The 71,788-nt window shown below is 39.2% G+C and overlaps 4 protein-coding genes and 1 long non-coding RNA gene across 9 annotated transcripts; 3 read left to right on the top strand and 2 right to left on the bottom strand.

Moving 5' to 3' along the window:
- Nucleotides 1-7,540: 7,540 nt before the first annotated feature.
- LOC112170733 (zinc finger MYM-type protein 1) lies at nt 7,541-9,600 on the top strand. Of its 2 annotated transcripts, none has more exons than XM_024308042.2 (2): nt 7,541-8,438; nt 8,478-9,598. In XM_024308042.2, the coding sequence occupies exon 1, from the start codon at nt 7,555-7,557 to the stop codon at nt 8,350-8,352; it is 798 nt and encodes a 265-aa protein (XP_024163810.2). In that variant the 5' UTR covers nt 7,541-7,554; the 3' UTR covers nt 8,353-8,438; nt 8,478-9,598. The 2 variants fall into 2 exon arrangements, with proteins under 2 accessions (XP_024163810.2, XP_040363778.1); XM_040507844.1 differs by having other exon boundaries at nt 7,566-8,438; nt 8,478-9,600.
- Nucleotides 9,601-21,365: 11,765 nt separating this feature from the next.
- Nucleotides 21,366-24,153, top strand: LOC112172676 (magnesium transporter MRS2-3). Its single transcript, XM_024310115.2, has 6 exons — nt 21,366-21,851; nt 21,969-22,175; nt 22,282-22,410; nt 22,619-22,773; nt 22,861-23,083; nt 23,298-24,153. Exons 1-6 carry the CDS (start codon nt 21,411-21,413, stop codon nt 23,583-23,585), a joined length of 1,443 nt encoding a protein of 480 aa, XP_024165883.1. The 5' UTR covers nt 21,366-21,410; the 3' UTR covers nt 23,586-24,153.
- A 231-nt stretch (nt 24,154-24,384) lies between these two features.
- On the top strand, nt 24,385-25,295 carry LOC112172677. Its single transcript, XM_024310116.2, has 3 exons — nt 24,385-24,715; nt 24,862-24,908; nt 25,042-25,295. Exons 1-3 carry the CDS (start codon nt 24,499-24,501, stop codon nt 25,171-25,173), a joined length of 396 nt encoding a protein of 131 aa, XP_024165884.1. The 5' UTR covers nt 24,385-24,498; the 3' UTR covers nt 25,174-25,295.
- A 9,715-nt stretch (nt 25,296-35,010) lies between these two features.
- Nucleotides 35,011-36,410, bottom strand: LOC112173528 (protein SOB FIVE-LIKE 5). Of its 2 annotated transcripts, none has more exons than XM_040509289.1 (4): nt 35,828-36,410; nt 35,635-35,718; nt 35,445-35,516; nt 35,011-35,347 (listed from the first exon to the last, which is right to left on the bottom strand). In XM_040509289.1, the coding sequence occupies exons 1-4, from the start codon at nt 36,251-36,253 to the stop codon at nt 35,339-35,341; spliced, it is 591 nt and encodes a 196-aa protein (XP_040365223.1). In that variant the 5' UTR covers nt 36,254-36,410; the 3' UTR covers nt 35,011-35,338. The 2 variants fall into 2 exon arrangements, with proteins under 2 accessions (XP_040365223.1, XP_024166930.1); XM_024311162.2 differs by having other exon boundaries at nt 35,445-35,521; nt 35,828-36,408.
- Nucleotides 36,411-52,709: 16,299 nt separating this feature from the next.
- LOC112173835 lies at nt 52,710-55,751 on the bottom strand. 3 transcript variants are annotated; one of them, XR_005802218.1, is made up of 6 exons: nt 55,628-55,751; nt 54,501-54,556; nt 54,341-54,397; nt 53,781-54,020; nt 53,429-53,494; nt 52,710-52,999 (listed from the first exon to the last, which is right to left on the bottom strand). It is a non-coding gene; the product is annotated as an uncharacterized LOC112173835 (long non-coding RNA). The 3 variants fall into 3 exon arrangements; XR_002925735.2 differs by lacking the exon at nt 53,429-53,494; XR_002925736.2 differs by lacking the exon at nt 52,710-52,999 and having other exon boundaries at nt 53,034-53,494.
- Nucleotides 55,752-71,788: the final 16,037 nt, after the last annotated feature.

Below are 71,788 nucleotides of genomic sequence, written 5' to 3' on the forward strand. Positions count from 1 at the left end.
CAAAATGAGTTAGAATTATCTCACTTATCCCAGCAATAGTTTTTTATTCCCACTAACCCAATTAAAATAAAATGACAACTTTGCCATTAGCCTAATTAATAAACTACAACATTGCCACTCTCTCACCGACTTCTTCTTCTGCTCCCCCCCCCCCCCCCCCCCCCCCATTTGTACTATTTCTGCAAGGGACGCGGAGCCGCCGTTGTGTCAGAGATGGAGGCGGCGTTAGACAAGGAGCAGCAGAGCATGGTGACTCTGTTCATGGAGATCATCGTCGGCCAGACCGACGAGATTGCCCGACAATTTTTGCAGGTTGATTAGGCTCCGACGAGAGGGGTTTGGTAATCTCACTCCCACTCCGGACGCGCAACTCGCCGATGATGCAGAGGTCGATATAGATCGGCGTCGAGTTCTGATAAAAGGATATGATGATACATGTACTGGGCTTTTTGTTTAAAGAGAGAAGAATACATGCTGGGCTTGAAAATTGAAGAGGATATGGAGTGAGAGAGTGCCTGCGTTGATTTAGTCGTACAAGGGAAAACATGGTATGTACTGTGTCTTTGTCCAAATGGGAATGCAGCAGAATGAATGATGATGATGGCCTTGGGTTCTTCTGGATGGTAAGTGAGTAAATGGATGCATGTGCGAGGTATATTATTAGTTTATTACTTTGGTATGGTACCGGTTGTTTTTGAAGTGACAATTCAATAAAAAAAACTTTTGCAGCAGAGAAAGATTAAATGTCCTCAATGCCTCAATTTTTTTTTTTTGAATCAATCCAGACAACTTTCATTCAATTCAAGCCAGAACGGCACGGATACATACATTCTCTTGCCATTTATGGGCAAGTCTAGGACGTGGCATGCTAGCACCACTCATTAGACAATCAGTGCTCACAAATGAAAGCAAGCCTATAACTATGAAAAAACTAAAACACAGTACATAGGCATAGTTCAACAAAAAACTAAAATCTCTCCTTTTCATCCAAGTTGGGGCTAGGAGGTATGGTTGGGTCCAGCCTCCTGGATCCCAAATTCGAAACCCCATAGAACCAGATCCCAAAATTTTGAGCTTCAAATCCGGATTTAGATGTTGCACCCAAAAGAAATTGGAAACCCTGGGCCTCCAAAGTGATTTGGGCACCCAAAAGGATTTGGACACCCACAAGCTGCGCCAAACAATAGATTTGGGCCCCCAATTCGAGTTGGGCCTTGTGAGGGCAAGTTTTTGTTTTGGACTTCCAGCAGCAATAGCCCTCTTGATAGAGCGAAGACCAGGCCCAAAATCGATCGAAAGCGTGACCCAGGAACAATTTTGTTGTGACTAGCTGGATGGTAACAGCAACAATTAGAGGTAAATTCACATAACAGAGCTTATAGGAGGATATGGCGTGGGAGCTAGATGCCTGGGAGTTTAGCAGAGAGAGAGAGTTCCAGCAATAACATGGTTCTGGGTTTTGGGTTAAGGTTGTTCAGATATTGATGGCTAGATTATCAGAGATGAAGCTTGATCTCTTACTTGATGTTTTTTGGGTGGTTGTGGCTTGGTTTCCAACGGCAACGAACTCGCTTTTTATAGTGGAGATAGACAGGGAAGATTTGTGCCAAGAACCAGAGGCTTTGAAAGGGTATTCTCAGTTTTGGTGGGATCATTCTAAAGCTTTCAGTTTTTGTTTTCCCCACGAAACCAAAAGAGTGAAAGTTTGCTCTGGCTATGAGGGTGAAGATTGGTGGTACAGGTATAGGACGATGATGGGGATCCTAGATTTTGTGCTGCTGTGATCTTTGAGGGATTCTAATCCCTTATTTTCTGCTATTGTAAATTGTAATCACAAAGTTTGAGGGCTATTGGAAATTGAAACAAGATTGTTGGGCATATGAATCAAAAAGCTTCTCCATGGAGTCTGGGTTCTTGCCAAAAATGGTGAAGTACCAATCCCAGCAGCAATCTTGATAGAAACGACATTCTGGTTTGGGAAGAAGAAGGCTTCAACGGCCTTTGGGCTAGAAGCTGTTGTAATGGACTTTGGGTAATGGACTTCAGGTAAAAAAAAAAGTCTAGTGGGCTTTAGGTTTTGCTAGGCCTGCTTTCATCTCTCTACTAGCCTTTGTTAAGATTCTAGACCCTCAAGCATGAATTGTGGTCCGCAAGCCCAAAATTGTCGATAGGCCTTAACTTAACAATAGGCCTCACAGAATCTGTTACCTTCCACACCACACCCTTCCGTATAAGCCCCAAACGTAGCTTGGGTCTACGCATATCGCATGATAAATAAGCGTGTTGGCTCATTTGAAAATGCATGTCAATCGTTTGAGAATTTGAGCTTCTCGTATCGCTTGCTAAATAGAGAGCTTCCTTTTGACGTGAAATGGGCATGCTTGAAGGCCCAATTAGGTTACTAGATTGATGACTTGCCCTCTTCGCTTATCACTCATAAAATTTGAACTCGTGGAAATTTGGGTGTCAACAGGCCTCAACAATGATCTTGGCACCCAACCCAGATTGGGCTCCTCTGCTCTTGCACCAGTTTTCGTCGCGGCCACCATCGCCGCCGCACATACTAGATGCAGGCGATCTCGTCTCCGCCCCAGATCCTGAGACCATCCTCTCCACGTTAGCATAGGCCTTATCCAACTCCGAGGATCACCCAGAATTCTAACTTTGAGACGTCCCCAACGCAGACGAGTCCGACCAAACTCATCCAACTCATCTTTCCGTATAGGCTGGCTTCGGCAATGAATCACCGATTGCACCATCTTCCTCAGGTCCCAAGGTTTGATCAATGCAGGATGAGGCCAAGAGAAGCTTCTTGATCGTCCACATGAAGAAGATTGGAGATCCCACGCAAGAGATCCACTTGCTCCAAAGAGCAAGCCACCACTGCCTCTTGGAGGATAGTGCCCAAGGCTCGCCCCTGGAGGTCGGCCGCGATCTAGATCGAACCCAAACCGGCACGGGTCAGAAACCTTGAATGTTGCATAACCTTCTTTTTGTTGGTTGGTCGCCAACCAGGATTGGAGGGCTGAGATTGGATTATGGGATGTGGAGTGGGTTTCTCCACTTAGAATGGAGACCGGCAGTAGTCGCCATGTTTGGATCATCGAGCACAGGCGGCTAGGTTTTGGGAGCAGCATTCCTTATTTTTTCCTCAATGCCTCAATGGACGTGGCTAATAGTTGACAAACAAATTGATTTTTTTTTTTTGAGAAATAAAAGGGATTTATATATATATATATATATAGAAAATTGAGAGAGTGAGATTAATTGCGTTTTCTAGTGCTATTTTTTTTTTATGGTAAAATGGAGGTAGAAAGCCAAAAGAAAAGAAAATTGATGTCTATTGGGGAGCGATAGACGTCTATTTGGGGGGCAATATATGTTTTCAATTGATGTCATCTTTTTTTTTTTTTTAATCAAAGTTTTATTTATCTAAATTTAAGGAGATTAGTTTCCATTCCGGTGATCGAAAGTTCTATTGGGGGTAATAGACGTCTATTGAGGGGCAATACATGGCTGATAGAATTCTATTAGGGGGCAATAGACGTCTATTGCCCCTCTATTGAGGGGTAATAGATGTCTATTGGGGGCAATAAACCTTTTCGGTGAGGTTTTCAGAAAAGTCTGATGGGCGGCGGCCGGTGACCGGATTCCCGCGGCTAGTGACGGGGCTCCGACGAAGTCTCTTATGGTTTCTCTCTCTTCCATTCTCTCTCTCTCTCTCTCTCTAAGTAACAAAGGGTGAGGGTAAAATGGTATTAAAAAATAAAAATAAAAAAAATAAAATTCTTAATGGGGTATTAGGGAAGACCTCCTTAGAGTGTTTTGGGTAAGAGAAAATTAAAAAAACTTAATGGGATAAGTGGGAAAAAAAAATCTCTAGAAATAGGGTAAATGGACAAAAACCCTAAATTTTATTGATGGGGCAAGTGGAAATACATTTACTCAATTTTGTGCTTTAGGTCAAGGACCATTTTCTTTTTGCTTTAGAATAATGTTATAAATCCTTTAGGATAATGTTAGTATGGTTTCTTGGTGGCTCTAAACTTTCTTTCTTTGTTTTTAGATTTCTTTTTGTACTTCAAAATATGATTTAGGAACTCTTACTGATGTATAATCATTTGCAAGGATTGCGTTTTTTATCGTTCGGTTTTTGCCATTATGTTTGAACTTTTAGGGTTTTGGCATTCATATATGTAGGGCTGTCAATTCCGACACGACCCGATAACACGACTCGAAACCCACACGAAATAAAGCGGGTTGAACCCGCACGATTAAAAAGCGGGTCAGCCATGGGTCAACCCGCCATGACCCATTTAATAAATGGGTCGGCCACGGGTCAACCCGCCAACACGAAGTGAACCCGTATAACCCGATTATGCTATACTTCATCCTGAAATTTTAGACGTTGGGAGTATTTGATCATAGGATTAGACAATTTGAAATATTTTGCTTTATAATTATTGGATTTAATTATTTATGAATAATATATAATTATTTACATTCTTCGTCTTATGGAGTTTTTAGTGAATTTAATCAATTTATGCATTTTTTTAGTTAAATGGGTCGCATTGTTGACCATTAAATGAGTCATTTTATCAAAAACGACACAACTTATTTATTAAATGGGTTAAGCGGGTTGGAAACGGGTAACCCGTTTAATAAACAGGTTGGGTTTGGGTTTAAATTTTTGACACGATTATTAAATGGGTTGGGTTTGGGTTTGTATCTTGCGACACGACAAATACCTTGACCCGACACGAACCCAACCCGACACGACCCATTGACAGCCCTACATATATGTGATCATATCTCTCCTCTAGGAGGGTAATGATGATAGTCATTCAAGGTTGCATGGTTTGGGAGAGTCGCGTCAGAATCAATTATATGGATCCATGGTTCTTCCCTTTGAGTTTGTGGCATTAGAGACTTGTCTGGAGGCTGCTTGCACGTACTTCCTTAGAAAATGAAGTATATATATAAAAATCCCCTCCTTTTATGTATATGACTTGTAGCTTCATCGTTCTCCCCTTAGCAAAGCTACATCACTGTTTTCATGTTTCATTTGTTTGGGTTGGAAAACAGGCAAAGGGATTGGAGAAAGAAGCTCATCCAGCTTTGGATAAGCTCAGTTCAAAGATTAGTACTAGATTCAAAGTACTTTGAATCTAGAACGTGTTCGCCAAATCAAAAGTCGTTTGGTTGCTATATCAGGACGTGTCCAGAAGGTAATCCACTAAATTGGGATTTCATTGCGTTTCTTCGGGGTTCTACTGAACATGCAACGGATCAAAGGTTTACACAAAATGTTAATGAAACATTATGAAAGTACTGTTTTTGTGAGTTTGGAATAATTTGGGAGCCATTTGTGGTGAGATCCCTTTTATTGTTTTTCTTATATGTTAATTTTCATGTGAATGTGTGTATACACATGTTGATTGGCAGGTGAGGGATGAAATAGAACATTTGGTAGATGATGATGAAGATATGGTTGAGATGTATCTGACAGACAATTAAGCTCTTTGTTGAGTCAGACCTAGAGAACTCTTCTGTATTATCCATGAATGAGCAGATGAGAGATGAAATGGATGATGAAATCAATCATGCAGCAGAACTGGACGACAGGCACGTAGCTAGCTAGCTAGTAATCTCTCTCAACGATTTCAAATATGAAAAATTTGAAAATCATCTAACAACATCTCTAATTTCTAAATCTGCAGGAACAGCCATACCGGTACAGGTACAAGCAGGGACGGAGCCACTTGAAGGGCTGTCTGGGCTGTAGCCCAAGGGAAAATTGGGCCAAAAACTGCCAAGTATGGGTATAGCCCAAAAAAAAAAAATACTAATACTTTGCAATTGGGTTGCAGCTGTCGGTCCGACTCCATACTCTCCAGTCTCACTCTCCCCGAGTTCAGAACTTCAGATCGGTGGAATCCTTCAGAGTTTCAACTTTCAAGCTCCAGCCATCAAGTCTCTCCCCGAGTTCCAAGCTCCAGCCACCGAGCCACCTCCATATTCAGAGTTTCAGTCCCCCTGAGCAGGCTGAGCTACCTCCTCGGCTCCTCCGCCACCGTCCACTGAGCCACATCCACGGCTGATGGAGTGACGGCTCCACTGCGGACCTGCGGACTGCGGTCTGCATCTCTGGATTCCCTGCGTCATGCCACTCGGCCGACTCCTGCAGTCCGCCAGTCCTGCTCCTTGAACTCTTGATTCTTGAAGGCATCAAATCTTCAAACTTCAATCCCTGAATCTTAGATTCTCAGGTAGTCAGGTAAACATCATATACCCAAATACCCAATACCCATGCTGATTGCTGAATTGCTGAATTGCTGTCTTGCTGAATGCTGATGATGTTTGATTGTTTGAAACTTTGAATCGTGAATTCATGATGTAGTGATGTACTGATGTTGGGTGTTTAGGGTGAGGTCGTAATTCAGTAATTGGGAATTGGGAATTGGCGAATGGGTTGATGAATGATGAATGATGACTTGAATCACTTGATGTTGATAATTGGGAATGGGTTGAATACTGTTTAGGGTGAGGTCGTAATTCAGTATTTGCGAATTGGGAATGGCTGAATGGGTTGATGAATGATGAATGATGACTTGAATCACTTGATGTTGATAATTGGGAATGGGTTGAATACTGTTTAGGGTGAGGTCGTAATTCAGTATTTGCGAATTGGGAATGGCTGAATGGGTTGATGAATGATGAATGATGACTTGAATCACTTGATGTTGATAATTGGGAATGGGTTGAATCGGTTGATGAATTGTGATGTGGTGTTTGATGTTTGGTGTCCAGATTCCACATAATTGGGATTTTAGTGATGTTTTTTTTTTTTAGATAAATGATAATTGTTTATATAAGCTTAGGCTATTTAATTTTGCATAATTGCATATTTACATAACTGATTTCCATCTTGCTTGTCATTTGTCAATTGGTAATTGTTATAATGAAATATATGTATATATATTATAGGTATTGAATAAAATGACGGATCGCCGAAAACCCAAACGGTATAAAAATATTCTTTCATGGTTTACAAGTGATATTCCATCAAGTGGTAGTGGGAATGAAATCGGGAGTGGGAGTGGGAGTAGAAATGTGACTGAGAATTCTGTGAATGATGTTCCTATTAATGATTCTCCACCTATTCCACTAGAAGAGTGTCGTGATGAAAGAATTGAGATGGCTTCAAATTTTGATGTTACTTCTCTTGAGCGTGATCCTGGAATACGACTTCCAATATGTAAGTATCCTTTGAATGAGCGTGACAATATTCGAAGAGCTTATGTGGTCTTAGGACCGTATCAACCTCAGTTAAGCAAGTATCAATCTTCTTTTGATGGAGGTCAAGGTCGAAAGTTTAATGCCAAATGGTTCAGAGATTGGCCTTGGCTTGAGTATTCCGAAGAGTTAGACAAAGCATATTGCTACCCGTGTTTCCTCTTTGATAGTTATCCATCCCACCATCCAGCATTCACTGAGTTTGGGTTTCAAGGTTGGAAGAATGTTATGTCCAAACAGTCTGGCATTCTTGCTCACATGGGAGGCATAAATTCCCCACATAGTGCTGCCATACACAAGTGGGAGACACTAAGAAACCCATCTAAGTATATTGAGAGAGTGATTAGCACACAGTCATCACAAGAAGTAGCAAATAACCGACTCCGGCTTATTACTACTATAGAGAGTGTAAGGTTGTTAGCCCACCAAGGATGTGCTTTTAGAGGGCGTGATGAATCCATTGATTCATCCAATGGTGGAAATTTCAATGCAGTTGTGAATTCTTTTGGAAGAATGAATATAGAAGTTCAAAAAGTCTTAGAAAATGCTCCTGGAAATGCCAAGTATACTTCTCCAGAAATTCAAAAACAAATTGCCAATATTTTTGCCAACAAGGTTAGAACCAAAATTCGTGAGGAAGTGGGAGATGCCAAGTTTTGTATCCTAGTTGATGAAGCAGTTGATGCATCTAATAAGGAGCAAATGGCTATCATTCTTCGATTTGTTGATTGTTATGGGTTTATTAGAGAACGGTTTTTCAAAGTTATTAGTGTTGTAGACACTTGTTCTCAAACTTTGAAAAATGAGATATCCAAAGTTCTTGCTCAATATGATCTTCAGGTAGAAAACATGCGTGGCCAAGGATATGATGGTGCTAGCAACATGCGGGGTGAATTTAATGGTTTACAAGCTTTGTTTCGTGAAGAGTGTCCATCTGCATATTATGTGCATTGCTTTGCTCATCGCTTACAATTGACTTTAAATGCTGCAGCTAAAGGGGTGCATGATATTTGGGAATTTTTCTCTACTCTGAACTTCATTGTAAATTTTTCTTGATTCTTCTGCAAAACGGCATTCAGCGTTAAAAGTTATTAGAGAAGAAGAAATTGCAGAATTAGTGGCTGCCGGTACACTTGGTACAGGTAGAGGGGCTAATCAGGCTTGCACTTTGCAACGTGCAGGAGCTACTCGTTGGGGTTCACATCTTCGATCTATATCAAGTTTGATTAAATTATATGGAGCCACCAGAACAACTCTTGCAGAATTGGTTGCAAACGGACCAAATAAAGTACAAGGAGAAGCAAAGAGTGTAGGTAAGGCTATGATGCGTTTTGATTTTGTATTTTGCTTGCTTTTGATGCATGATGTTATGAGGATTACTGACTTTCTTTGTCAGTCATTGCAAAAAAAAGCCATAGACATTTTGAATGCTCTAAACTTTCTTTCAATAACAAAATCAAAACTTCAAGATATGAGAGAAGATGGTTGGGATAATTTGATTATGAAGGTTGCATCATTTTGTTGTGAGTATGATATTATTATGCCGGATATGTCTGCTCCTTACAAGAAAGGTATAAGGGCTTGTGAACAAAATATTACAAATGAGCATTATTATCGGGTCAATATACTTAATGCTGTCATAGATTTTCAATTGGCAGAGCTGGATAGTAGATTTCAAGATAATTCATTGGAGCTCCTTGTTCTTAGTGCTACATTTGACCCTCGTGATAATTTTGTTTCATTCAAATCTGAAGATGTTAGCAATCTTGCTTTGAAGTTCTATTCTCAAGATTTTACATCATCTGATATGTTTGCTGTAGACATGGAGTGTGGGTATTTTCTAACAGATATTCAAAAGGATGCAAGATTTTCCAAGACAAATTCTGTGTTTGATTTGTGTCGGCGGTTAGTTGAAACAAGAAAGTCAGCATTCTTTCCTATGATTTACAGGTTGATTTGCCTTATTTTGACTCTGCCAGTTTCTACAGCAACAACAGAGAGAGCATTTTCATCTATGAACATTATAAAAAGTAGACTTCGAAATAAGATGGAAGATGACTTTCTTGATGATTTGATGGTTCTCTACATTGAAAAAGAGTTTGCTGATAGGATTGATAATGATTCAGTGATTTCTGAATTTGAAGTTAGTGGGCCTCGGAGGGTACGGTTTAGTTAGATATATGCTTGTAATTTGTAATTTACGGGGTTTTGGTTTTATGTCCCCCCCCCATTGTATGTTTTGAATAATAAAGGCGTGAGGATGAGCCTCCCATTGGGTTCCAAACCTCAAAAAAAAAAGAGTTATGCGCAAAATATTTGTTAGGCTAAAATTAGCCCAACCCTTCATACAATCCTGGCTACGTCCCTGGGTACAAGCAAGCAGTTTAACGTTGAAGAGCTTGAAATACTTTTGGGGGCATACTTTGGGCAAATTGATGGCACCCTAAACAATCTATCCACGGTATATCTTGAAAATCATTCTATCACAAGTTAATTCCAAAATGACTAAATTGCAGGATGAAATCAGCTGTCCCCAATTACATTATCTTCATTCTGTCCTCATGTATTCATTGGTCCACAAAGAATAAAAAATGAAACAAAAGATTAAGTGTAAAAGTAAAATGACAATTGGAATTAGTCTACTCATTTCATTTCATAGCCCCTTTATATAGAGATAGAATTACAATGGAAATATCGATTAATATCAATTACAATAATGATAGTAAATACTGATTGTGATGTGATTGCAATTCCTTGATTCCTTTTTCGTCTGTTTCTTTGACGAAGGCACATAATGTGTTTTTCCTTTAACACCCCCCTTGTGCCAAGTCAAAGATAAAATGGTGCATGAGTTGTTGCCTCACTAAAAACATTGCCAAATAACAATAAAAACTCTGTGGGACAAAAAATACACCTTGGTCGAAGGAAAAGAGCACAACGCACCTTTTACATTTGAGGATGACATGTGTGTATTAGACTCCCCCTGACGTCTACACCTCCCCCTGATTCTTACATTAATCAAGGGAGCTTGGAAAGTCTTCGCATTCCTATGCTTTTCACATGTTTCTCAAATATGGCCTTAGACAATGATTTGGTGAACAAATCTGCCTCATTCTCCTCAGACCTTACTTGATTCACTTGAATCTTGAGGAGGGCCTGTTGTTGCTTATTGTAGAAAAACTTTGGCGATATGTGTTTTGTATTATCACCCTTGATATATCATAGCTTCATTTGTTCGATGCAAGCTACATTATCTTCATAAATGCAAGTAGGATTTTCAGTGGTAGAACTCAAACCACTTGTCCCTCGAATATGTGTAATGATAGCTCTTAACCATACACACTCACGAACTGCCTCATGTAGAGCAATGATCTCTGAGTGGTTCGAGGAGGTAGCCACAAGGGTTTGCTTGGTTGATCTCCATGATATCGCTGTGTTCCCAATGGTAAATACATAACCTGTTTGGGAATGACTTTTATGTGGGTTAGAGAGGTACCCAGTATCAGCAAAACCAACCAAAACGTCATTTGGGTTTCGGTGTAGTGAGTGGCGCTTTCGCCATTAACATTTCCTTTAAGGATTGCAGTTCCATCTGCGGTCCCTCTTGTCTCTCTGTAGGGAAAGAATAGTCCCAAGTCAATGGTTCCTTTTAGGTATCGGAAAATGTTCTTGATACCATTCCAGTGACGTTGCGTTGGCGCTGAGCTTAAATCTAGCTAACAAGTTCACTGAGAATACAATGTCTGGTCGAGTACATTGGGCTAAGTACAATAATGCTCCTATTGAACTTAGATAGGGAATTTCAGCTCCCAACACCTCTTCGTCATATTCCTTTGGACGAAATGGATCTTTCCTTGCATCCAAACTTCGGCCGATCATGGGAGTGCTAGCAGGATGCACTTTGTCCATGTTAAATCGCCTGAGCATCTTTTGGACATACGCAGACTGGTGGATTAGTATTCCACAAACTTCGTGTTCTAGTTCAAGGCCGAGACAGAATCGAGCTTTCCCAAGATCCTTCATCTCAAATTCAGATTTCAAGTAGCTCGCGGTTTCTCTTATTTCATCAAGAGTACCTATTATGTGCATATCATCGACATATACTGCTACAATTGCAAATCCGGAACTTATTTTCTTTATGAATACGCAGGGGCATAATTCATCGTTCTTATATCCCTTCCCAATCAAGTAGTCATTTAGACGGGTATACCACATCCGCCCGGATTGTTTCAATCCGTAAAGTGAGTGTTTCAACCTAATTGCAAACGCACTCCATGGTTTAGAGTCACTTGACTTGGGTAATGTAAGGTCATCAGGCACTTTCATATATATCTCTGAATTTAGATCCCCATAGAGATACGCAGTAACCACATCCATGAGCTGCATTTCCAGTCCTTCGGAAACTACTAAGCTAACTAAGTAGCGGAACGTTGTAACGTCCATTACAGGAGAGTATGCCTCCTCGTAGTCAATTCCAGGGCGTTGCGAGAAACCTTGCGCCACAAGGCGAGCCTTGTACCTCAAGACTTTATTCTTCTCATTACGCTTTCTGACAAAGACTCATTTATGTCCTACAGCCTTTACACTTGGTGGGGTTAGCACTACTGGACCAAATACCTGTCTCTTTGCCAGAGAATCTAGTTCTGCCTGGATTGATTCTTTCTATTTAGGCCAATCTACTCTTTGTTGACATTCTGCAACAGAGCGTTACTCTTTGCTAATAACGTGTAAAAGTAAAATGACAATTGGAATTGGTTTACTCATTTCATTTCATAGCCCCTTTATATAGGGATGAAATTACAATGGAAATATCGATCAACATCAATTACAATAATGATAGTAAATACTGATTGTGATGTGATTATAATTCCTTGATTCCCTCTTCATCTGTTTCTTTGACGAAGGCACATAATGTGTTTTTCCTTTAATATTAAGAAAATATTTTCTTAATCTTTGTGGACCAATGAATACATGGGGACAGAATAGGAATAGTGTATTAGGGACAGCTGATATCTTAAATTGTAGACCACATTTTGACAAATCACATCTGGTTGGTTTTTAGGTCCCTATGAGTATATCACTTTTGCAAATTTTCAGTAAAATTAATGATCGTTTTGGTACCGAACTAGATCGACCTCACTAGGAGGCCACCCTCCCGGCCTGATCAAGTAGCTTCATAATTAGACTTGTTGTATACTAGAATAGCTTTTGTACATTAGAATAGTACTTTTTTTTTATCCCACATAGAAGATGAGGGAAAGAAGGGAGTCTCCCTTACCTCTAAAATTCAATACTCCATACTGTGAACTTTTAAGTGGATGTAGCCATCCCAAAATGGGTGGTGAACTACTATACATCTTATCTCTCTCTCTCTCTCTCTCTCTCTCTCTCTCTCTCTCTCTCTCTCTCTCTCTCTCTCTCTCTCTCTCTCTCTCTCTCTCTCTCTCATTCGAAATCACACCTAATATTTGGCACCGTTTGTGGAAATCCGAGCAAATAAGCTTCATTCGGTCAACTTTGGTGGACGTATGGTCACTCTTCAACAGACGCAAGAGAACATTCAGTGAAATGATCACTAAAAAAAAAAATCTTCAGCGGATACCAAAAAAAAAAAATCTTTGGGCAAGCAAATTGGTCAGGACACCCAGACATCTTATTTGGTCACCTGAGTATCCTCTTCCGCCAAACGGACACACCTTTCCCCATGGGAAAGAGACCTCGTGGGTCTAGACTCCACGAGTCCGCGAAACAAGACCAGTTCATGTCCGCCGCTAGGGACAAGTTAACAGGCCCACGGCCTCCATTGATCCGGTAAGTAACCCCTAACGCATGGGCCTTTAATATTAAGGTCGCAACCTAATGCCCACATACCCCATACCCCCCCTCCCCCAAAAAAAAAAAAATAATAAAAAAAAAAAAACAATTTTCCCGACATTAAAGTTTTTATCTGCCGAGGAGTGGGGAACTTCTCGGAAAGCCTAACAAGCTAGTTCCAACAAAATTCTAGGTGGACGACGCACTTGCTCTAGTTATGCTTGATATACGCTAAGCATAATTAGCAACGGATACGTTCATGCATCATGGCATAATCTCCAAGCTATCCACTCATGCATCATGGTATGCTCGATCTTTATGCTCAACCCTACGACATCGTTTCCGAGCTTTGCAGTCATGCCTCATGGCACCACCCCCTAGTTATCCGCTTATGCCTCCTCGGCATAGCGCACATTAATAGAAACATCGAATTCTTCTACCATCGTTGTTCCAACAATTGACTTCTTTTTGTTTTCCATTAATGCGACCTAACATCAAAACTAACATAAATTTTGATCACCTTCTTTGCTAACTAAAGACTTTGGGGACTTGCCTCCTCGACCCTACAATACATATCATCATCATATGCATCACACATTTATGCATTTTATGTATCACATACACTATCGTGCATCACTCATTCATACATCATATGCACCATTGTGCATCACGCATAAACACATCATACGCACTTCATATGCTCGGATAACCACGTACATTTTTTTACCCATGAGTTATTGTCATACACACTTGACATCACTTACATATATGCACACACCACATACACATACTCATACATATCACATGAGTCACCCTACACATTAAGCATTCTACATGCACATGTTTTTCACTTTTTGTAGGTGATCTATGCCATTTGAAGACATTTTTTCCCTATGACACCACCTTTAGAAAGAGGCACTTCTTGATTACAGAGTTGGGGGACTAGTAGGGGCGTCGCCCGATTGTCACTCATGCTTGTTGACATTAGGATTACAACTGCCCAATCAAGAAGTTCCTTTTGCTTGGGGAATTCATGGATTTGTTGAGTATGCTTCTAGCATAGCTATGTCACCAAGCATAATTGACACTCTTTTCGTGGGCCCACGAGCCATGGTTGTGCCTGATCGCTACTTGGATTCTGAAGACCAACATACGAGCTACTTAGTTATGGTGGAAGCTGGCCAAGACCTCCTTGGGAAGCTACCCTCTCGAGCTCACCAAGTAGCTTCATAATTAGACTTGTTGTATACTAGAATAGCCTTTGTATATTAGAATAGCACTTTTGTATGCCACATAGAAGACGAGAAAAAGAAGGGAGTCTCCTTTACCTATAAAAGGGGACTCGACACACCTAGATAGCATTCACTACTGTATAGTATAAATTTTCAAGTGGATGTAGCCATTCCAAATTGGTGGTGAACCACTATACATCTTGTATCCGCCCCCCCTCCTCCCCCTCCAAAATCACGCTTGAACAATATTCACATCGTACTACCCCTCGACTTCTTTTACGTTCACTCTTCAATTTGTTCTCAAACTTTCCTTGTTTATAACACATGTTGTCTTTTCTAGAGATGTCATATGAACCTCTATGTTTTTTTTTTTTTTTCTTCTTCTGAGAATGACACTGAATACCAAAACCTGCCATTTTAGCATAATTGTTATAGAAGTCATATACTTCTTGAAGTGAATCAAATATCTGGTCAACTTTTGCTACATATTCCTCTACTACTTCAGGGGTGTAAACACAGTTAGAACCATTTTCATTTGTATGTTCCATGAATCCATCAAAAGGATTTCCAATTTTAATGTCCTCGTCCATTTCAACAACAAATAATTGGGATATTGCTCTGAATAACAAATTAACAAAAAATAGCAAATTCCAGATGCACCAACCTATATATTCAATACTAGTCAATTAAATCTCTCTCTGCGAAACCTAGTGTTTCATTTGTGGAGGAAGCGACCTTATTTCACGCAGACTAAATAGCGACGTATTTCCGACTGTGAGGAAGCAGGTCTATCCTCCAATCGAGGAGGCGGGACAAGCAACATCAATAGTTTAGGTTTGTAGAGACAATGGCATAGGCTGTGGTGTTTTTGGACTGAGGGTTTGGCGGCGAGGTTGTTTGGCTCCGATTGCGCGGTGGTTTAAAGGTTGTGATTGTTCAAAGTGTTGGGTTGTGGTGGTGATCGGACAGAGGTTCTAGGTGGCAGGTTCAATCTTCACTGTGGCGGCATCAGGATACTACAGATTGGGTGCTCAAACGAGGATTGTTGTTGTGCGAGATTAGGTTCTCGAGGGTCGCAACGGTGATAGGAGCGGTGACTTTAATGAGGCCTTTCTGATTGTTACTTTTTGGTTTCTAGGTCGGGGTCCAAGGAGGCTTTCTCCTTAAACCACGATGATGGTGGAGGATCGAGGTTGGTCGCTGGATTGGTGACATGATTTTGGGCCTCAACTCGCCCGGGCTGCAGCAATGTAGCCTGGCTAGGCTATCCCACTCTATGTGCCCTTTTTTTTTTTTTTGGATTAGGCTCCTCTAAAGTGAGAAGGTTGTGAATTTACGTAAATTTCATTAAACCTGCCTCTCCATCTAATCTAAAGGTCATTGCAACTGACACGTCACTCTTCCATCAATTTATGATTTTTCATCTAAACCCCCATTGACTCTGCCGTTAACTTTTAAAAGAAAAGGAATTGGGGATTTTGATAACTCACTTAAACAGACTTTTGGTCATATGCAATAGTCTCTTGCATTCATGAATTAAATAAGAATTCAATTATAGTTTCAAATAAGCAGTTTTATTGGAAGAACTTACATCCATAGCTAGGGCATTCATAATCTTATCAGGGGGATTCACAGTCCAGCTACGTTTCATATTACAACTTACTGTATCAGTAGCAATCAAATAAGCTACTTCATTATTCCTACGTGGGATGCAAGAAAACAACACCATTTAAAAGTTAGATGCTAAGACTTTGATATCAATCAGGACAGCCTCAATAGAGGCATCAGGTTCCAGCTACCTTGCAAATATTCAATCACCATTTTAGCATTAGTTTCCATCACAACCTTCTTCCATCCTCCTAGAAGACATCCTCCCAACCTATCACGTGATACTAGCTTTTCCAATATAAGTACAAAATCACTCAGAAAGCCTGCTGCATCCACCTCAAAGAAACTGGTCTTCATGATTCCTCACCATCCAACTTGCACGACTCCACCTAATTTTACTTCTCCAGGTACCGTCTGAATTGCACTCAAATCAGTCAAAGTTAACAAGAAACAAAATATCACAAAAAGGAAAACTGAAAGCTTGCCAACCCTAATTATTAAATGTATGTGATCCATTAGGGTTCATGTTTCTAAGTAGGGCTGGAAATCTATGATCGAGAAACCGATGGTGAAACCAACCGGACTGGTAGCAATACCGATCAGCTCGGTTTCATTTCTGTATTTTTTGGAGTACCAAACTGAAACCATATCGATTATATTGGGCTCGGATCGGGATCGGATTGCGCTTTTTTCATACCTTTAAGTTACAGACCCGGCCCTTTAATCTGCTCCAAATCGATGCAGGCTACAGCTCGAGTCATTTGACTGGGTTATTTGACATTTCAACCTAAAAAAGGTAGCCTCCTCCGCTCTCAAACAATCAAACAAGTCAAATCTCCTTCGCAATATCACGATTCCATTGATTCCATTCAAATCGAAGAAGTTTTCACTGAAGAAGTAACTCAAGTAAGAAGGCTCTGATTTGATTCCATTCCTTTGCTCCAATACATCTACAGTTTCACCGAAGGCTTTGATTTGATTATCAAAGGGAAAGTTAGGAGTAAGTCTGATTCTCTATCAATGGGTTTTGATCTTTTTGAATTTCGAATGATTATCAGTTTATTAGATTATGAATTTTACATTTTGATTGAATATGATTATCATTTCATTTCATTTTTGACTTCAGTACTTTGGCTTATTGATGGTTGAGAACTTGATATTATGATTAATTGATTACTGAACTAGAAGTGGAATTATGATTATCAGATTAGTCAGATTACATGAAGTCATGAACTGTCATTAGAATTTTTTTTTTTTTTTTTAAATTCCAGTTAAGAAAAAGTAAGAATATGGGTGAAGTAGGCAAAGAAGGAACAGACCAAGCAGTGGTACCTCTCCCTCAGTCCAGCTTGGTTGTTTCGAGCAGTGGGACTTCTCCCTCAGTCCAGCAAGCTGAACAAGACGTCTTCCTCAAAAGCAAAGGGAACGAATGCAACTCATGCAAGTGATGAAGTTGTGGAATTTGAAGATGAATCTAAAAATTCTGGTTCTGATGACTCAAAAACAAGTTGAACTGGTGTACCTTGTTGGCTGTTGCTGATTTTTAATTTTTATCATTTCATGAACTGTGCTCAATCTCATTTTCAGTTTATGACTTTATGCTTTGTAATGGTTTCAGCCTTTGTGCAATACTTATATCTATGAGTTTATTTTTGGGTTGTAATAGACTAATAGTAAGCCTTTTGCTGCAATACCAGTTTATTTATTAGTTTATGTTTGTGAGTTTAGTAGCCTTTGTTTTCAGGTTGTGACTTTATGCCTTTGTGTGCTTTGTGATGAGTTTTTAGCAGCCTTTGGTAGCAGTTTATGTTTGTGAGTTTAGCAGCCATCAGTTTACCAGTTTATATATCAGACTATCAGTATATGAGTTTATCAATTTATGTTTGTGAGTTTATAGCCTTTGTTTTTAGTTTATGACTTTATGCCTTTGTGTGCTTTGTGATGAGTTTAGCAGCCTCTGTCTTCAGTTTATGACTTTATGCTAAGGGTCAGTTGTGCTTGTACTACTTATGCAGGAAAAATCAGCATTAATGCTTGCATTTATTTGAAACTTCACAGATTTTTGAAACCAGAACTGGTGTACCGAATGGTACCAAACTAGTACCGAACCGATCGGTTTCGGGATGGTTCGGTTTGAAATGCAGTTTCATGAAAACTGAGCCGGACCGAACCGACTCAAACAATCGGTCTCAGCTTCGGTGTGCCTTATTTACCGAGTTGATCCCAGCACTAGTTCTAGGTAATCTGAAGTCTGGAGTCTTCAAGGTTCACAAAATCCTCAAATTTCATAATCGCTCTAGTGAAATGGAAAAATAGTTGAAAATAATATTGTCGAAATTTTCGTGGAGTTGGGAAGATTCCAAGTTCGTCATGGTGGTGGGTTTTAGTTTGCACTCCTCTTGTCGTCAATCTTGAACGCAGAGGAGAAAAGTTTGACGAGAAATCCCAATTTTTTTTTTCTAAATAAAGATCAAGAAAAACAATAAATGATTGGGCACAATCTATGTCCATCTTAATAACTAATTATAATAATACATGGATAAAAGAAAAATTCTTAGATTATCTTGCAGCAACATTGCAAGGAGACACTTTTCTCTGTCTGTTTTTTTTTTCTTTCTAGGCGCGTGTTAAAAAAAGAGAGTTATTTTGACTTTTCTTTCCATTAAAAACCTAGTTTTATCATAGCAGGGTAAAAGAAATAATTTCCTTACTCAATTACCACTAAATCTTTTTTTTCTTTTTTTTTGAATAGAAGTTGATTGTTATTCAATAAATCAACAGCCAATTGGTCATAGCTTACAAAGCAATCCGGCAAGAAAATCCGGTAAAACCTATCCAAGCTAAAACAAACTTTTAAAATCACTGGGAAGCTCACATTTAAGCGAGTCTGCCCAAGCATAAGAAAGTTTCACCTCCTATGGAAAGAAATCATGCATTCAACTAGCCCCCACTTGCTAGTCACGCAATTGTGGTACAAGCAAGAAATTAGAAACATCATAGAAGACTCATAGAAACTTAATCACACTCAAACAGGCTTAAGACCCCAAGCAAAGCAACTAAACAATAGCTAGCTCCTTCCCTTGCCAGTTGGAGCTGATATTTGCACCAACAATGTTACCTTCAACTTTCTCATTACTCAAAGTACGCTTATTCCTTCATCCAACAAGATGGCCTTTCTTCTTTAGAGCTATCCCCAGTGAAATCGGAACCTCCACCAACTGACCAAGCTGAAATTTCGGAGGAATGAAAGCCAACCTAGGCTTAAAACTGTTCTTTTTCACACCCAAGGGCTTTTCTGCATTTAGCCCAGTAGCAACAAGGCCCTCTATATTGGCCCCACCATCAGAAAACGGCCCAAGACCATGCAGCCCCAGCCCCGTCCCATGCAGACTAGGCCCAAACCCATGCAGACCCGGTCCAAGGCCATGTTGACCCGTCCCAGTCAACTTAGCGGTCAACCCTAATTCAAAATTAGGGTTTCCCGCTGAATTTTCCGGAGTCCACTTGCAGCCATAGCCGCAGTTCCTACTACCGGCTCCACAAGCGAATGCTTCCCTTCCAGCTCCGACATCCCTGCCGACACCGAACGAGTCAACCTGGCCCACCAGCTACCGCCACAGAAGCTAGGGATTTCGGCACAACCCTATGGTCCATCTCCAGATTTTCACTACCCGACGCCGCCAGCGGCCACGCCTTCCCCTCTAGTCTCCGATCACAGATCCCCCCTCCATACCCGAAGAATTCACATGACGTACAAAGGCCATGGTATTTCTCGTATTGGAGCTCCACCCAGACCGAAATAGTCAGCGAAAATTCAAACTTCCACCGAGCCCATATCCGCTAGCCAACGTCTTAGATCACACGAGTCCTCTGGACCGTGTCTTTCCTCTGCACTGCCCCCTGGTCGACTCAAACGAAAGACTCCAGAGCACAGCCAATCAGCGTCAGCGCCTTCTCATTGCACATAGCTATTCGCAGACCCTTCACGGCCACCCAAACCTCAAGATTGTGCAGCGCTGCTGGATCGAGAGCCGAAACACCGTCATACTCAGCCAGCAGCAACATGGAATTGTTGTAGAACCATGGACCTTGTTAAAGAACCCGATTCTGCACCTCCCTATCATTGAATTGGAAGACGAAGATGTCCTCCTCCTCTTGCCGAATTAGGACTCTCTCTCTTAATCCCCAAACATTGGAGATTGCCGCCGAGAACGACGGAATCACCACCGTCTTCTTGGACAAGAGCCAGCCATATAAGTAGAAAAACGAGTTGTGGATCGCATCCCCTCCTCAAGCAGGGCTCACAACGGCCTCCTCAGAAAGTACAGGAGGAGCCATCGTCTCCTCCGTCGTCATCACACGGGAAACCCTAGCAGAGCTTACCACTGAAGAATAATGTGATAAATAAACTGATTCCAACTTCCTGATTATGGTCTATCCCTGAATCATCTTAATACCAGTTAAACACTATACTCAAGACAAATTGTTTCTTGGGCTCCAGCTATTAACCTCCTAAATATGGGCCGCAAGCTTTGAGCTAGTAACTTGTGTCGCAGTTCTCTATACAAGACCCAATGCCCTGACGTCATGTGTCTCTCAGTGTCTTAGTTTGTGAAGTTTTGTTTATTATGGATGAATGCCAACTCACTTAAAGCTGCAAGTCTTTCGAACCAAGACTTACTGCTCACATTTCAGAGATATGGTTATCTGCTCGAGACTTCTTCCTCTTGAGGTTATATCTTCTCGAGCCCAGAATTAACTAGGCTTTTTATATTTGAGTCATTCACGCATGGCTTAGTTATCAGGGCCCGTTTACTATGTGTGTAGAGAGAAGTTAAAGATAGTGAAGAAGCTTCTCATACAACTATTACATTTTCTACTATTTCTTTTATTTTTATTCTTTTGTTTTCTATTTTGTAATTTACTATATTATTCCTATTGATTAATTATATTTCATAATTTTTTAGTTTTGGAGAGCAAACTCTCTTCTCTTAATAATAGTGTATAGATAAGCCTACTCATCCAGCCATAAGCCCCAATCAAAAACCAACACCTCCGTCGAAGGTACACTTCCAAACCAATAGCCTTTTCGCTTTAAGTTATGAATGCTTATTTGGGATAGTATAAAAAAAACTATAAAAACAGAGAAAAAAAAAAGAAAAAAAAACCTAATTGTGTATGTAAATGGCCCTAAATGCTTTAAAGAATGTTTGAACGAATAAAAAGATTTTAACACGAAAATTCTTCCATGCAGCGTTGTTTTATAATCGATAAACAAAATAGAACTCGTATGGTAATATTATAATAACTAACTCCATAGGATATTGGGATCAGAAATTTTATTACCGGAACAAACTGGCCGGTAAAAAAAAAAAAACAGACATTCCACCGTAAATCTTTCCCAACTTTTAAGAGGGGGAGAGGGGGAGAGAAAAAGCTAAATTCCCAAGCACCGAAACCATGAGAGTTCACCATCCCACTCACCTCCGATCCAAGTCCGGCATTGACGACGACCCGGAGCCGACCCGGACCATAATGTCCGGGCCGGGCATGACCGTCGGCGGCCCGCTACGGAAGAAAGGCATGGGAGTACGGCCATGGCTGCTCCTCGACTCGAACGGACAAGCTCAGGTGGTGGAGGTCGGAAAGCACGCCATCATGCGCCGGACGGGTCTACCCGCCCGCGACCTCCGGATCCTCGACCCGCTGCTCTCGTACCCGTCGACTGTTCTTGGTCGGGAGAGAGCGATCGTCATTAACCTGGAGCACATCAAGGCCATCATTACTGCGCAGGAGGTTCTCTTGTTGAATTCAAGAGACCCGTCTGTGATTCCCTTTATCGATGAGCTTCAGCGCCGCCTCTCTCGCCATAGCCAAGCCACCAAGGCCATGAAAGCCCAGGTTAATTTTTTTTTTTTTTACCATTGGCTCAACTGTGTAGATAGCATCTTGATGATTGTGATTGTGAATGCAATAAATGTGATTGCGAATGTAATAATTTGTGGTGTTTTGGTTTAGGAGGGGAATGGCGAAGAATCGAAATGGTGTGACTTGGAAGAGGCAGAGGCACATTTGAGAGGTGTTGGTGCTGGGGGAACTCAGGGAGGTGAAGGGACTGGGAAACAAGGTCAGGAGGAGAATCGCGAAGGATTGAAGGTTCTTCCTTTCGAGTTTGTGGCATTGGAGACATGCCTCGAAGCTGCTTGCAGTTGCTTAGAGAATGAAGTAAGTGATTACATTCTCCGCGTTGCCTCGTTGTTTTGTTATAGGTTTGTTCTTTTGTTTTTTTTTTCCTTGGTTGTTTAGTTTGAGTTTGTGAATTTGATCACAGGCAAGGACATTGGAGCTAGAAGCTCACCCGGCTTTGGATAAGCTCACGTCGAAGATCAGTACACTCAATTTGGAACGCGTCCGTCAGATCAAGAGTCGCTTGGTGGCTATTACCGGTCGTGTTCAGAAGGTTAGCTTCACATTTAGTAGAACAATCTATGTTTTTTTTTTTTTTTTTTTCTGTATGGATGCGTTATGGTGGTTGAGTTACATCTTGTATGATAAAACAATGGAGCCTTGCACTCTCTATGACTGTTTGGCAGTTTTTTTGTTCTTTTCTTTTTGGTTCGCGTTTGGCAGTTGATATTAGTGACACTGGTTTTTTATTTGACTTCTAGGTGAGGGATGAACTAGAACACTTGCTAGATGATGATGACGATATGGCTGAAATGTATTTAACTGAAAAGTTACAACTTGAATATTCTACTACCTCATCTTTGACTGAGAGAGATGATATGAATGATGAAGCTCCACAAACAGATATAGATGACAGGCATGTCATCTAATTATATGTCTCTTCATTGTAATTCATAGGGGTTCAATTCTTCAGTCCTAAGTTTTCATGTCCTGTTGTGTTTAGGAATCTTGCTGAAATATCACTGGATGCTACTGGGGAATCCTTGAATTTTGAAGGCGATCATCGAAACACTGATAACCCCCCGCATGAATCCCTTGACACCCATGGCACTCATACTAGCAGCACTCATAGTGTTACAGGCAAGACCCTTGATGTGGAAGAGCTTGAAATGCTATTGGAGGCATATTTTGTGCAAATTGATGGTACACTAAACAAGTTATCTACGGTATGGAAGTTCCTTCTACATCAATTTTTTCAATGCCAATTCCTTTATGTGAACATAATTCACTAGAATAGAGTATGAGACTGTGAGCTGGGTAATAGCTTTTTTAAACAATCTTACATTTGAGAGTTTTAACCAAATTTATTCATACATGTTGTTTATTTACATAATGTTACTGTTTTTATTTATTTGACTTATATTGCTTCTTCTTTGGCAGCTGAGGGAGTATGTTGATGACACAGAGGATTACATCAACATAATGTTGGATGACAAACAGAACCATCTCCTGCAAATGGGGGTTATGTTGACAACAGCAACCCTGGTAGTGAGTGCCTTTGTTGTTGTGGCTGGTATTTTCGGCATGAATATCCAAATTGAGCTGTTTGATAAGAATAAAGCGGGGATGCAAGATTGGCTCTGGACTATTGGTGGCAGCACTATAGGCTCTGTAGTCTTGTATATCATTGCCATTGGTTGGTGCAAGCATAAACGCTTGCTGGAGTAATGAAGGTCGGGTTGGGGGCGCTTTATAATTAGGAAAGGTGCTCAACATATGTTGTTGTGGTAGACATCCTCTATGTAGACAGACATGCTTCTATTACTTCCTTGTTTACAGTACATAATGCAAACATGCATGGAATAAAGATCAGCACTGGCACTGTTCTTCAGTTTTTAACAGAGCAACTTTGCTGTGGTGATAAAGAAATCCCTGGTCGTGAGTTGGAATACTAGTCAAGGAATCCGTACTGTGCATGCGAACTGAGGACACGTTTGAGGGAAGCTTTGATAACCTGAATCAGCTGAACTGAACTTGCAACCTATGATAGACAAATTAGATGCAGCATACTTTACACATTTGATGAAATGTGATGAAATCAAATGTGTCGAGTTTGCATGTCTTTTAAAATGCGTTATACAAGTATATGAGCGTGTACTTTTACTGCTCCGAGTATATGTGCATGTATTTTTCAGATCACATTGCATTATGTGTATATGCTTTGTATATCACAGTACATAATATGTGTATGTACTTGAACTTAAGATATGGTAAATGTGGTTGAAGTTCTTTCTTCCTTTCTAGTCCCTAGACAATTGTACATGTTGTAAAGACAAAAATTCTATAGGTTCCGGAATATTGAAATTATAAAGATGTGACCCGATTGCACCACGTAGAGAAGAGGTCAGCGAGATAAAGCACTTTGACAGGCAAAAGTGTTGGAAGTGTTGGTCTTTTGGTTTACATGGACAAGAAACTATGATTTTGGAATATTAGATATAAATAGCTGACGTGGAATTCTAATAAGGAGCTGAACTCATTGGGGATAAACTGGAAGGCTTGAATAATTACAAGGAGAATAGGAACCTCATCTTCTTCATCATCTACATGTTCAGAAAACAGGTGGTGGTAGTGAAAAGCCATGAGCTCGATAGGACAGAGCATATTGATGGCACTCACTGTTACTGTGAACAAGTTTGCTTCCTCTAATGTGCAGGCAGTTCAAAGAAAACAAAGAAAAGGACGAAAGAAAACCACTTCCACCGGCACCACCACCGATTTTGGAAGAAGAGGGCTGCTCTTATCTGCTGCAGTTGCTACTCCCCAACTTAGTGACTCTGGCACCGAGCTTCTCAAAAGTATTACATTTTGTCTCTTTGTTTTTCTCTTCAGGCTTAACTTCGTTGTGCTTAGTTTGCTTGTTTATGGATTGCCCCCTCTTATCTTTCCTGCTTTTGTTTTCTGGAATTCTGTGGCTTACAGTAGTAATTGAATTGTGTATCAGAGTATCTGAAGAAGTCAGAAGACAACAAGGCCAAGAATGACAAGGAGGTAAAAAAAAGATTCTTGAACCTTATCCTTTCACTCTTTGTTCTGCATTTGGATAACATATGCTAGAGGAACAGGAAAAGCAATGCAATTTCCATTTTTCTGATATCATGTTCTTTTGTGATTATGTTTGCAGAGAATGGACGATTATTACAAGCGGAATTACAAGGACTATTTTCAGTTTGAGGAAGGACCTTTGAGGGCGAAGAAAACACCGCTTACAGAAGCGGAGAAGGGTATTCTTGATTGGCTTGACAGCAACAGATGAAAACCAAATTGTACAACTGCTTGAATTTGAAGAGTAATGAAGTTGCACCAAGATTTTGTTTTGAATGAATATTCTTTATGTTTTATCAGCAAATTACAAATAGATTATGTCTTTCCAAGCAATGATCTCACATTTTCTTCACTAAATGATCCAAATACAATGACTAGTCATCTGTCCTTATCCGGGTCCACATCACCATAATGTGGATTGATATACGTTACTTCTTCCTTAAGTTGTGCTGCAAATTTCTGATCAACCTTTTCCTTCACTCTGGCAATGAGCTCAAGCATGTCTTGAGAGGTTGAGCCACCACAATTGATGAAAAAATTTGCATGGATTTTGGATACCATTGCCCCTCCCACTCCAAAACCTTTCAACCCAGCTTTGTCTATCAACTCAGCTGCTGCGACTCCCATATCAGATGGATTCCGAAAGACCGAGCCAGCACTTTGTTCCTCAACTGGTTGGGAGTTGGGACACTCTTCTCCTGTTAATTTAGCCACAATACCACCACAAGCGTCTTCAAGTTTTAAAGTCTTAAAGTTTTTTAGACAAGAGGTTATAACCTTCCTTTCTCTACATGATAGAGATTCTAGACTCTACCTTTCCATGTACTCATATAGTGTTCGCTTTGCTAATTCCGATTGCTGCAGTTTAAATGTAACAGCATTTATAGCTGCCAATTCTTGCATATCTTGAAATGGAGATGACCGATACCCGAAATTGAGATGACTCCTGCTAAGCCTATGACACTTTCCATCCTTTGTTATAATATCAACACAATGTACAGAATCAGCGGTCTCCTGCCCATTTGCTCCAGCATTAAATAGCTCCTCCTACAGAACCAGGAATCCCTCCTGCAAACTCAAGTCCTGTAAATCCTTCATTGGAGCACTTAACCCCCAACTTGTTAAAACGAAAACCGCTTCCAACGGTGTACAGGCCGGGTTCTTTCTTCCCCAAGAACTCGATTTGGTTGAGTATAACACAACCATCAAAACCCAAATCATCAAACAAACAATTTGAGCCTTTGCCAATGACAATGAACAGGATTGAATGCTCATCACAGTATCTGCATTGTTTTAAAAAAGCAAGAGCATTTTACTTCATTAGTTCATTACTCAATGCCAAGTTTATGTCTTTGTCAACAGCTAATGTCTTGCTATGTCTCTAGCACTTTTCCAAAACCCATAAATCAGCTTTTAAACTTAACATTAACTAGAAAAGAAATGCAGAAGAGAACCTGACAACAGAAACATGTTGGGTCTGATTGAATACTTAGGTCAAATGATTACGGCTCCGTTTGGGATTGCTTCGCTTTAAAAAAAATCAGCTTTTGTACAAAATTTTAGATTTTATTGTGTTTGATAAATAAATAAAATGATTAATTTCAGTTTACCCCTTGAGGTTTGGGGGTGTCATCATGTCACTCACTCTACTTTCAATTTTAAATTTTACCCCCCCCCCCCAAGTTTTCCAATTTCAGTCAGCCGTATCCAATTTATCAGATTCCCTCCAAATTGGACGTTAACTTTGACGATTTGACCTACTTTGAGGCTAAAATGGTCATTTCAAGGCAAAAAAAAAAAAAAAAAAAAAAAAAAACCCCTTTCTCTTTCACTTTCGGGGGTTTCTCTCTTATCTCCAAATACTACCAAGAAGCCCTCGATTCCGACCTAGCTTGCCAAAAGAAGCACCAATCCATGCTCGACCGCCTCACCCACTGCCACCAATCCCGCCTCAACTCACGCTCCTCGGCGCCGCCGACTCCTCCCCTTCCTTCGAGTCCACCTCCGCCTTCCTCTCCTGCTTCTCCATCTCCAAGTCCTCCGTCAACTCCCAACTCGCCCAATGTCGACTCATCGATCCCACTCACCTCAAACCATTCCTCGACCAACTCTCCGCCTCCATCTCCGACCTCGAGAAGCTCGTCGCCGAGAACTCTTACTTCTTCCCCATGTACGAAGTCCGATCATTGCTGAAAACGATCTCCGGATTAAGGTGAGGCTCATGGGGTCTGTGAGGGCTTTATTTGTTCATAGGTTGAAGAATTGTAGGGTTTATACAATTCAGCCCCCTCTGCCACCGCGCCCAAGACATCAAGATCCTCATCACCTCCACTGAGCCCGGAGAAGACTACGGTGACAATAACGACACGTCGTGCGACTAATTCAGCCCCCTCTGCCACCTCATACCCCACAGGTTCGGCCCCGAAAACCTCCTAGGGGAGGACGTGCTCTTAGTCCTCAAGAATCACAACAATGGCCTATATTTCACAACAATGTTAGTGTTTCGATTCGATTGTGGTTATTGAATACATCAATGTGTGACGAATAGAATGAGAGATGATTTGTAGTTGTATGCTAGTGCTGCCATGGCGGTGCCCTTTGCTTCGTTTGGGTTTCGATTTCCATTTTTGAGTTGCAGATCTAAGAGAGAGAGAGAGAGAGAGAGAGAGAGAGAGATTTGGAGAAGAGAGAGAAAACCCCGAAAGTGAAAGAGAAAGGGTTTTTATTTTATTTTATTTTTTTTACCTTGAAATGACCATTTTAGCCTCAAAGTGGGTCAAATTGTTAGAGTTAACGTCCAATTTAGACGAAATCTGAGAAATTGGACACGGCTGACTGAAATTGGAAAGCTTGGGAGGTAAAAATTGAAAATTGAAAGTAGAGGGGGTGACATCCCATACCTCAGGGGGGTAAACTGAAATTAATCCTAAATAAAAAGCAGCTTTAATTGAAAGTTATAGGTCACTAGCAGCAGATTTTAGAAGCAGCCTAGAGGTTGCTTTTAGAAGCTGCTGTGGATCAAAACACACTAGTCTCTGCAGTTGTTTTATGTACTGACAGCACTTTTAAAAATATTATTTACCAAACACGAAACTATTTTAATTCATAGCTGATTATTCTCACAACATAGCAGCAACAGTTTTTTTTAGAAGTCACAGCAATCCCAAACTAGCCCTACAAGGGCCACCAATGGCCCAAGTGCTGAGGTGTTTCAACAGCTTCTTGCCACTAACAAATTTCAACTCGTTCCGGTTCTAGGCCTGCTCTTGTTTGCTGCTGCTATGATTGGAGTGAAAAGGGCCTCTGGTTTTTGGTGAATGTAGCAACAATAGTCCAGGAGAGTTGTAACAGAGAGAGATTGACATTGTGTAAGGAGGACTCAGTGTATGAGTGCTCCGTGCACAAGGCCATCAGTAGAAAAAGTCGACTACACTTTGGGCTTTTCTAAAGCAAAGCCCATAACGAATCTCTCCAAGTTTATTGGTGTTGAGGGCCCAAATTCCTAAACCTATTTAGGAGAACTTGTTTTGAAGCTGACTAGCATGGGAGGGGTCGTCCTCCCACATCTTTCAACTGTCTAGAGAGGAGGACCTGACCCTAGTTACTGACCTATGTGGTACGCTACCTGCTTCAATCCTTGCTCTCGAAGGAAAGGGTAAACATGTTCCTTTGGATTCAAAAGATTAGCAAAATCAAGATTCTCTAGAGGGATGTTTCCATGTGTACTCGGGAAAACTCGCCTGCGTCTGCCCGCATATGCTCTTACCATTATAGGTCTTTAACATATTGAGTTTACCCAATTTCGTTTGTCTCGAGTTTCAAAATCTTAATTTTAGGGGCATGGTAAGGCCCTCTCGGATTGAAAACAAGCCTAAAGAGAAAAAGAAAAAAGGGATAGTTTGTCTAAGGATCGAAAGAAGAAGAATGCTACTAGACACAATGCCCAATAGTGTCTTTGGAGTAAACGAATAATAGTTGGACTGGGGACCTGAGTTCAAGTTTGTTTAATGTCGGTTCTAAAGCCTTGTATTACTTGATGAGTGCAATTAGGGAGTAGGTGAAAGTGCTTACGATCTATGACTCTTTCTATTGCACCCGAGTGAATAGGTCATGACGTGTAATTTCGCTATAATTAATGAAAATTACCATTTTCATGAAAATATAAATCATAAAATAGTCAAATGAATAATTATCTTTATTTTATGAAACTACCTGAGAATGTTTATGTTTTGAGTAAAAGAAAAAAAAACCCTAGGAGAGTATTTCTCTCAACCTAGTCTTCTACGGCACCCTAGCCTCTAGCCTCTTGCTATCGCTTCCTCCTCTACATCGCCTCCATAGATGTCGTCACAGTAAGCTTTGCTGCTCCTCTTGCTCTCGCAGCGGGTGGTAGCGCCCCGGATCTGGGAAAGATTGGATGTGGTCCTATGTGCAGGTCCTCTCAATCTTTTCTACTTGGCAAACCTTTGATTGAGGACGACAATGATGTGCCTTTTGTCACTCTGAAGAAGAAGACGGGTAGACTGCCGGAAGTAAGAACAAGAGCCAACGTCCCAGTAACTGCAATTGGAGGTTAGGTTTCTAGCCCTAGAGATAAGGGCAAATTAAAGAAAGCCTTAGCTTTCTTGGTCTCTTGCCTACCACTTGAAATTGGGTCTTCTATTACTTTTTTCTTAGTTGATTCTAGTTGTATACCAATTGAGGTCTTTAGACGACTGGGTTTACTTTTCAAAGAGGGGTTACCTAGTAGTGAGGACTTGATTTATTGTTGTTTAGGCTCAATAAGTGAGCGCATGTGTTAAAAGTGAATGTCACATGTCTTTTGCTTGGCAGCTTGTGCCATTTTTTTTTTGTATGAGACAACATTTGATGTACGTGACTTCTGGCCATGATAATGAAGTTATCTATTTTCTTAAAAATAAATAAATAAAAAATCTTTATTTTATGAAACTACCTAATTAAAGCGAGAGGCTCTCATCTTATGACTCCTGATCACTAAAAAAGTCGTCATACCTATCCCTTACCAAGCCCTCGCATCTGCCTCCGCTGATCCAAATTTATTTTTCTTGAAAAAGGAATCGAGCTCCACAAGGCCTGCTAATCCTGATGTAGGACGAGAATGGACCAAGTTTAGCCGAAAAACCATAAAAGTAAAGAAGCGGTGTAGAATCAAGAAGAATGATTGGAAAATAGGTAACTCACGCGTAATCAGGTTACTAGCCGCTGGAATATTCAAGAAGATTTGGTTTTGGACTTTTTGGGTTTCTCGTGCGAAAAGTCAGGTTTTGATTTTGAATCAGATTTGACTAACTTTTGGCCAGAATGTCCATTTGAGACGCATGATACATTTCCAGAATGGGAACGACGAGATCTTCAAGACTCACTTTAGTGAGCCCTATCAGATTTAGGCCAAAATGTATCGTCTTAATTATCCGATTCGTGATTTAATATTTTTATGCTAGATTTACATTCTTTTTATTTTAGGTTTTCTAGTTTATTTTGGATTTGTTTTGTTTTAATCCGTGGGCTTTAGGGTTTCATTATTAGTCGCCCTAGGGTTTCTTTTCTCATATTTAAGCAACCTTAAATGGCTGCAGAACCTATCTTTTATCATATTATCAATCAAAATTGAGAATTTTCTCTTCTATCTCTGGTGGACTCCAGAATCTTTATTTTAGGTTTATTGCTGGTAAACCTAGTTATCAATCCTACTGCGTCAAATCCGAAGCCATCTGGTATTGGTGTATCAATCAAGCAGCACCACCCTAACAAATGACAATGGTTGGGCAGCGGCCAGTAGCCAACATGGAACTTCGTGTCTAAGTTAAGACTTTTACGTAATGTTGGAATGTTTGATTTTAAGATGAAAGGCAATATGTTTGATAAAATGCTTCAAAGATATCTCATATACTAAGATAAACCTTAAACATGTATGTCTTATCTCTATGTTAAATACATAAGTTTCTCGATCAGGATCCTCAGTAACAAGTTCCTTGCTCCATCATTTTATATATTCATTTCTTTTTTCCCTGATGCGGGAAGCGTGAACACGATAGTAAGAGGCTCCATCAAGCGTCAAAAGACATATGAGATAAGCTAGAATCCACTAGCAATTACGGGCACAGCCGTAAGAAACATAGAGAAACTTCTCTAATATTTGGTTTTTTATTGATAACTTGAATGAAAATTACAATCTAAGAGGTGCCTTATATATGGCACATGGCATAAACCTAATATAACTAGAAAATATAAAGAACAATTTATTGTAGACTAAAACTAGGAAACCTAATTAAACCTGATTAAATCAAAATCGGAAATAAAATCCTAGATACTAAAGAATATTACGTTTGGAATCTCAGTCAAGATTTTGCTCGAGAATTCTGATATATCCAAAAGCGTAATTTATGATTAATTCCATCATTAAGAAGCCTATTTGAATACCAATTTCTAATATTCAAATTATTCTTCTTAATGTGAAGACGCTTCTTTCTTTTCAAGATTTTTGGTTGAAATTGGCTAAAATCTCGTCCTACATCAGTCTCCTCCACTTGAAAAGAACTCGACCTCGAGTTCCTCTTGTATGCAGCTCGATCATTAGTAGGAATAAAACATGATAAACCATCAACTTCAATATTCTCGAAATTAAAAGGTATCACCATGAATCCAATACCGTAGACAAGTTTAGAATAAGCATCTTGAAACTTGAACTCCTCCACTTGAAAAGGAATGGGCAATGACTTCTCCTTGGGTTGATCTTGAACACAATTAGGCATGCATGACATGGATATCGATGTGATGAATGATTCAGCTTCCTTGTCCTTAATGAGTTTCTCTTCAATCTTCAAAGTGGATTCTTCATGTTCTTTTTCACACACCTCAGGATGGTCATTCTTGAGTTCTTCCTTCCAGGCTTGATTTTAATTCTGTGCGACTCCCACCTAAATAAATATGTGTTATCTTTGCAATAACCACCTTTGACGCTTTCATGCCATGGTCTTCCAAAAAGCACATCAGTGTCATCCATGTCAATCACATGACAAGTAATCTCTTCTTTATAAAATTTTCCCATAGAGACAGGAACTTTACAAACCTCTGTTACTTGTGCATATTCATCCTCTCCAAATGGAATCCAGTATGGATCACTTAGCTTCACTATCGGTAATTGAAAATAATCCACAACTTTGTTTGCTATAAAGTTCTCTCGTAGACCACTGTTAATTATTACAGAGCATACCTTGTCTTTGATGACACATGTAGTTCGGAAGTCGTCGTAATCCGGCGTTGTGAATATCCAACGTTCTTTTTTTTTTTTGGATTGATGAGGTTGTCCTAGGGCGAATCCCTTGGCATGTTCCTCTTCAACGAAACTTTCTTTGATAGATATTCTACGACCAGCGTCGTTGAGGTTGGTGGTAGTGAACTTCTCCCTTGGATCGCCGTCTGCTAAGAAGCGGGCGAAACCTGGCTCTGATACCAAATGATGCGGGAAGCGTGAACACGATAGTAGGAGGCTCCGTCAAGCGTCAAAAGACATATGAGATAAGCTAGAATCCACTAGCAATTACAGGCACAGCCGTAAGAAACATAGAGAAACTTCTCTAATATTTGGTTTTTTATTGATTACTTGAATGAAAATTACAATCTAAGAGGTGCCTTATATATGGCACATAGCATAAACCTAATATAACTAGAAAATATAAAGAACAATTTATTGTAGACTAAAACTAGGAAACCTAATTAAACCTGATTAAATCAAAATCGGAAATAAAATCCTAGATACTAAAGAATATTACGTTTGGAATCTCAGTCAAGATTTTGCTCGAGAATTCTGATATATCCAAAAGCGTAATTTATGATTAATTCCATCATTAAGAAGCCTATTTGAATACCAATTTCTAATATTCAAATTATTCTTCTTAATGTGAAGACGCTTCTTTCTTTTCAAGATTTTTGGTTGAAATTGGCTAAAATCTCGTCCTACATCATTCCCCTTCAAGCATGTTGTTCTGCTGTATATATCCCATGATTTTAGCCCTTAACCCTAAAGATTTCCATTTATCCTTTCTTCAGATTGATTCAATCTATATTTTTGTAGCCGGATACGAACAATGCAAAGTCACAAGTTTCTACTTTCTGCAATTTCATGATATCAACACCTTTAATTCTGTGTGTGATAGTAGATTTTGGTATTGGTTTATATTACAGACTTACAGTCGGCTGCAAGTGCAGGTATGTATGTGCTGATCGATCGACCTAGTCATATGGCATGTATGCAGGTCCGTAGCAGAGACGATAAGAAGTGCTGGTAAGGCTTTGTCTCAAGAAATGGGAACACTAGAAGTTAAGCTGCATTCTTGATAGCAGGCAGGGACTGAATGTTACATACATTTCATAATTTACACATTGTAAGTGCAACACAGCTAGCCTTCCTTCCCCTCTATATCATTATATCATATGTTACAGCAAAAATTGAAGGCTTTGTCTTGGCGGTGGTTACTTGGGCAAAATATGTTTTCCCATACCTCTTTGGTTTCTTATCCCAATATCTCTGCACTTCTATCTGCTACATGATGGAATGCAGTAGTGAAGCAAAAGACTAATCATCACTTTTATATGTATATCTTCTGAAAACATTAGACAACCTTTTGTCGTTCGTTTTTTGCTTGCCTCCGATTCTAATCGTGTATTGTGAATCTATGAGAGTGTTAGTGTTTGTATTTAACTTAATCCCACAGCGTTAAACCCTAAATTCTAGGATAATTAAGATGACAAAAACCTAAAAAAAATAATCTGAAATTCCATTTTTAATATGAGTTTTTGATTGACTACATGGAAGACTCCAATAATTGAACCTAAAATTTAAAAAACATGGGATAGGACTTGGAATTTTGACATCCTAAATTCCCAAGTGCTAGCTAATGATCTTATCTTTATCCTATTCAACCTTGAAAGAGATGAACAAAACTTTATAGTATTTGAATGGGGCACTGACTGCGAATGGTTTGGGAATAAAGAATTGGCAAGAAAGACACATAATTGTGCATGCATGACATAAAGTCCAATGACAGCTTCCAAGCAGACAGAGTTGGAGTGTGCACAATTACATTAATATATAAAAATTCATAGGTTATTTATAAAAATGAAAAAGAAAATGGGATCCTTCCAAATGATATAAGGGCACATAATAAACAAGATGGGGCATGTTCCATTGGGTCAGGGAGATCTCAGGCAGGATCTCCTGGGCTTAGAAAAAGGCCATGAGAGATGGATATGAAATATTCCAACATTAACTTTGGCATTTCTGTATTATTATCAGGCTGCCCATCACTCATTACACTTTTACTTAATCCTGTCTTATTTTGATCTGCATTATAAGCCTTCATTTCCTTAGAGAACAAATATGATCAGTATGGGATGCAGCCTTGTCCTGACTCTTGGGGACATGAAGGTCTTGTCCTTATTGATGCCTTGAGCCTTTTCCAAGATTTGGTTTTACTTCTGGGGGTAGGTTTAGGCTTAGCTTTCTGATAATATGGATATGATGGGAATCCCACCTAAGCAAATCTGATGGGGACTTAGCCTGATTTTTTATCATGTACTTTGTGACTGACTAGCAAACAGAGTTAGGTGGAAAAGTTCAGTGTGTCATGTTTTGTTAAAAATTTAAATTTCTGCCTTAATTCATTATTAAAAACATCTATCTACTTCTTTGGACTGCTAAAGCTACCTGATTTAGGGGAAGATGAATGGCGGCCGACAAATTTAGAAAATGAAAATATTGCCGAAAGAGTGATGATAAGACACACAAGATTAACTTCACATAATTCTGACAATGAAGAATATCCATTTCTGAAGCAAATTCCTTCCTATGAATAATGGATTTAGGCAAATTATCAGAATTGCTCTAGTATATTGAGTATATATCTTGCAGTTCTCAGATACATATGGAGATGTTTTAGGTGCTATTTATCCAATCCATGATGGTCATTATTGGCTGTTCCATAAGAAATAAGTGTTAGCTGAAATGGTCACACAGAAACTGCCTACATATATGAAAGTTCCAACTTTTCTATTCCTTTTCCTTTTTTCTTGGACTGAGCAAAGTTTCAGCTCACTTGCACCACTACAAGTTGACATGGAATTAAATTTTGGAAGCATGAAAATTTATTTCTAACTTCTCCTCTTAGGTTGTTTCCCACTGCATTGATACATTGACAGGTTAAAGGAGAGAAAGAAAGAAAGAAAGGGGAAAAAAAAAAGGAGCAAGATCCCTTTTTGAGATCCAATTCCATCTCTACTTTTACAACCTCCGCACTAACACATGCAGCAACTGATGATATCATTGATGATATGAAGATCTTGTTATCTCATTCCCTTCAAACCACCTGCATGTTAAGAAACAAGCTCAAATATGAGTCTAAATAACACAAATTGAGAAACACTGGAACGTAGTTTTATAAGAATAAAAAATGAGTACTCAACTGGTTTTGATCCTGAAGTGGATTTCCAGGTAGAGTAGATTGTAAGAAACCATAGTGGTCTTGGTATGCAGATCTGCCCTGCAAGAACAGAATGGTTAGTGCTATGCTATTTGCAATTAATCAAATCATAGCTAAAACTAGAAGTTATACAATAAACCCCCACAAGAAGAAAACAAGAAAAACCCAATTACCTGAAAATGAGTTGATGAGAAACCTTGTGAGAAATCCAGGACACTATCACCTGAAGCCTGATTATTGGACACCATCAAATTGTTCTGCAAAATTAATCAGATACCCATCAGATAAAATTCAAAACCTCCGATTAGCAATGGATCAATACAAACACATAAAATTAGTCACATTGATGAAAACTTGTATTATTACCTTGGAAATGTTGAAAAAAGGGGAGCTAGCAGTGTCATCTAGAAAAGATGGTTGCTGTTGCTGTTGATCTTGAACACCACATCTACCCTTTTCTTTGATCTTCTGCTTTTTACCTCCAAACTTCAATGTTCTAACATCTTTGGATGGAGGACAAAAATACCCATTATTGTTTTCATCAAAGTAAACCTCATCTTCATTGAAATGAGGAGGCCCAGAAGAAGCATCAGAAACCATTGACTGGTCTTCTTCTTCTTCTTCTTCATCCTTATTACTATAGCTAATTCTTTTTTCCTTATACTCCTCACAAAAACCATTACTATTACCTCTATGTGAACCACTCGGATGTTGAGAAACAAAAGATTGCTCTAAGTACAGAGTCCAACCGGACTCACAACCACTACTGCATTCCGAGGCCAACACATTCATATTGATTCCTTTGTGTTTTCACAAAGAACAATAATACCTCTGATCGATATATAGAGATGACTGTATATGAACTGTTTCAAAGTCTCTATTGCTCTAGATATATCTAGCTTAGCTAAGCTATCGAACTCAGACTACTATGAGGGGGGGGGGGGGGGGGGGGGGTGGTGATTGAATAATGTGTCTGCCTAAACTTGGAGCTAGCTCCGGTTTATGTAGGGATAGGAGTGTGGAATGTGGTGGAAAAAACCAAAAGAGAATCGGACTCAAATCGTCCTAGGCTTGTTTTGTCCTCACTCTCCTCAATCCCATCGGCTCTGTTATGTGAATGAATCAAAAATGCCAGTTGGGAAGGTTAGAGTGGGTGCATGTAAGAGAGAGAGAGAGAGGGCCTCTTCACATGGTATACAGCTAGGCACTGTGTACTTCTCTTAACATAACCGGGTACACGTCCATTTTCCTCCTTCCTCAATATATGGACACCTATCCCTTAATATTACTACTAGTCATCTCGATCTTTCTCTCTCTCTCTCTCTAAATCTCTAATGAGTTTTCCTTTTGGAGGGTTGGTGATTACATTATTTGATTTGATCGATGCGGGAGTTTCTAGCATGAGATTTTCTAAGCTATATCAGTGGTCCTCCATATGCAGATGTACGTTTTAATAGATATTATAGAGCAATTATGCTGCATGTCACTCAACTAAATAGCATATTGTTTGTAAAGCAATTATCATATCCGTGTTGGACATTGATCCCTACTGTCTTCCTTAGGTTTTGTTTAGATGTCTGTAATACCATGCTGTTAGAGCAAGTGCACCCGTAGTCAAAAAAAGGCAAAGTCGAGAAGTCAAGAATTCGACCAGTCAAGTTACTATTCACTGTCACTGGGCATGAGTTTACACCCGTTGTTTTTCTTGCCCGGTCAATACTGTTCATTATTATATAATTTTAGGGGGCCTCGAAAATCGACTTTTTACACATACATAATTTGGGAAAACTTCCTTCATGAAAGTTATAAAGATCGTCGATACGATCTCGTGCATACATGGAACGCAATATTCGGAGTTCGTATGAATTTATTATGAATTTTTGAAATCTGAAAATTTTCTATAAATAGCAAAAAAAGAAAAAAAATTATATTTTGTTTCAAAGGATGAAATTTTTTCATTTCCCCCCCCCTCCGGTTCTCTCTCTCGCAGCTGCACCAGACCAGTTGTTTTTCGTCCGACCCGACCTGGATTTTTCTCCGTCCTCCGGCCAAGGACCCGGCCCCCCCGAGGTCGCCTCACCTCGTCCTGCCGCTCTGTGGCGTCAAACCGCCCAGAAGCTTCCCCCAGGCCGAGATTGAAGCAACCCAGGCGGAGCATCACCTCGTCCGTCGTCCCTCACGTCACCTCGTCCCTCACGTCAGCCACGATATGGCCTGGGCCTAGCTGGCATCTGGGTTTGGCTGGTCATGGAAATAGTCATGGGGATGACTATTTTCTTGGCTGTAGTCAAGAAAGGGTGAGTTTTGCCCAGTCAAAAAACCAACGGTGGAAGGACCAAAATCCATCTCAAGGTCATGTAGTCATGTTTTTCTTGACTATGCCCAGTCAAGGTTAAACCAGTGGACATGCTCTTAGACGAAACAAGATAAATCACACTTTTAAAATAAAGTTTAGGGGAGTGAAATTTGCACCCCCCTTATTACAATCTGCACCCCCTTCCTAATTTTTTAACATTTTCTGATGCCATCTTACATGTGTTTCCCATATTACCCTCTTCTCCAACCATTTTTCTTCAGTCTCTCTCTCTGTCTCTGTGTCTCAAAACTCTCACTCCTCACTCCCTCCCTCCCTCTCTATCTCTGTGTCTCAAAACTCTCACTCCTCACTCCCTCCCTCCCTCTCTATCTCTTACTCTAGTCTCCGGCGATGGACACCAAATCCGGTGGGAATTTATAGTGAAAGCGCCATGGATGATCACATCACATGAGCTTAGAACATGGGTGACGATGAGTGAATACAAAAGAGTCAAAAGGCTCGATCACTCAAAAAGGCTACGAATTCAATTCGATTTGTCCTTACAATCAAATCACAACTCACAGCTTCACAACCACCAGATCAAAAGGTGTTTTTGTGTTGGGACTCAAAAACAAGCATGGTATTCCGGTTAAAGTCTTTGAATCTGTTGGAGAGTTTTCGGTGATCGTCATGACCACCGTTTTTCTGTGCCCCCTCTCTTAATGCAGGGCTTCCGCATAACCTGTTTCTTTTGTTTTCTAGCTCTAGTTTAATTCACACAAAAGTAGTACTCTGGCTCTGGCATATATAAAATAGGCAACTGATAGAGTTTGGATAGAAGTAGCAGAAGATATGTGATCTGAAAATCTGGGTTTAATTAAATATATGCAACTACGAACAGTATCAGACATTCAAGCAAAGAAAAGTCTATTTCAATTTTCAACACATGTTATTGCTATCTAAATTCCCACCATGTGGCTGTTGAATTCATCGCCGATCAAAACCCAGTCTCTCTATCTCTTACTCTTACTCACTGATCAAAACCCAGATTGAAAAAAGACAATGAGAAGCAGAGAAACCAAACCCCACCTTTCCGGAACCGAGAAAGCCGGTGATAATGGTCGCCGAAACACGGGTATCGAGACCCAAGCTCAGATTCTCGTCAAGATTGTAGCTTGAGGCAGAGACCATGCTCCTGGAATACCCAGGATAAGGGTTCTTGGCATGGCGGGAATTGAATTGTCGGGAAACGAGGGAGCATAGGCTTCGGAGGAATTGAGAGGAGGATGAGGAATCGTGGATAGGAGGATGAAGGAAGTGATTGAAATTCTTGAGGGATGTTCTTGAGAGTAGGATTCTCGCAGTTGTCGTCGATTCGTCCTCCACAGTCGACAATTGAATGAACTACCACCAGAAGTGTGACGGCGACGTTGAGAAGAAGATAACCGTGCCGGTGCGCCGTCGTGGGGGGCCGGACGCCGGAGTTGCCGGAACTTGCCCAGAAACCGTCAGAGGATCATGAACTTCGGGCCTTCGACTCTCTCTCTACAGCCAGTGCATGGATGATCCGAAACCACCAACAGGTCGACGATGAAGAGACGCTTCGATTGATGGTGGTCCGCTGTCGTGTCGTGGCCGGATGGCGAAGATGGAATCGGGTCGCCGGTAGGAGTACTTGGGTCAACGATCCGCCGCGGCAGCGTCCGTCTTCTGCAGCTGAGCAGGAATCTCTCTGTCGCAGGCCAGCTTTAGCGACTCGGTTTGGTGTCCATCGCCGGAGACTAGAGTAAGAGATAGAGAGGGAGGGAGGGAGTGAGGAGTGAGAGTTTTGAGACACAGAGACAGAGACAGAGAGAGACTGAAGAAAAATGGTTGGAGAAGAGGGTAATATGGAAAACACATGTAAGATGGCATCAGAAAATGTTAAAAAATTAGGAAGGGGGTGCAGATTGTAATAAGGGGGATGCAAATTTCACTCCCCTAAAGTTTATTTTATTAATTATGTTGACCGATAATTTAATAATATAACCTCGTATATATTTACGGCATCAAAAAATTTCGACTTGAGTATGTAATATTTTGCTAGCTTGCCTTTAAAAGAGAAGATTTTCAAACTGTTAGGGCAATGGAGAAACAAAAAGTAGTACCTTATTAAGTGTCCAATTAGGTGTTTTGAATGTTATTGTCTTGTCTCAAGAATCAAGTGTCCAATTATTAAAGGGTTTTCTCAAAAAAAAAAAAAATTATTAAAGGGTTTCAAGGGTTTAAGCGTGACTATATAAGTGGGAGGGAGACTAGAAAACTTCTTGGGGTAAAGTGCAGTTGACTGAGTTGTGTTTATGAATCCACATGCAATCACATTCCATTCATTCATTCAATCACACTTCTCTCTCCTTTTCAAGAATTTTGCGGGTAGAGCATTAGGGTTTTACTCATCTCTTTACCTCTAAGAACTCACACACGCATGTGGGCACGTGTGCATTTGCATAAATGCAGAATTCCCCACATATTTACACACATGTCGGCACGTGCCAACACGCACTTCAACCTAAATTGCATGCTCTTACAAAGTCCTGCATTTAAAACTCTCACTTGCTCCGCCTCCTCTCCTCCTCTCCTCCGTCTTTGTGATCGATACGAGTGTGAGTGTGAGTGTGAGTGTGTGTGTGTATCTCTGGTTCTACTTCCAAAGCTCCAAATGTTAACTTCTTCCCATCTTCCCTTTCCAATTTTTTATCCTCCTCCCTAGTTTTATGCATATCTCTGTGAACCACAATGTGCCCTAATTGGTATATTCTATTCAAAATCGAACACCATGCGTCCATGCCATCATCCTCATTAGAGTTAAGGAAAGCAAAGTATATTACATGTGGTGGTCAAATAAAGGGGCACTAAACTTATCCATACTGCATAAAGTATTATCAACAAGCATAAACCATAATTATTGATGGTACGTTCTAAGTTGTAACAGCACATTTTCTTTCTTCTATTCTTTATAGGAAGAGCAAAATGCACGTGATGCGTTTTTCTTGAGGGGAAATGATCATTTATTTAATTTTGCGATTAATTAATTCCATTTACCCAAACACTCTAAGAGACTGCCTACTTACCCAAACACTTTAAGAAATCATTTCTCTAATTTCCAATTAAGTATTATTTTTATTTTTTTATATTTATTTTTGGGACATTTTTGCTCTCTCCTTCTTTGTTACTTAGAGAGAGAAGTGATCGGAGACCTTGCCGGACTCCAGTGACCAGTGACTGGCAGCGGACTCCGACGACCAATGACTAGACTCCGGCGATAGGTGACCGGAATTCGGAGACCTGTGACAGGAATCCGGCAATCGATCAACGGAATCCCGAATCTGGCTACCGGACTGGTGACCAGATTCCGGCGTCTGATTTTACTGCCCTCTAATAATACTCCGTAATCATATTATTGCCCCCAATACTCATATTATTGCCCCGCAATAGACATGTATAACTACTCAATAAAACTTCTTTTTTCATTCTTCTTTCTTCTTTCCTTATAAGTCTTCTGCCAAATTTACCAAAAAAAAAAAACAGAACGACATCATCCTTGCCCTGCCAGCAAAGCCCAGACTCGAACTTGGAGCGTGGAGGTTTGGAGCTTCCCAGACCTCTGACGAACAAAACCGATGTCGCCTCTGTCCAGATCGGCTCAGACGAAATGCCCTGTGCGTATACTAACCTCCGTCGTTCTACGTCTTCTGCATTACGATCCAAAACCGAACGCAGTAGTCGCCTCGATCTTGGAGATGCAAGACTCGTCGGGGGTCTTGGAGGGCACCAGAAATGGAGGAATTGTAGAGACAGGTTGGGCAATTTAGGGTTTGTAGTTTGGGATATGAGTACGAAGCAGTGTGAGAGAGAGAGAGAGAGAGAGTATGAGGGCAATACTGTCAAACACTGTTAGATTGGGTAAATGGGGTTAAAAAATTCTTGGTGGAGTAAGTGGGCAATTTTGAGGCTAAAATTGGATAAGTGGTCACGGTCACTTTTCTTTATACACATTCCATTTAGTTTGCGCAATGAAGATAATATTAGGCTGGGATTTTTAAACCAAAAACCAACTGAACCGGCCTGAATCAAATCGGAATCGGCGATTCTGTCCCGTTTCTTGTATTGAAAGAGTGCAGTTTTGGGAGAATCAAACCATTTCCCTTCTATCGGTTCGGTTGCAATTTCTAGTTTTTGTAACGCTTGGAACTGGCAGAACCAGAGTCCAATAGCTTAGCCTGCTTAGGTATATATGGACCAAAGATGTTTGAAGCCCGTATCTAATATGCAGCCTACTACCCATTTCAATTAACCCAAAAATTTAAGACCTGCCTTCTCACTTACTCACTTTCAATAAAACTGACCTAGCCCCAGAAATTGAATGTCAGTTCTTCCACTTCTTTGTTTCTTCCCCAATTTCTCATATACTCAGTCCGTTAGTCGCAGGCTCGCAACCCTAGCCGGCTAGGCAGCTAGCCCCCATTTCTCAAAAACCCAATACATCTTCATCACTTCAACCTAGTTCATCCCCATTCGGCCATTCCAATCCCAATTCCCAAACTCACTTCATTAGTTCATCATCTTCAATTCTTCATTCCTCTTCGGCTCTCCCTAGCTCACTAATCGAATTTGTTTTCTGATACTGGTGGAGCTACAACTTCATTAATTCTCTACAAGCCCGATCCCGACTTCGATTTTCCAAAACTCACACTGCTTTACTGCTTCTCTTTATGTGGCTGGGAAGCTGGGAAATTGAAAAAATTTGTGTGCTTTCTTGCTATGTACAGGAATTGATTACAAGCTGTAGCCGAACAATATGGTTCCAATTTCAAAACGGTTCGGGTAAAAAAAGTGACAATACCGAACCGGAAAAACCATTTCAGTTCCAGTTTCGGTTTCGACAGAAAATGTCAAAAACAGAATCGATCCTAGACCTAAATATTACTGATTTTAACAATTTTTCTTTATACAGTTGTGCTTTTTTTTTTTTTTTTTTTTCAAACTTATATTGAAGATATGACATGAGAATTATCAAATAATAAGTCAGACTTATGGTTTGTCTAGGGTATGAGGTGAGCGGCCACCCTGGTGAAGACTTTTTCCCTAAACCTATAGGATAAAAGACAAATTGCCTGCTAGTGCATTTTCCAATAGACTACATTTTTTCTTGAAGCCAATAGACTCCACATTTATGTAGATGTATAATACAAAACAGGATCAAGGTTGAAAACTTTAAAGTCCCATGTGCATTCTCTCTTGGATCACTCAGCCCATCCAAATCCATTAGGGACCTGCAAGTGTTACTATCAAACCCATCCAAATTGGGATGCTGTCTAGTAGTGTGTACCATGCATCATCTAAGACTAAATTTGAGGTCACCCAAATTGTCAAATCTCATTCCCCCTCTCTCTCCCTCTCTATTGATTTGATTGAATTACTACCCATGTCCATCCAGCTCATATGGACCAACTATGAGATCATTGATGATTTGATTTGGGGGAGAAGATGTTCTTTGTTTCTAAACTTTTCACCAACCTTTTCTATTCTTCTTCTGAAAACTCGCAGTGTATGTTGTCTTATTATTATCGTCCAAATCATTCAATTTTCTAAACATAAACTTATCTTTCATCTTGTCAATGGTACATGAACTTCAATTTTGATTACAACTAGTATATGAACTCTTCGATTTCATTTTGAATGGTGTCAATCGCTTACTTCCTTTATTTTTCAGTTAATAATTGACATGTGCATAACACATGACCTAATTTCAAGGATAATTTAATAAAAAGACTCATTTAATTAATTTTGTCTATTAGAAAGTCTTAAGTAATATTTTATCAAATTTTTTTTTGTTACTTTTGATCAATTTGTATGATAATAAACTAAAAGTTCAATTAAATATAGAAAGCTATAAGTGAAAATGAGTGATTTTACAAATTTATCTTTCAAAAATGAGTCATATATACATGTGCCATTTTTAACACAATATTAATGGAAGTAATAGACAACTATGATAATAACTCAAAATTAAAAAAAAAATCATGAATATAGCTAAATTAAAAATTACTCATTCATTTGACTGTGATCAAACAAATGGACAACTATCTAAATTATTATCAAAACTATTTATTGCTCCTGCAGGTTTGATCTATGTTTTACAGAAGTAATAATCTTTATAAAAAAAAATAATAATAAATTAACAATTTTGATTATTAATAGAATCTCCTATGAATTTTAAAGAAGAAGTTCACGTGTATCCATAAGGCAATCGTTCCTACTTAATGCTTTCAGTTTTCTCATTCACTAAAAGAAATTGTCCAACCCTCATGAGGTTTAAGATTTAAACATTCTTCCACAAGGTTCGATCAAAGTAAGTGAGTCCTTAACACGTAGTCGATCTTGGTTAGTTCTTGGTTAGTCCTTAACACGTACTCGATCTACTACTGAATCCTTAACACGTACTCGATCTTGGTTAGTTCTTAGCGGACGGAAGAAGCTGGGTTAGAGGAAAATGGTTATAATGCGACAAATGCATCAGCTTCTCAAATGATACAGATGAACATGGGCACATATCAATACTATCGATCCAAGCTTCGCTGTGAGAGATTGATGGAGAGGGAGGATTACGTAGTAGGCCCAGAGCCCCAGATGACTACAATCATGATTTTGTCGCGTACAGTACGTAGGCCAAAGACTAGTACATCGTACGGACGGGAGTACGAGGGGCTCTCGCCGACCGCTCGCCGTGGCTACACGCAGACACGAGCCGGAGGCAGCTCAGTGGTGTCTCTGCCCGCCACGTGGATGTCGGGCCAATCATTTTGCAGGGAACAGCAAGACATGGAGATAAGGTCTTCAGTGTTTTCTCTCCAATTTCTTGCAGGGCGCGTGAGGGGGTGAACTTACTTTACCCTAAATCTGGGGGGGTAAACACTTGGATCCTCAAAGCCAAGTGGCTATCACTGGACCATTCCAAAGTGAAATCCAAAATAATGGAGTAGAAATCTCGAAGGTTCCGGGGTAATCTGTCGACGTTGTACGTACTCGATCTCTGTTTTGAACCCTAGGCCAGCCACGGTGTCGACTCACCGGATTATTAGGGATTGAAGGTCCAACATAATACATTGACATAGAACGATAGACCTAGATATATGTCCAAGATGTGATCGGAACGAATAGTTCATAATAAATAATAAGCATATGAAGTTACAAGAAAGCGTTTAAATGACCTAAAATTATCTCACTTATCCCAATAACAGATTCTTATTTCCACTTATCATATTCAAAGAAAAATGACAGTTTTGCCACTGTCATTCACTTAATTAATTAATTACATGCTCTCTCTGTCTCTCATCGGACACTCTAAAGCATAAATACTCGTCCATGGTAGAAGACGGCGTCAGCGAAGGCGTTTTGGGTTTCGAAGTGGCAGCCAGAGATCGAGTCTGAGTCTGGGTCGGGTCCGAGACCGAGTTCGTATCTGTCAACTGGGTCATCTCCCCGGATCGTAATCTCCAGCCGTTGATCCCCAAGATCTGCTTCTTGAGATTCGCGCCCACATCAAGGTTCTCGACTCCACTCTCTGCCTTCGTCGCCGACCGCGCCGCCGCCAAGGCCCATGCCCAGCTGGATTCCCGTCACCATCATCGCTCTGAAGGAGGAGGTCCTGTTAAAGTACACTGTTAATTGCTTGTTCTTGTTCTGGTATCGATCTACAGTGGGTTAATTGTACTATTAAATTGTTGTTCTCGTTCTGGTATCAATCTCCGGCAGTCTGCTAGGTTTGTTGGTCTCACAGGCCATAAGGGAGAAAGAGGTGTGGGTGGCCAAATCAATTTATTATTATTATTTTTTTTCAAAATGGGGGCAGAAGCCTAGAAGGAAAGAAATTTTTTTTTTTTATCGAGGGCCAATAGAGGGCTATTGAGGGGGAATCGAAGTCTGTTAAACCTTTTCGGCGACCTATGAGATTTTTGACGACCTCTTTAGAGACCTCCGACGAGGTTTTCAGAGAAGTCTGGCGGCAGACGACCGGATTTCGGTGAAGTCTCCTATGGCTTCTATCTCTTCAATTTTCTCTCTCTAACAAAGAGATGAGGGTAAAATAATTTTAATTTAAAAAAAAAAATGTATTAGAGAACACTTTATTAGAGTCTTTATGCATGGGTAAGGGGAAATTAAAAAAAAATTAATGAGGCAAGTGGAAAGAAAATCTCTAGAATTAGGATAAATGGACAAAAGCCTTTTATATATAATTTTACATGGCTTGTTTTTCAACACGAGTTTTTATTCTTCATTTTACATGGGGACACTAGAAGTACCCATCTAGTTTGAGAAGCAATGTCATTTCATCCATGTCCATCCATAAAAGTACTGACCTCCTAAAAAAAAGGAAAAGTTGCGAATTTGAGGGGTAAGCCTTTGATGTGCATGTTCTTGATTTTCCTAATATAGGTCTTTGTTCTGTGAATTGAAACTCGTTTTATGAATGCAGAACAGTAACAGGGAAATGCATGCATGATAGCTAGGCCTCTTGATCTGTCCCAAGCATACCAATAATACTCAAGTGGTAGATATATTCATATATATTTGGTTAGAAAATGATAGGCCCCAAGAACTTGTACGTACGTCGGCCATCAAGAATGGGGCCATAAATATATGGACAACCAAGAACTTGTCCTCAAAGCTTAATTAGCAGATGATGAAATGTGTGAAGTAGAGTACTGCAGATGATCGATCCCCCCAATAATTTATTCTGGTATTTCAGAGTTTTAAGAGTGGATGCATATGCTGGCCAATGACTTGTGCTTACAAGCTGGTGGAGTTGCTAGTCCAATCAAGCCCAAGATTATTTAGCCATTACAGTTCCAGGTTGGCCCTAGAGGCAGCCCATTACTCAACCCACCCATGCCTTTTGTTTCCCCAAAAGTTATTCCATTTTGTCTCATCATAAAATTGGAATGAGAAAGAGAATGGTGGTAATAACCAAATAAAATAGGATAGTCTTCAAATTTCAAGTTCAAGGAGTTATAAGTTTGTGAAGAACTATTTTCTTCACTCTCCTTATTGTTTTTCTTTGATGGACATATTGTAATTGTGAAATTTTAGGCCATTTTTAATATCATCAAACCGAGAAAATGAAAAAATATAGATAGATCCAAAAAAGTTAAAATCATAATAAAGACGTTGCAAATGGGATTTAATATGTAACCCGGCCGCATCTTGACATATCCCTCGTGTATCCATGATGTATTTCTATCTTACGTATCCATAAAATTATATCATTTAAAGTGTCAACAAATAATTCAAAGAAATTATTTAGTACCTATTTGTACAAATCCGAAATGTAGAAGATATGTATAATGCTATTTTCAGCCCTTCGGCCTGGCCCAATGCAATAAAAATAGTGCTCACGTTGTACGTACACTCAATCTCTATCTCCAATTTCACTAATTAGTTAGTAGCAGACTTGCAAAACTTTGTGATGATAAGGTCATCTAGCAAACCAATAATTTAGCAATCCCTCTTTAGCCTCTGAGAGCATCTTTAGCAATGCTAACCATTTTTGAGTCAAATTTTCGCCAAAGTAGCTAAAAAGTCATTTTAGTTAGCCACTTTAGAAATACGTCTGCATCAATACTGTCTATTTTAGTTAATTTTGAATTTATATTATTTTTTAAATGAAGATTAAATAGTTTAAATGTATTTATAAATTACAAAAAATAACTTAAAAAGAATGTTTTAAATTATAGAGAGCCTAATCTCGCTGTCTATATTTAGGAGCGAGATAGCTAAAAGTTATAATGGAGAGTCACTTAGGAGTCTGGTGCAGCCACTAAAATAGATAAAAAGCTAAACATGCTCTCCAAAATAGCTAAAGAGCCCAAATAGAGAGTCTACTAAAAATGCTCTGACCTTCTATAACCCATTAATCACATTTCCACACTACTCATCAAAAGCTAGGCATGGAGCATCCAGGATCTGACACTTGTCAAGGCTAATTAGAATAACTACTATTTTTTTTTTTTTTTTGCATAAACCCAGACACTGTCACCAAAACTCTAAAAAATATTCTCCAAGCTGCAACACAAAATGCACATCTTTAAATAAAAAATAATCACAACATAATCAGAAGCCAAAGAAAGCATCAAGAAATCCCAAAGCCCAACAAAAGCTTGACTGCTTGAGCTAAAAAACCAGTCCCTATTTGATGTTTCCGACCCAGAAATAGTGCACACAAACAAACCCAAAACCGATATATATCCCCCAACTCACCAAGCAAAACCAATAGTAAGAGCAGTCCCAACAATCTCAATCCTCAATTTATACACAAAACCCCAACTCACAATTACATCCGCCACTGGTAGCAAACAGCATCAAAGAGCTTCTCCTTTTGGGATTTCTTTAAGAAAACCCCATTGGGAAAATAGAGCAGGAAGAAGAACATAGATGTATCAAAAATTCAAAACAGGAGAGATCGATAGAGTTTCATACCTTGTTCACGAGAAAGCGAAAGAAAGATTGTTGCTTTGGAGATTCCTTGGTCTGCGTCGCAGACTGAGGCTATTGGACAACAAGGGGTGAGATTTTCCACAAGAAGGGAGTTTGGGTGTGGATTGTTTGAGGCATTTCGCTTTCGAAGATAAGTAGTGTGAGGCTCCATCAAAACGCACAAATCTGACCTACTGAGTAGTGTGAGGCTGTGAGCTGCTGTGGGAGACTGGGAATACACGCGACTTTTACATATAATTTTTTCTTCTTCTTTGGGCTGGTATGGGCTGAAGGTAGATATATATATATACTTAAGGGTTTTTAGTCCAAAATATTGTTTAGGCTTGAGCCCATATAGCCTTCTACTTCCTTCCACCTCCAGCGTGGAGACAAGTACTGAAAAAAATTACTTTCATGAAGCCAGCTACACAGACCAAGCAGGTCAATTACGAACCACAAGAGTACTTGTAGTTCAAGAACTAGCTCGACAAGGACTCAAACACCTGCCAGAGAGGTTCGTGGTAGTGCAACTTGAACACAACTAGAACCCGACTTTATCCAGCCATCATGTTTAGGAACCCCTACCATCCATATACATGACCAAATTACGAGGCAACGATAGAGTCGAAGAGCTAGCCAAGCTACTAACTGGAGCTAAGACATGGGGTATGGTTGTAGTTGAAGGCCACAGTGTAGCTGATTCTGTTTTGCATGGTGTGAGGGATGTGGTGAAGGAGTTCTTTAGGTATGTTGTCGTTTGAAGAGAAGAATGCAAGCATTGGGTCGTATGTGAGCGTGGATAACATGGGGTATAGCCGAAACTTTGTCAAGTTGGAAGACCAGCCTTTGGATTGGATTGATCATGTGATCGTGAAAGCAGCTCCGGCCGGAGCAACCAAAGGCCTGCTAATTTCAGGTACGTTAATTAAAGTAATTAGTGAAATTAAAATGAAACTGACAGTTGGGGAGACTTGGAGTAGGAGGAAGAGAAGATTGATTTGAGTTGTTTCTAAACTTAATAGGATAAATCAAAGACCGTTTGGTCATCTATTTGTTGTAGAATTACACTTTATATATTGTCCTTCGAATAAAACTAAAATGATGAATGCAGTAATCAAATGCTAAACAATATCTAATTTGAATAATTTTTTGTAGAATGATTTTCGAAGGACCTAAAACATAAGTGGTTCTAATCATTAGCTAAGCCATAAGGGCATCCTTACTTTTCTTGGAAAATGGACTCTATATGTATGTACTACTTCGCATACTATGATTACTATCTCCATGCTATATTGCTTATAGACATGCTTGCTTATGATTTGATCACATAGAAATTTATGGATCAAGTTCTTACTTAGTCAGCTCACATATAACCACTGTTCACAAAGATTTAATTATATATTGGTTCGTTTGAGCAGGTATGCTATAGAAAAATACGTTGCAGAAGCAAGAAACATCTTCAATGACATAATTAAAGCCCTTGCTGAAGCCTTTCTTGGAAAATGGACTCTATATGTATGTACTACTTCGCATACCATGATTACTATCTCCGTGCTATATTGCTTATAGACATGCTTGCTTATGATTTGATCACATAGAAATTTATGGATCAAGTTCTTACTTAGTCAGCTCACATGCATATAACCACTGTTCACAAAGATTTAATTATATATTGGTTCGTTTGAGCAGGTATGCTATAGAAAAATACGTTGCAGAAGCAAGAAACATCTTCAATGACATACTTAAAGCCCTTGCTGAAGCCTTATCATTAGAAAGACATGTATTCCTTCAAAACTTTGACCTCCACCATGCCCAAGGCCAGACCAAGCCCTTGGTCTAACTCCACATACTGATGCCAATGACCTCACTCTCCTTCTTTAATTTGAAGCTAGCTAGTGAAGGGTTCCAAGTGTTCAAGGCCATGGAATGGGTCACGTACTATGCCTTGGCCAAAAGATGCAATGCTAGTGAATGTGGGAGACCTACTAGAGATTATGAGTAATGGGATGTTCAGAAGTTCATGGCATAGAGTTGTTACCCAAATGGATGTAGAGAGGTATTCGGTGGCTTTATTCTATAATGCAAGTCCCCCAACTCAGATTGAGCCAATTGGGAATTGTTCATTGGCAGTTGAGGGGTATAAGAAGGTGGTTGTGGGTGGCTATTTGCAACTGAAAACTGCAAACATACATATAGCACATATATGCAATCACTCACAAATGTACATAAACATTGATTATAACATAGCTTGATACATGAACTGGTGTTTCGAGTTTAATATAATAATGACCTGAAGCCATTTGATTTCTTGAAGCAACAATCTTCTGCACTACTCTTAGGAACTTGCTTGTCTCTATGGGGCAAGTCTCTTATAACTCGGTGTAGAGAGAGTACAGGGACTATGCCTTTATATAGGAGTAGAAAACACAGTCCTCTTCCCATAAGAGTGTTTGTGTTTCACTAGGTTGCTCCTCTTTTGCATACATATCTATACTTATCTAATATATCAGATAAGCAAACGGTTTTAAATCGAATATCTTATCAGAAACATCTAATATATCTTTTCAAGAATTAGAGTTCTATGCAGCACCGATTGCTTCTCTTAATCCTCTAGTTGTTGTCATAAGTAAATATGCTTTCAGCAACATTTTTATTTGATTAGTCCTACTGTGAGGAAACAAGCTAACAACTTTGCTAAGAGTACCCAGATCATAATGTGGGTGTTGGAATGGTGGAAGCTAGAGTCATTTCCTATAGCTCAAACCTGCGGTAAACATACATGCTTTATTTATTTGTCATGAGATCGAGTAAATCATTTCTTGTGAACGTTATGGAAACTGAAGACAGCTTGATAAGAGAAACAAAACTTCTCAGCTCTAATCTACTTGCCACCTTAGTAAACATACATAACTAGAAGCTGGCACACGTAGTGAACCTGGGAGATATCCCAAAGATTATGCCTTTTCAAAATCAATATCATACTGGGAAAATGGCCCAAACAGTGTCCCATCTTTTTTCTATTTTAAACTTTCGTACCTCACTTTCAAAAAATATCAAATTGGTATCTGAGGTTCACACCCTGACCCAATTTTAGTATCTGGAGCTGTTATCTCCGTTATGGTGCGTGCCACGTGGCATATAATGAGGAGTATTTTGGTCCCTCCTGGTATTCCCGCCATTTCAATGACATAAACATTCCCTCATTTTTTTTCTTTGACCAATTTGCCGCCAATTTTGAAGTCAATGGTTTCCTTTGACCTATTTTGCCCCCAATTTGGAAGAGAATGGTTATTCCCTCCATCAGATGACTAAAGTATATATCACTTTGGTACCTCATGTTTTGACCCCGACCCAAAAAAAGTGCCTCTAAGTTTTGAAGGTCTGCTAATCATACTATGGCACTATGGCACAAACTATGCAACCAAATTGATACAAACAACATGACCTGAAATAAAGCTTGCATTGCCACAAAGTTTCAAACACAATTGTTCTCTCAAAAAGCTCAAATGATACTATGCCAATAAAGCCTTCAGACGACAGATATCATCTGTCGTCTGATATGTAAATTATCTGTTGTGTATCCAGCTGCCGTCTCTTACGGCATCAGACGACAGATATCCTCTGTCGTCTCTTCTCACTCAGACAACAGAAGTTTCACAAGGTTCTGTCGTCTGAACAACCCAACACTGAAGGATTTGGGACTTTCTGTCGTTAATAATCACATACAACGACAGATTAATGTTGTTCAAATGAACTGCAAACTACAGTTTTAATAAAACTGCTGTTGTCTGACATGTAATAAGAACACATTTATATGTCGTCTGAAGTTACCAAAATAAAGGCTTGTTTAACAATCTGTTGTCTGAATGCATTTTCAAAGACATTTAATTGTTGTTTGAAAATCTCTTATAACTGGTTAAATTATGCTCATCTGTCGTCTAAATAGTTTTAAGACTTTATTTTTATGTCTTTTATCTTGTATTCCAACCACAGTTTTAAGTATTTATGTTGTCTGATAGACAATATAACTATATGTAATCATGTAGTTCTGTAGTTTGATTGAGGTCGAAAACTCACTCTTCTGTTGTGTGATAATTAAATGAACTACGCGTTTCTGTTGTTTGTTTGAAGAACTTCAGTTGTTTGATAATGAATTGAACTTCAGTTTTATGTTGTATGTTAGAAGTATTTCTGTTGTTTGATAGTGAATTGAACTTCAGTTTTCTGTTGTCTGGTAAAAGTATTCTGTTGTTTGATAATGAATTAAACTTCACTTTTCTGTTGTTTGATAGTGAAATAAACTTCAGTTTCCTGTTGTTACAAGTATGAAGGAACAACAGAGATATTCTTTTATGTTGTTACTGTATTTGTTGGATTTGAACCATATAGCAAACCTCATTCTGTACACTAGTCATCAAAAAGGCATATTATAAGATCTGAAATCAGCAAATTCCTCATTGCATCAATTAACCCACCAAAATACATTCCCATCAGTAGCATAATACTAATTAAACTAGTTAGCATGCTAGCCTTTACATTAACCCCTGCCATTGTTGCATGGATCCTAATCTAACTAAGACAAAAACCTAGTAGCATCCATATAGTAGTTACAGCAATTGCATGCATTATATTGTTCAACACTTTCCATCAGTTCTATCAAAATGCACAAAAGCAGTTCCTAGACACTTTCCATCAATTCCATCATGGCTGCATGCAAGTCATTCTTTGAACTGCAAAAATGATCAAAGAAAAGAATTACAGAACTGCAGAAATCCTGAAACAGTGCAGTAATTTCAAAATGGCATAAGTATTTCATTTTAACTCCGTTTTTCATGAAACCAAGCTCAAAATGATCATTGAAGAGTCTATTTTAAGCTGTCAAAAACTGAGAGTAAAACAAGAAGTATAGGTTTTTCGGAAATCATGGAATAGCCCACTGGTTCAGCTTGGGTGCTGTCTTTGAGGCATAACTTCAAACACATGGTGTGCAGTAATTGAACTCGATCCTCCCCAGTCCTAATTATCCTAATGGAGTCACCACAGCTAGATAATAATCAAAAGTGCATTCCACAACAACATTGAATAGATTAAAGAATAGAGATTTAACAGAAAGAGATAACTCCCTAAGCTAGTTCCTAACCTTGAATAGCTACCCTTACCTTGGGGTACTTGAAAGTGCGAGAGACTTTACCATGAAGAAATATGACTTTACCATATATTGGGTCCTGTATGGTAGACTGTGTGTTATTATTGATCTTATTTCTTCATAGCCTCTCAAATAATTAGTTAAAATAATTAGTATATTACAAGTGTTGTTCCATGTCTAGTAACTAATAAAAGGTTCTATTAAAGAAAAGCACACCTAGCTAGGGAACTTATGGACATCATCACATTTACGAAGATATTTTCAGAGGATATCACAAAACGGAAATCAAATAAGCAATTGGCATGAGCTAATTGAGATATACAAATCTTAGTCTCTACCATAAGAAACATTCAGAAAACAATTACCTCACGTATTTGTCATACGTAGAAGTCCATGAGGGATGGGCATTGCCCTTTTTCATGTTGAATATCTATAGCAAGTCGAGAGAAGGAGGTTGCCAAGCACTTTGAACTCCCACTTTTGGAATATCTTCTGGAAATCCCTCTAGGAAAATTATCCTCATCATCTCGATGGCTTCTCTTCCTAGAACAAGCTCCCCTCATGGTGAAAATCTGGTAATCAATGACTCAAGATATACCTAGAAACTGCAACAGAACAATGCTTTAACCACACAATTACCAAACTTGAAAATACACTATTTGAGAGTACAAAAGATAAGTAAGTATCCAGTTTATTAGGATAAGTAACTATTTAACAAATCAAAGTTTTAATAATGTTTTTCTCATTCATTACATTTATTTATTAGGATTGAGGTTTCACTTAGGAATATATGCTTATTCACTTATGGTTGTTAGCTTGATAGAAATGTAACATACTGATGATATATATATATATATATATATATGTATATATATGTGTGTGTGTGTGTGTGTGTGTGTGTGTTGCATTGTAGAATAGAGCATACCTGGAAATTGCTTAGTCCACTCTGGCGTTCTGTCCTTTTGAAAAAAACAAAAACACCCTATAACAAATTCTAAATCAAATTCCATTATGAGGAAAATAGAAATCATAATGAACATGGTTGAAGCTATACTCTGAGAAAGGAGTGAAAATGGGTTGCTCACCTTGAATTGAGAAATGCGATTGATTGATTCTTTTCTTCAAAGATGCCACAAACGACCTGCCATATATTTAATAATCAGTAAAGCTCCTAAGATAAATGAATTATAGGTACCAAACTTTAGTTCATTAAAAAATACAGCAGTATGAAGGATTATGGGTAAATGAACATGTCAGACATTACACTTGTATTGACAAATTGAGAAAGCAACATTAGTCAAAAGGAAAAGCAAAACACTATGAAATGAAACAAAAAGAACCCAGATTATTCTACTATGGTCTTTGGCTTCTTTTTTTTTTTTTTCCTTGTCAATATATCATTTGTATGCCAGTAAAGGGAATGGAAACAATCTTTCAAACAAAGAGAAGCCTTGGAATCTTGCAAGAGTATGATGCTACAGATAATAGATTAAATAAAACAAAACTTTAGGATCCTCTGTTATGAGACCATGGGCATTTGGATAGTTCAGTTGAAACTTCCATACCACCAAAACAAAAATGAGGCAAGACCAAGATTGGCTACAAGTCATCCTTTGACGATATCATGAACTTGTGGCTCAGAAGCAAAAACTTACCCTTGCAGCAGGGGCAGTTGAAAAACGACCCAGTACTGCAATTATAGTTGTGCTACTTCCAAACTTCTCAATCCCTCTACAGATAATTGCAAACACCAAATTACTAGACCATCTAAACCAACTAGAATGTTACCAATGAATACAAAATTCAGCAAAATAATAAGTGGTGGACACGACTTGGAGTCTTACCCTAAAACATATGAGGAAATTTTCAATCACATAGATGCTATTATGAGATAAACCCAAATGAAATTTGCAATCCGTAACTGTAATCTAAGTAAGAAAATCAAACTATTAACCCCAATTTCACAATTGATATCCATAAACTGAAACCCAAAAACTAAATACAATTTCTCAAAAATCTTCAATCAAATAGATGCTTTCACAGGAAATAAACAATATGAGTAATACCCAAGAGAAAAATCGGACTCCAACCTGAGAAATCAATTGTTCTTGGATAAAGGAGATGATTTCTCAATGTTCTAAACCTCAAACATGAAGAAGTGAAATGGAAATTGAGTTGAACCAAGATAATAAGAGATGGTATATATTGTTACCTCAAAGCTTTTAGACGATAGATTGAAACATTGAGTCTTGAGCTCAGAGTTTTTCTTCAAGTAGCTAGCATAGAGATAACGAGGCGGCGGAGCTTTGCGAGAGAGAGAGAGAGAGAGAGAGAGAGAGAGAGAGAGAGAGAGAGAGAGAGAGAGAGAGAGAGAGAGAGAGAGAGAGAGAGAGAGAGAGAGAGAGAACGAGAAGAAAAAAGTAAAGTGTTGAAAAGAATAAAAAATCCTTAATAAGATGAGGGGCGCAAAACGAAAAGACCAAGAGCGGCAGATTAAAAACAATTGGGCATGGCTTTTAGGACATTTCTAAACGTCATGGGCTCAAACAATTTTTATGACGTTTCCAAACGCCATTAAAAAACTTTTGGTGACGATTAGGAAAACGCCATAGATTTTAATGATGTTTCTAAAATGCCGTTAAAATTTTTAAACTTCTATGGTGTTTGCTAAACGCCACAACCATAAGATAACATTTTGGTATCAAATAAACAATGACGTTTCAGTAAAAAAAACGTCATGAAAAGTACATTCAATGACGTTTTTCATAAAATGCCATAAAAAAAATGTCATTAAAAGTACTCTTCCTAGTAGTGAGTGATGATATCAGATCCCACCTAGTTGGCTTTATCCTCCTCAGTCCTAAGAAATTGCAACTGAACAATCACATTAATTGTATTATCCTACAACAATCATAAAACAAACAAAAGAGTGAAATAACATGGAAAATAGAGTAATTGCTAAAGGCATAGATTAATCCATGTACAGGGCTAACGTGTTTGTGCATAGGCCTTCAGGCAAACTCAGCAACTTTTCATGTCCAAACAAGCAAATTAATGCTCATTATAGAACAAATTAGAGTAGCTAATGCATGAAATCAATAACAAATCTTGCATTAGGTAGCAACTCATACATTTCATTGAGAAGGCCACTAAAGTAGAGTAGTTAATACACATCACCTTGCCCATATGGTCTGCTCCAACACAATAATAGAATATGAACAATTCCAGCATATAATGTTATAAAGTCAAAAGACCAAATTCAACAGGGTTCTCATATCCAGGAACCATATAATGTTATCTTTTCAAAATTAACTTGAATCATGCAATGTGATTTTGCTAACATAGGTCACATAAAAGGTATTTGTCAGCTTATGTTTCAATATTACAAACCGCCTAAAGGAATTTGCACGTTCTTATAGTGTTGACAGGCTTTACAATGATTCAGATGAGCATATAGCTCTGAACTGATAAACTTGTAATGAGAAGAATGAAATATATGTTGACAGGCTTTACATTTTGCTTTACAATGAAATAATGATCTTTTCAAATAGAAAAACTAAAAATTCAAATGGAGAAGCATCCTTACTTGCAATGCTGCTGTCTAGGTCAATTCCAAAATTTAAATTTTTAAACAAAGGGGGTCCACCAGGATAACCAAATTATGCATCACTGCAAATACATATAATCAACAACATAAGTACTCGGTCCATGGACTGAAGGTAGAAGTGGAATAATGAAAGGCAGAATAAACTTGAAAAAAAAAAAAAAAAAAAAACTTGAAGTACACAAAGGATTTACTTGCAGAAAAGAAATGAAAGCTACAATTAAAGCACTCCTAAAACAAGAGTCCCCCGGGGATGGTGTGTGTGCACAACTAGGCCTATATGCATTTACAAACCTGAAACTTATTATAGGAGCACCAGCTCTGTCGCCTAGAGTTGGGAATTCAAATTTATAGCTGCATATGAAAATGCCAGAGCGATTAGTAAAGTAAAGCTGGAAAGAGAAACTATAAGAAAGTTTAATAAAAAAGCTGTTTATATGTGCCTCTTTGCAATCAGCAATAGTACAAGCCGGAAACTTTATTGCAAAGCTTTTCTCAAACTCCTGCACATGGTATTTTTCAAACTCAATCAAACTGAAATCATGAATTTAGTAATAGACCCTCAAGAAAGTTAAGTTCATTACACAAGCACAAAAGTTGCAATTGCCATTAGACTTGCTCCACAAAAACATAACATAATATACAACACAAATGAAAAGGGGTAACATAGAACCCCATATGGTTGTTCATATATACCCAGGTAAGTAGATTTCAAAGTTTCCCTTTGTACACATACATTATCAACAAAAACTGCAATTTACCACAATCTAGTCCTTCAATCGAATTTGCTCAAAATAATAGCTTAGCTCAACCAAGAGATAAGCTGCCAAAGAATTCAGAAGTCTTACTTCACCCAAAGCTCCACTTTAATCTACTAACCACCACCTGAAAAAGTTTGAGGAAAAAGGGAATGAGCATAAACGATGCCCAGTAGGGGTTTTACAGTGGCTGCTACCTCCATAATAGCTAGTGTGGTAATACACTCCTACAATCACTTATTGCTTATATAAACTTGAATATCAAAAGTAGCATATATACATGAGTCCAAGGCCGCTGCTTGAGCATACCTTTCTATCTTCTTATTAGGATCGGCACCAAAAACCTGGACATCAGTACAATATCTACGATTATAATCAGTCCTTGTACTAGTTTCCAACGCTTGCTCAGCTTTTCCCTTCAAGTCAGTGAAGACTTGTAACCTGCAATCTTGCCCATGGAATGAAATTGCAATTAAACAATGTAACACTAACATCAGTATTTATAATGCTACTTGGTACTTACTAACCTCATCTTGATAAAATTGCTTTATCGATATTTAACACTGATGAATCCAACATCTCGTAAAGAACGAATTCAATTGTAGAAGGCTAGGGGAACATGTTGCTATTATTGCTTTCATGAACCACTTCTTCTGCACGAACAAAGGACGCTCAGACAGAGCAAATCGCGCACGAGTGACCCAGCCACTGAATTGGAAGCATCTGAGATTAATCGAATTCAACGAGAATAAGAAGAACGACCGAGGAGAAAGCCAAATTGAAATACCCAGAAAGAATAAGCCATAATACCCCAATTGAGCAAAACCCCCAAATCGATATCCCAACAAAACCCCAAAATCCAAAACAAATCGAAGTCGAAACCCTAAGAGGAAGAACGAGCTTACCATGCAATTAACAATACTGAATATACTTCAGACTCCAGCTCTTGAAATCGAAGAACTCCAGTTCTGCGAAAGGAATCTGATCTGTCTCTTCTAGCTCGGGGTGAAAAGGAATCTTCTGTCTCTTCTAATAGAGAGGAATCAAGGGAATTTGGGTGGGGTTGATGGTAATGGACGAGATGTTGCTCTGGGTTGCTGCTAGGTTTGTTGCTCTGGGTTGCTGCTGGGTCGAGAGAGAGCTAGGCGCGAGAGAATGTGCTTTTGATGTTTTTGAGTTTTTGACTAAGTGTGGGAAAAACACGGGGCTTGCTAGGGCATCAATTTGATAAGTTTATGTTGTAACAAAAAATAGTTTTTGGACACACAATGAGAAGTAATTTATCTGTTTCATTCAGACAATATAAATCTGTTGTCTTATTTTTTCAATTGAAAGTGAGAATTTCTTGGTTTATTCATACAACAGTTATCTGTTGTCTGAATTTTTCAAAGCTGGAAAAAATGAACTAGTGTGGATTTTCATGCTATTCAGACAACACAATTAGTTTATTCTGTCGTCTAAAAAACTTGAAACATGTCAGACGACAGAAAACTTGTTTTCTGTCGTCTGAAGGCATTATTGGCATAGTGTGATATCAAATTTGGAACAACAACATACAAAAACAGATGTGCACTCTGTGAACAAGGCAAGAAATTGAAATAAAGTAAAAGAAATCCATTATAATCCCACAATTATTCTCTACTCATCTGTAGTAGCTGGTGATGGAGGGGCATTCTTTGGCTTGGGATTTTTCTGTGCAAGTGATTTGAACCTTCTATGCTTAAATTGGGGCATGGATGAGCCTTCTTGAGCACTATTGGTCGAGGACTGCTAAGTGGGCAAAAATGCAGGCTGGGACTCTTGTTGTTATGCAATGTGAGCTTCATGCTATGTCACATTGATTGTACCCTCTTCTTCCACATGCACAACTTCCTCATGCTGCACATTCTCTGCCCCATGTTGTTGCATATTCACATGTTCCTCCTACTGGACATTATTTCCTTCCTGAGATCCCAAAATACAAATCAATTTAACTTCACTATCAAGCCAAATGAACATCAATTTAATTCAACAGTACACACAACAATCCAAATCCAAATCAATTCATTTCAACAGTAACCATATTCTCAAACCATACTTGATTCCTTGCTTGGCAGGTCCTCCTATTGTGGCTTTTTTTCTTGCAAATTGTGCAAGTTACCTGGGAGTAATACACCTTAGGTAACTTGGTTGTACCAGGAGCTGGTGCTACCTCACCTACAATTATTTAAAGGCAATATGCCTAACAGTTAGTTACAAATGCAAAGAATCATAAAAAATGAGCTAGAAATGAAACTGGACATTTTATATGCTAACTTGGTTCTTTGTTCCTAGCCATTTTAGGCCTCCCAAGCTGCCTCCTACATAAAGGAGGGACAATTGACCTATGTATCTTCTCCCACTCAATGACTCAGTAATTGGAAAAAGGACTGGCTCATATGCTTTTATATAAACATCCTTAGTAAAATAGTCATGAACAAAATCATCAAGGGACTTTCCTAGTGAGAATATGGCAGCTACTACATGGCCACAAGGTATCCCAGACACATCCCACCTCATGCAAGTGAAGGTCTTCAAATCCAAAGCTACTGACTGAGCTGCAACAACACCAGTTTGGCATGCTACATCCTTCCCTTGGATCTCAAACCTCCAATGACTTGATTGTATAGCTCTGTATTCAGTGCTCCACTCTGTTGCCTTCTTGAGTGTCTTTTCCACTCTTGGCCCAACTTTACACCTCCATTTACCCCCAGACTGCCTCATATTTGCCATCCTTACCATGATCTATGTTCGAACTTCCTCCAAACAGTTCAAGATTGACTTCTTCCTTGCCTGGAGAATGCTCTTGTTGAAGCTCTACTATAGTTATTAAGAAATAAGTCACATTTGAATTTGTGATCAAAGTGTGACTTTGACCAGTGGATTACAGGTCTATCCATGCACCATTACCATGATGTGACTGAACACTTCTTCATGTCCTCCATTGCTGCAGTGAATGTGTTTAGGGTACAGCTCCTAGCAATTGCCCACATCTTTTGCTTCAACTCCAAACCTACAAGCAAGTTATGAAACAAGTTAAAAATTCCCATCATTTTAAAAGTCAAGCAAGTTAAGAAAGTTATGTAGGGTTAAATGAAAAAAGGCATACCTCTGTGTCCATCATTTTTTAAGTTGTTATGCAGGTATCTCACACAATGCCTGTGTGTTGCATCTGGAAACAGCTTTTTGATTGCTTGCTCAAGTCCTTTCTGTTTCTCACTTATGAAACTATAGTGGCTTGAGTGGTGGATGTCCAAGTCTTCCTTCAAAAACTCTAAAAACCATGTCCAACTTTCCCTGCACTTTGCCTCCACTATTGCCCATGCAATGGGGTAAATTTCATTATTCTCATCTACCCCAATTGCAGATAGCAATTGACCTTTGTACACCCCCTTTAGGTGACAGCCATCCAAACCTACAATTGGCCAACAACCTTCCCTCCACCCCTTTTGCAAAACAGCCAAGTAGATGTAAATCCTCTTGAACCTTGTGACCTCCCAATCTAATTCTGTTTGAATCCACACTAATGTCCCAGGATTCCTTTTCTTTAGTTCATGAGCATGGCTCTCTAGCATGTTGTATTGGTCCTCATGGGTCCCTTGTGACATCTTCATTGCCTTGACCTTTGCTCTATAGCACATTTGGTAGTCCACCTCCATACCAAAGTCCTTGTTGATTGCATTCTCCATGCCTTCTCTGGTCCAATTTGGATCAGTCATGAAAAAATCAGAATACTTCTTTGCTATGAAGGGTGCATTCATCTGATACACCTTCTTCCCAATACTGGTACACTTGTGCTCAGTTTGAATGCTTCTAATCCAGATTGTTGGATTATTTGACCTGTTTGTTATAGAAGCATATATCCTCCAAGGACACTTTGGAGATGTTATACACTTAGCACATACCTTGAAATAGACACAAATGCAATCAAATTAATCACACCAAGTACATAATATAAGAAACCAGTCACAAATTCAGTAAAAGTAAAAAACAAACCAAGAAAAGAATGACACTCCTCGTGACTTGAATTGGTGGGGAACCTAATCTCCTTTTTTGTCAACACTAAATGCTTCCTAATGGCTGCCTTGAAAACCTTTGAGCTTGGAAATTCCATACCCAATTCAAAAGTTGGGTTCTTCATATTTTCCTTCTGTTTTAACTCTCTCTAGGCAGAATATCTTCTCCTACACTTAACAGGAAAACTCCCTCTGTCCTCCCTATTGTCATCTGAAGAACCATTAAGGCTTCTCAAAGCATCTAATTCACTTCCACCCTTCTATGATATATGCCCATGAAATCCCATGTCATCCCACTCATGCACCCTGTTGGTATCTCCATCCACATTGTGATTAAAGTCAATGTCATCATCCTCTGAATTCATATCATAGTCTGAATCCACAATACCCTCAAAGTTAGGGTTATCTGAATCTGTGCTACTACTGTTAGAAGACACTTCTAAGTCTTCTTGTTGTCTTGAGGTCTCTCCTCTAGATCTTGTTGAGTACCTTCTTTCCACAGGTTTCTTTGGTCTTTCCTTCTTCTTCTGAGGTGCTGGATCATCATGGTCTTCAATTGGCCTCTTACCTTTGTCAACTTGCCTTTTTTTTTTCCCTGCTTATTGATACACCTTCAACCCTATCACTTTGTGGCCCAATATCTTCACTGGCTAGCTCTTCAGGTCCTTGTCCCATATGTCCCTCCTCTGGCCTATGTCCCATTTCTGCATTCTCAGGCCCATCCACATTAACAGCCTCAACAAGCCCATACTCATTAACAGCCTCAGCAGGCCCATCCTCCAAAATCACAACCTCGGGCACAAACTGTGGATCCCAATCTTCCTTACTTGCCTCATCATCCCTATCAGAAAAGACAACCCTTTCTTCAATATCATCAATCCACCAGCCTAAAAAGCTAGTGTAATCCATATTTTCTGCAAAGTCATCCAGCTCATCATCCATAAACACCCTTCTTTCTGCAGTACATAGTATGTACATCTCCAGCATCTTTGTACTTTGAGGAACAAATCTACACATATCCAATGCTTCATTATCATTGGTTATAGGAAGAAAGCCACTCCCAGGTTCATTACCTGGAATCCTAAACCAATTTTTTTTTTGGGGGGGGGGCTTCATATCTAATGTCATAAGCCTATTATATCAAACCAGTCATGGACACCTTGTTCGGGTCTACATCATCAACAAACAAGAACTCCCCTCCTCTATACTGCCTATTACACCCATGCTCACTGTGAAACCTACCTCCATGGTAGATTTTCATATTGAACATATTAGTCAACAAAATCAGCAACCAATTTATTAAACATTGTCCACATTAAGCATCTGTTTTGCATAGAAATTCATCCATATTATAAACCCTAAACTTGCAGACCCATTATACCCCATTTGAAGCCCTAAAATATTATACCCTAGTTATGACTGTCACCAACCCTAAAGCAATAAAAACCCTAAACCAGAACACCCACAAATCTGGTGGGATTTTTAATTCCTCACCAACCCAGCCCAGTCCTTAAATCCATTTCATTTATTCATCCCACCCACACAATCCCTAAAGCAAAAACACACACAGATAGAAAATTGCAGGTGATGACAAAGAAAAAAGGCATAAAACTATAACCCCAGACAAAACCCTTGAAAGCCAACAAATTTCACTCTATTCTATTCCCCCGAGTAAAGGAATAGGGATAATGTATCAAAACAAAAAGGGATAGGGAACCATTTTACCTGAATAAGCCAGTGCATCTCCTGCCACCCGAAAGTACCTCCTCTTTTGGGCTATTGCTTGGAATCTTATGGAACTGTATTCAGAGAATCTCATAAAAAGGGAAGTAAATCTCTGGGTCAAGATATACTCTACTTCAGAGAGAGAGAAAGATTTGTTTTAGAGAGAGAGAGAGAGAGAGAGAGAGAGAGAGAGAGAGAGAGAGAGAGAGAGAGAGAGAGAGAGAGAGAGACTCCATTTCTGATTTTGATTTCAATTTCAATTTGGGAATAGGGAATAACGAGATAGAGTTAGATAGTTATGGACATAAGGCTGAATAGATGAGATTGCCCTTGCACATTTGAATTTTGGATGCCACAGTAACGGAGGTAATGGCTCCACATACCAAAATTGGGTTGGGGTGAGAACCTCAGATACCAATATGATACTTTTTTAAAGTGAGGTACGAAAGTTTAGAATGGGAAAAGGTGGGACATTGTTTGAGCCATTTTCCCCATCACATATTTCACATTTATATTCCCAGAGAAATCTAGATAGATCGATGAATACAAAGAGTGATGACTATTGATTTCATTTGCTACAACTGTTCAAGTGCTCATGTCTGGAAAAATAAATCATCCTTAGAAGTAATAGGAAAATTGTGAACGATCAAACTTTTGGTTATACTGCTATCTTCCATGTGAAGAGAGAATTTATCAATGAGAATAATCTAACTCGCTATCCATAATTTTCTCATCGAAGGATTCTTTGGCCTTTTTTAGATCATTTCTTGTTGCCACAAGCTTAGCCTCTAGCTATTTGATTTAATCTCCAAAGCCTTCACATACTTGCTCCTACCTAGAGCTGTTTTAACATGAGGCTCCAACCAACCAAGTCAAATTTGAAGGTCTTCAGCTCCTTGTATAAAAGGTTGAGATCTTCACATACCGATGTCGTCATATTCTTCACCTTTTTAGTCTTCAAAAAGTGCTGAACTTTTCCCCAAGGCAGTGAATGCCCATTCAGTAAACTGGGGATTACTCTCCTTCTGTCATTCAATGAAACAAGGATGCCTGGAACACTCTTCCTCCAGCATGGGAACAAAATCTTTCTTTATATTCGCCAACCTCTGAAGTTCATGAGTTCAATATTTGACTATTATCATCTGAGCACACACTGGTCCTATTGGAATTTAGCTCTTTGCTTGATCAATCACCTGCTCTCACACAATTTCACAACAACAAAATATGATCACTGCGGTGATAGTTGATGATGAGAGGCAGAGAGAATGAAGGAGTCGTGCTCACACTATAGCTACGACCTATTTCCTTGATCACTTAGCAACTAATTTTGTGAGGCTTAGAACATCTCTCTAAGTCAACACTGAGAATGATCAGAGCCATACATGTTGCATATAATCTGACCATACAAAATTCGCTGCAGTAAAACATTATTACTACTATAAATAGTTAAGAGTGTAATTTTAACGCTCCCCTTACATGATTGACTGTTTAACACCAAGTAAACCTCTGAGATAGACAAACCTATCTTTAGGCAATGCCTTGGGGAAAAATGTCAGCAACTTGTTATTCAGTCCTGCAGTAAAGCACATCTACTTCTTTTGCTTGAACTGCATCTCTAATGAAGTGGTATCTCCTTGCAATATGCTTTGTTCTGTTATGAAACACTGGATTCTTTGTCATTGCTATTGTTGACATGTTGTCATACAATAAAGCAATAGCTTCTAGCTGCAGTTGACCAAAATCTTCAAGAACAAATCTTAGCCAAATTACCTAAGAAGTTGGTTCTGCTACACTAACATACTCAGCCTATGAAGAAGATTGAAGCCTATGAAAACACTCCTAAGCCAAATGTAAAGACAATGTCCAGATGTGCTCTTTATATCATCTAGACGTCCTCCCCAATCACTATCACATAAACCAATCAACTTCGGCTCTTGGTCTTTCTCATATTTGTTGCCAAAATCAACAATTCCTTGAATATATCTGAGAACTCTCTTTGCTGTTGCATAGTGAATTTGAGTTGGATTATGCATGGACCTTGACAACAAACTAGTAGCATACATGATGTCTGGTCTTGTTGCGGTTAGGTATAGCAGACTTCCCACTAAGCTTCTGTATGTGCTTACATTTATAGCTTCACTTCCATCTTCTTTGGAAAGTTTTTCATTCACAATCAAAGATGTCACATATGATCTACACCCTTTCATGCCAAATTTTCCAATAAGAGTCTAAGCATACTTCTTTTGAGAAATACAGATGCTACTATCTTTTTGACAAACACCAATACCCAGATAATGATGTAACATATCTAAATCTGTCATCTCATACTTTCTCATCATCTCTTTCTTGAAATTTGAGATCATTGTCTCACAACTTCCAGCAAACACTAGATCATCCACATAAATTGAAACAATAAGGATGTCAGATTTACCTTCAGTCTTTATGTATATAGTGGCTTCACTTAGGCTTCTTTCAAAACCAGTGCTGACGAAGTATGAGTCAGTCTCTCCATACCAAGCTCTGGGTGCTTGCTTCAACTCATAGGGAGCCTTATTCTGTACACTTTCATTTCATTCTTTTTCTCAACAAAGCCTTGTGGCTGATCAACATAGACATCTTCATCTAAAACTCCATTGAAGAAAGGTGACTTGACATCTAGTTGGTGTAACAACCAACCTTTTTGAGCTATCAATGCCATTAAGATCCGAATTGTGTCTAGTCTTGCCACTGGTGCAAAAGTTTAATAGAAATCTACTCCATGTTGCTACGAGTAGCCTTTTGCAACTAGCTTCGCTTTATTATTTAGAACTAAGCCATCTAGATTTAGCCTTGCCTTGTAAATTCAGTTCACACCTATGACATCTTTATCACTAGGTCTGTCAACTAATTCCCACGTAGAATTCTTTTCAATCACTGTTATTTCATCTTTCATAGCTAACTGCCAAGGCTTATCCTTCCCTGCTTCTTCAAAGTTTTCAGGTTCCACCACACAAAAGTTGTGTGATGCATACACATCACTAAGTCTTCTCACTAATAGGAGTTGAACTTGGAGAGGAAGCTTGTGATTGTACTGAAAGAGGACTTGCAGCTTGTGGAGATTGAGCTATTGGGGATTGTTGAGCTGCGAGGATTTCTTCTTGATCATCTTCATCCATTGCATTATTGTCAGCTGATGGAATTGTGGAGTACTGCACTGAATTGGTTTTCCAATCCCAAGATGCCTTTTCATTGAAAACAACATCTCTTGAAATGACAATCTTTTCTTTCTTCAACTTGTACAGTCTATAACCTTTAGTATGGCTACTATATCCCACAAAGATACATCTTTCACTTGCTTCCTCAAGCTTGTATTTGAGTTGATTAGGCACATGAGAATAACATATTGAACCAAATACCTTTAAGTGGTTAACGGATGGCTTCCTTCCACTATAAGCTTCAAAGGGAGTCAATTTCTCCACTGCTTTTGTAGGGCACCTGTTCATCAGGTATACTGCAATGCGCTGTTCACAACTTCTCCCCAGAAAGTATATGGCATCTTTTTCTTATGCAACATTGACTTTAGCATTTTGACAATAGTCCTGTTCTTTCTCTCAGTTACACCATTTTTGTTGTGGCGTATAAGCAGTTGAGAGTTGTCTTTCAAGTCCCATATCTTCACAGAACTTGTCAAACTCATGTGAGTTATACTCATCACCGCGGTCACTTCTTATTTTCTTGATCTGTAGGCCACTTTGCTTTTCTACCATCAATGTGAATTTCTTGAACACATTGAATACCTCTGATTTGTGCCTCAAGAAATATAACCAGATCGTTCTTGAATAATCATCCATAAAGATCGGAAAGTACTTGTTGCCGACATGTGTTGTTGCTGTATAGGACCACAAACGTACATCAGAGTGGATGAGTTTCAAAGGTTTGGAAGCTTTCCATGCCTTCTCCTTTGTTTTTCAATTGCACAACCATCACATATTTCTCAAACTTCTTGAATTGATGGCAGACCAAAGACCATATCTTGCTGCAGTAACTTCTTCAAGCTTTGAAAATTCAAATGACCAAGCCTTATGTGCCATAGCCATTATGATTCCATCACATCTATTTTAATTGCAATGGAAGTTGAATATTTCATAATGAGGGGAAAACTTCTGTTTCCTTGCATTCTCACTCTTGCAACAAGATTCTTGAAGTTCCTATCTTCATATATACAGACTATATCATCTCCAAAATTGACATATTAGCCATTCTCCATCATCTGACCTACACTCAATAAATTTTGATCTAATCCTGGAACTAGCATCACTTCTTTGATAAGTCTTCCCCCTTTCCTAGTTTCAACCGCAAGAGAACCTTTCCCACTTGCTTTAACTAATTCTCCATTTCTCATCTTCACTCTTGAAGTCACAGAAAGATCAAAGTCAATTAGGATAGACTTGTTTACTGTCATGTGGTTACTGTAGCCGCTATCAATGTGCCACACAGTGTCATTCTGTTCAACAGTTGTTGCATTACAAGCATAAAAGAGTGTGCCATCACCATACACTTGTTTTGAATAATTGGCTTATTGATTGTTGTTGAAGTTGCAGTCTTTTTGTACATGCCCAAATTTTTCACACTTTAAGCATTTAGGCTTGCCTTTGAACCAACAGACGTCACTGTGGTATTTTCTACAAATCTTGCACTATGGCAGAGAAGAACTACTACTACAGTCATTATTCTTTACTGCAGTGTAGATACCTCTCACTATGCATGGATGATTTGCTACATCACCAAGCATAAGTAACACCCTCTTTGGGACACCCACAAGCCATGCATCCGTAGCCCTATGTTCAAGCTATGCTACAGTATTCAGAAGTGGCAAATAAGTCGCCGAAAAGCCACCTTCCTGGCCTTGCCAAGTTGCCCTCACAACATAACTTTTCTATACTAGAATAGTAGTATTTGAGTCCCACATCGAAAACCATGTAAAGGAGATGGCTTCCTTCACCTATAAAAGAAACTCTCCTCACACTTAAACATCATCACATTACATACTTTGTAATCCCCTTGGGCCGCAAGGCCCAAACACACATAGTACAACATTCAAGTGGACGTAGTCTCCCGCTAAGGCGGAGACGAACCACTATACTTCTCATGTGTCTCTCTCTCTCTATCTCTTTCTCTAAAGCTAACTAGAGACCCCTCGGATCTCTAACGTTAACATGCAATGTTTTCCTTCCCATTTTTTTCCTTTTCCTTTCCAGTTCTTTTTAAACTTGGAAGAGCTATTTCTATCTTGATTAGAACCACTCTGATTCTCTCTTGAACCAATGCTAAGAGATTGAAAAGCACTCTCTGTTTCATTCTCAGCATGTGACTCTAATCTCTGATAAAAAGCTTTCGGAGATCCTTTAACAGCTTCTTCACTTAAGGTCTCCATATCTTTTGTTTCTGCAATGATTGAAACGATTGATTCATACTTTTTAGTTAAATCGAGAAGAATCTTTTGAACTATCATTTTCTCTTAGATTACTTCACCATAGGATTTCATTTGATTCACAACAAAACTGAGCCTAGACAAATAATGTTTATGCAATTCAACCTTTTTCATTCAGGTATATTCAAAATCCCTTCTTAAATATTGAAGCTTAATTTGTCTAACCTTTGTTGTACCTCTATATTCTTCTTGTAGTATTTATCAAGCCACGTTTGCTGTCTTCTCATTTGAGATGCGGAAAAGATCTCATCGATCACTGCACCTTGAATTACAACAAGAGCTTTAGCATCCCTTTTGATGTCCCTCTTCAGAACCAATTTCTCTATTACGGAGAGATTTCCTCCGTCTTCAGGCACAACATACCCTTCTTCAACAAAACTTTAAAGATCATATGAGATAAAAATTGTTCTCATCTTTATCCTCCAGAAGTCGTAGTTCTCACCGTTGAAGATTGGAGTACGTATATCACCACTGCTACTTGTGTCAACCATGATTTTGATGAAATTGATTCTAGGGTTTCACTATTTGAAATCTCCCTAATTGAATCACAATACACCTCAAACTCTGGGATCAGATTAGAGCTCTGATACCATGTTGGAATTTAGCTCTTTGCTTGATCGATCACTCGCAGTCACACAATTTCACAACAAAAAAATATGATCATTGCAGTGATAGCAGATGAAGAGAGGCAGAGAGAATGAAAGAGTCATGCTTACACTGTATCTATGAAGGAGTCGTGCTCACACTGTGTCTACGACCTATTTCCTTAATCACTTAGCAACTAATTTTGTGAGGCTTAGAATATCTCTCTAAGTCAACACTGAGAATGATCAGAGCCATACATGTGGCATATAATCTAACCATACAAATTTCACTGCAGTAAAACATTGTTTGACATGACTTGCCTCAAATTTCACCCTAAAATCCGAGGTGGCCCTGTGGGGCCCACTTTAGGAATAACTCTACCAAAAATTCAACAGAGTCACCCCTAAAAATGGACTACCCAAAACCTTTAAAAACACATTCACACTTTTAATAAACCATCCTTATTCTTCTGGAGTGACCCTGCTCCCCAAATCACAACAACTCCACAATAAGCAACTAAAATCCAAAATACAACATGTTCCAAAAATACAAATGTAATTCCCTAACTTTACAACAATTGTCCCACAGGTTATCAAAGAAATCTAAAAGAGGAAAAAAATTCAAGATACAAGTAGTGTTAATGTTTGGGATTTAGCGATGGCTAAACCTTGGTTATCGCTGGTCCGCGAGGCAGACCGCTACTTATAAAGATCTTGATGTTGCCGCTAGATGTCAAATAAAATACACAGGGTGTTAGAGGGAGACCGCGGTTGGCGGTCTTCTCTACTCTGATGCCTAAGTTAGTCAATGTATTTATGTTGACAGAATAATGCTAGATAAGTAGTAAATGTGAATTTAATAAAGATACAGGAGTGGACCTGTTGAAACGAAAAAATCCATACACCCAATTATAACGAGGCCCGTCCACCGCAGGAAAATGTGAGTGCTTTATTTAAAATTAAAAGCCTCTAATTTAAAATACAGCAAGAAAAAAAAAAGAAGAAAAGAAAGAATGGACGAGATTCATAGCTATTGGAACTCTAAGCGAAAGAAAAGGCTTAGAGTCGTCAAGCTGGCCTATATGGGGTTTAAAAGAAAAACATGTTCAGACTCCTAGCTTTGTCAAGAGTCTAGATAACAATGCAATTGTAAAGATAAGAGCTGCAGCCTTCACGGGTTTTTGGGATACAAGTTCTCAAACAATTTCAATTGGAGTGGAACTCCAAAACCCTCCGGGTTGATTGCAAGACAAACTCATCTATAGTGCACCACATGAAGAGCAAAAAGAGGGGGACACAACGCTGCAACGTGAAGAGGCAGCAGGAGGATAGCAACGTGGAAAAGAAGAAGGACAAAGCAGCGAAGGCAAGAAAACAGTTTGGAAGACGAAGCTCAGAGGAGATATCCAAGACACCACAAAGGTTGAGATTCCCTCCCTTCCATTCTCCACCTTCTCTTTGAATGATTCACAGGCTCCACCTCCTCTTTGGATGTTCACAGGCCTCTCAACGATGCCATACCAAAGTAAAAATAAAAAAACAACATGCCGGAGCAGCGCCTGCGATGAACTCATGCCGAGCAGCGACCCGATGACCATGCCTGGCAGCGTCCCGATGACCATGCCGGGCAGCGACCCGATGACCATGCCGGAGCAGTGCCTCCCATGAGCATGTCGTAGTTAAGACATCCTTGTTCTCGTGAAGCCCAGCAGTGACGGCAGTGGTTTTGGAACCTTGAGGTTTCTTTGCAATAGCTTCTTTGCAATTCGAAAACGAAAGGAGTTCCACTTTGGTATAAACACAGATAACTTCAACAACAAGACAATAAAACCAAAAGACAAAACTAAATTATAAGAGCATGAGTTTTGTCGAAGCTACCAGGGACGTAAAAACGAAGACAAAAATAAATAGCTAATTGAAGCTTTTTCTCTTCCTTTACTATGGAGCGGTGGTGTTGCAAACCATAAAGAGGAGCCTCAATTAATATGTCTTTCTTTTATGCAGGAGCCAAACCATTGTTTAGTTGTCAAAGGTGTGCTGGAGCTCTGCTTTAGACATGGTGAATTTAAATACAAAAATGAAGTCTGGATATGGAGACACAAAATATGATACGTGGGTTTCTCCCAATCTCACTTGCAAGCATATGAAAGATACAGCTTGTCTTCGCTCCTTGTAGCGGTGGTCAACTTTGCACAAAG

The sequence above is a fragment of the Rosa chinensis genome, chromosome 6, assembly GCF_002994745.2.
Source record: "Rosa chinensis cultivar Old Blush chromosome 6, RchiOBHm-V2, whole genome shotgun sequence".
In the NCBI taxonomy this organism is placed as follows: Eukaryota; Viridiplantae; Streptophyta; class Magnoliopsida; order Rosales; family Rosaceae; genus Rosa; species Rosa chinensis.

Coding starts and splice junctions, on each gene's coding strand:
- LOC112173528 (XM_024311162.2), bottom strand. CDS start 36,253: ATGAATGTGTTGGCCTCGGAATGCAGTAGTGGTTGTGAGTCCGGTTGG. Junction 35,522..35,634: donor TCTCATCAACTCATTTTCAG/GTAATTGGGTTT, acceptor CTGTTCTTGCAG/GGCAGATCTGCATACCAAGA. Junction 35,348..35,444: donor CCACTTCAGGATCAAAACCA/GTTGAGTACTCA, acceptor CTTAACATGCAG/GTGGTTTGAAGGGAATGAGA.
- LOC112172677 (XM_024310116.2), top strand. CDS start 24,499: ATGAGCTCGATAGGACAGAGCATATTGATGGCACTCACTGTTACTGTG. Junction 24,716..24,861: donor TGGCACCGAGCTTCTCAAAA/GTATTACATTTT, acceptor ATTGTGTATCAG/AGTATCTGAAGAAGTCAGAA. Junction 24,909..25,041: donor AGGCCAAGAATGACAAGGAG/GTAAAAAAAAGA, acceptor TTATGTTTGCAG/AGAATGGACGATTATTACAA.
- LOC112172676 (XM_024310115.2), top strand. CDS start 21,411: ATGAGAGTTCACCATCCCACTCACCTCCGATCCAAGTCCGGCATTGAC. Junction 21,852..21,968: donor CCAAGGCCATGAAAGCCCAG/GTTAATTTTTTT, acceptor GTTTTGGTTTAG/GAGGGGAATGGCGAAGAATC. Junction 22,774..22,860: donor CAAACAGATATAGATGACAG/GCATGTCATCTA, acceptor TGTTGTGTTTAG/GAATCTTGCTGAAATATCAC.
- LOC112170733 (XM_040507844.1), top strand. CDS start 8,618: ATGATGCGTTTTGATTTTGTATTTTGCTTGCTTTTGATGCATGATGTT.